This window comes from Ixodes scapularis, unplaced genomic scaffold, assembly GCF_016920785.2.
Source record: "Ixodes scapularis isolate PalLabHiFi unplaced genomic scaffold, ASM1692078v2 PGA_scaffold3__209_contigs__length_174095766, whole genome shotgun sequence".
NCBI lineage: Eukaryota > Metazoa > Arthropoda > Arachnida > Ixodida > Ixodidae > Ixodes > Ixodes scapularis.
This window is the reverse complement of record NW_024609868.1, coordinates 121,253,942-121,326,030: the sequence shown is the minus strand read 5'-3', so window position 1 is coordinate 121,326,030 and position 72,089 is coordinate 121,253,942. Positions and strand designations below refer to the sequence as shown.

The 72,089-nt window shown below is 48.2% G+C and overlaps 2 pseudogenes; one reads left to right on the top strand and one right to left on the bottom strand.

Annotated features, from left to right (window-relative positions):
• Positions 1-28,163: 28,163 nt before the first annotated feature.
• Positions 28,164-29,710, bottom strand: LOC115321547 (annotated as a pseudogene).
• Positions 29,711-38,037: 8,327 nt separating this feature from the next.
• LOC115332281 lies at positions 38,038-45,178 on the top strand (annotated as a pseudogene).
• Positions 45,179-72,089: the final 26,911 nt, after the last annotated feature.

Here is a 72,089-nt window from a genome sequence, read left to right as displayed (position 1 = left end):
ACTCTCACGCACTTATTAAAACCATATGCCTATGATTAAAACTGTTTCTCGCTACTACTGCTAGGGGATGCTTTTCGGCTTCTGGTTGGCCACCCAGGAGAAGATTTCTAACTGGGACCAGTTGGTATCTAAGCTGGTTTCAACTGGGACTGGCTGGCATCAACTGGGAATCAGCTGGGTCTAACTGGAACCGGCCGAGGGGTCAACTGGTTTGACCATGCCCAGTTGGGGAACGGGAGGGAGTAAACTGGGGGGGACCAGTTAAAGGGATACTAAAACGAAATTTCGGCGCTCATTTTTTGGTCTATGTGTTCAAAGGAGCAGCATCACATCGAACATACTGTAGCGTTGAGGCTACATAAATATTTAATACGTTATTTTAAAATACATCCAGTTCGAACCACTAGCCCCGACGAGATCGGTTCCTCCAATCTTCTGTCTCGAGATCCGCGTTTCTTCTTCCTCCCCTTCGGTCTGGCCGTTCACTACAATATTTCCCCCCTAGCGAGGAAGCGCAGCGACCAAGCGGTTGTCTCTTTTTTTTTTTTTAGAGGATTAAAGCGAAGTGGGCTTGTTAGTGGTGTCTGTTAAATGAGTCAGATGGCAGAGGTCGCACTGTTGGAGTCCAAGTGGGCGGGCTTGACGCGGTCGATGGACACAACTCGTTCTTTGTTTTTGATTAGCACCGTGAAGGTTTTGGTGTCACGACAAACCACCGGAAAAGGGCCATCGTAAGGAGGCTGGAGAGGCGCTTTGACACCGTCGTGCCGAATGAATACATGTGTACACTTTGCCAGATAAGGGCTGACGAAGGTACTCCGTGTGGAGGGAATTCTTGTAGCAACGGGGCGTAGGTCTTGCATTAGAAGTCGCAACCGCTGAGCGTAGTCCTCGGCGCTGTCAATTGGGGGATTTATGGCTCGTTGGAAAAATTCTCCTGGTATTCGGAGAGACGTTCCATAGACCAGCTCGGCTGCACTGCAGTTCAAGTCAGTCTTAAACGCTGTGCGGATGCCGAGCATTATCAAAGGCAGGGTTTCCGTCCATGACGCAGTCTTGTCCTGTGTTTTGATGGCAGCTTTCAATTGCCGATGAAAGCGTTCTACCATTCCATTAGACATTGGGTGGTACGCGGTGGTGTGAATATGCTGTGCGCCCAGTAAGTGAGAGAGGTTTTTAAACAATGAAGATTCAAATTGTCGCCCGCGGTCCGTGGTGATGGTTTGTGGCACCCCGAAACGACTCACCCACATGTCAACAAGGGTCCTAGCGACCGTCAGTGCCGTTGCATCTTTCATAGGGGCGACCTCCGGCCATCGCGTAAACCTGTCGACACATGTCAGGAGGTATCGGTAATCGCGTGATGGAGGAAGTGGGCCCACAAGGTCGACATGAACGTGAGCAAAACGAGCGTCAGGTGGATTGAAGGCGGTCAAGGGGGTTACCGTGTGACGTTGAATCTTGCTCCGCTGACAGTCTATGCATGTTCTTGCCCATTCGCGCACGTCAGTGTTCATACGCGGCCACACGAACCGGGAGCTAACTAGTCGTTGGGTGGCTCGTATGCCAGGGTGGGCCAATGTGTGGATGGCCTCAAAAACTTTATGCCGAAACGAAAGAGGAACGAACGGGCGGGGTTGACCAGTTGACACGTCACATACCACGGTGTCAGAAGAACCATGCCTGGGGACATCCTCAAAAACCAGTGTCTTAGATGATGTCCGTAAGCGTTGGAGTTCCGCATCGTCTTTTTGACACGCTATCAATTCGGTATAGTCCAACGAAGCACCTTCGGAGAGGCAGAGGTTGACGCCTATTCGAGAGAGAGCGTCTGCTGCAGCATTATTGGAGCCTTTAACAAAGCGAATGTCGGTGGTAAATTCAGATATGTAGAGCATTTGCCGGACCTCTCGTGGTGTGTGTGCCGCGCTGGACGACGACAAGGCGTACGTGAGTGGTTTGTGGTCTGTAAGCACAAAAAATTGACGGCCTTCGATGAAGTGCCGAAAGTGTCGTATGGCAAGGTAAATTGCAAGCAGCTCCCGACCAAAAGTGCTGTAGCGCGTTTCTGTAGTACTGAGGTCTTTAGAGAAGAATGCGATCGGATGCCATGTGTCCCCAACAAGCTGCTGCAGGACAGCTCCAACTGCCTTGTCCGACGCGTCGACAATGAGGGAGGTAGGAGCGTCACTTCTCGGATGCATGAGCATGGTAACGGTTGCAATGGCTTCCTTGACTTTAGTGAAGGCGCCCTCTGCTGCGTGTGTCCACTGTAGTGGTGTCATTTTTGGTTTCGGGTTCTGCAGCAGATCGTACAAAGGCTGGGAAATATGAGCGCAGCGGGGAATAAACCGACGGTAAAAGTTGACCAGTCCTAAAAACTCTCGCAGCTTTGTAGCCGTTGTAGGCCGTGGAAAATTGCGAATAACGGTCACTTTGTCAGGCAGCGGTTGGATTCCGCAAGCATCTACGTGATGGCCGAGAAAATCCAGTTCCTTGACTCCGAATTCGCACTTCGCGGCATTTGCAACGAGGCCGTACGACGTCAGGCGCGTAAAAAGCTGTCGAAGGTGACTGGCATGTTCATCAGGTGTCGAGCTGAACACCAGGATATCGTCCAGATACGCGAAGCAGAAGGACAGTCCACGAAGTACTTGGTCTACGAATCTTTGAAACGTTTGAGCTGCGTTGCGGAGGCCGAATGGCATCCGCAAGAATTCATACAGCCCAAATGGCGTTGTGACTGCAGTCTTGGGAACGTCTTCGGGTTCCACTGGAATCTGATGGTAGGCTTTAACAAGATCGATTTTGCTGAAGATTGTCGCGCCTTGAAGCAACCCGCCGAAATCTTGTAGATGGGGTATGGGATAACGGTCAGGTATCGTAGACTGATTGAGTGCTCGATAATCACCGCATGGCCGCCAGTCTCCTGTCTTCTTCGGCACCATGTGCAGCGCTGACGACCAGGGACTGGAAGACGGGCGTACATAGCCTAGTTCAAGCATATGTTCAAATTCGTGTTTGGCTATCTGAAGTCGGTCTGGTGGCAGTCGTCGTGGACGTGCGAAGACAGGGGGGCCTGTAGTCTTAATATGATGTGTGATACTGTGCTGGATTTTCTGTGGAAGGGCATGTGGCCCAAACACCGAGGGGAACTCATCCGTGATGCGCTTCCACTGAGAGTCCATCTCCCCACGTGGGAGAAAAGGACGCAGTGGCGGTGTCTTTGATATTAACACTTGGACACTGAGCTGCGTCTCGGTATCGATGAGCTGGTATTGGCGCAGGTCGACAGTGAGCCCGAATCGTCTTAGAAAATCCGCCCCGATGATGGCTTGTCGTACGTCAGCGATGATAAAGATCCAGCGAAATGTCCGCCGGAGCCCGATGTCTAAGGTCAACGACTTTTCTCCATACGCTTTTATTGTGGCTCCGTTGACCGCTTGCAGAGGAGGAGTTTCTTTGCGATATTAACGATCCTCCGGCGTAGGGGGTACTACGCTAACCTCGGCACCGGTATCTACTAGGTACCGAACCTTGGTTAAGCGGTCGGTCACGTAGAAAAGACGGCTGGATGACGAAGGGCCCTCGACGTTTGCCGCCTTCAGTGAGTGCCCGTGCCGTTTCCCGATTGAGAGCAAGGCTGTCTGCAAAATCGGGCGGCGTTCCCATAACGACTATGGTACCAGCACTGACGTTGGTTAGTAGAAGTTCCAGGCGAGCGAGTGGTGTGGTGCTCGACGTTGTCTCGAGTGCTTGCGGCTGTGGCCTCCGACCGTAGCGTCCCTCTTCGAGAGTGGCGCTGCATGTTTTGGAACTCGCGACTGAGGTCGTCAATTTTCTTTTCCATACGTGCGTAGGCCGCGACCAAGTCAGGGCTTTCCCGCTGGTAGTCGTTTTCGGGAGCAGGAAGATAAGAGCTGGGCTGAGCCGTTTCGTGGTGAACCGACGAAATGTTAGGCGAGTAGACGTCCATTATATCGTCCGCTTTGCGGGCCAGCGTCAGAATGGAGTCCGTGGTTTCCGTGGTTAGGACCATCCGGACTTGCTGAGGAAGACGCTGGAGAAAAAGTTCACGCATGATGGACGCATCCATCGTCGCCGCCTTGCCTCCGAGGAGTTGCTCCATTCGTCGGAGGAGTTCCGTGGGTTTTCTGTCGCCCAACTGCTCCTCTGTCAGCAGCTGCTGAAGACGTCGGGGTTCCGATTCTGTTGTACGCCGTATCAGTTCCGTGCGTAAAGTCTCGTAAGGTTGGTTCTCTGGTGGGGACCGTAAGATGTCGCGGACTACGGCCGCCGTCGACTGCGAAAGAGCGGCGACTACGTAGTCGAACTTCGTAAGCGACGCTGTGACTCGATGCTTCCGGAAGACGGATTCGACGGTGAGAAACCAGAGCTCAGAATCTGAGGACCAAAAATCTGGAATTTTAATCGGGGCCGTGGTGGCTCCTACCGTAGGTGAGGCCAAGGAAGTCGCGTCGCCTTGAACGTCCATCGTTGGAAAAAGGCGGAGGTATGTCCAGCTCACCTCAAACCCAGGGTAAGGAAGGTTGCCGATGTTACTTGTTTCGGGTCACCAATATGTAGCGTTGAGGCTACATAAATATTTAATACGTTATTTTAAAATACATCCAGTTCGAACCACTAGCCCCGACGAGATCGGTTCCTCCAATCTTCTGTCTCGAGATCCGCGTTTCTTCTTCCTCCCCTTCGGTCTGGCCGTTCACTACAATACCAATATCTTGTTAAAAAAGTCACGAAAAGGAATTTTAAAACGAATTAAACGATTAGCAAAGAGCACGTGGTGGATGTCGCTAATGCCTCGCTTGTAATGCCCGTCTAGGAACCTTGACAGCTAGTGACGGCGGTTGTCTCGCCTCCGGCCACGACGAGAGAAGAGGGGCAGGAGGAACTCCCCTCATCCCGAGAATAGCTTTTGTGTGTCGCAGAAGTCGCTATTGTCCCCCTACAAGATTACAGAAGATTAACCCGTCATTCAAAATTCGTACAAAAGCAGCCGCTTCGGTGGCTGGAACGACTAGGCCATCCTCTCGACGTCAGCCTCGCCGTAGCTTTGCTCGACCCGAGGCGACCTACGTCACTATTGCGTTGGATGTCACGTGGTCTCCGCTGGGCTTTCTCCGAGCGCTTGCCAGAGTGGGCCGTTTATAACGAAATATACAGCCACCAGGCTCAAAATACAAACGTGCGATTGTCATTTACGGATATAGTGGATCATATTCAACCTATTTTTGAACACGACGGGAATATTTCAAATTTCGTTGAAGTATCCCTTTAAAGGGCAACTCCACTCAAAAAGTCGACCTTCAGAGGGTCAAAATACGGTCATACCCAAAATATCACGTCAAACCGACACCGCATTCCCGATTTAAAACAATAGTAAAAATGTTCTACCGGCTCGGTTAGCGGCCCGACAGCGGGTGAGCAACGCTGGCACCGGGTGAGGTAGTGAAGCAACACTTAGGTTTCGTCCTATGCTCTCGTACGGACGCCGCGGACGCCTCGTTTCCCGTAGCATTCTGCTGACGGTAAGAGGTGAATTACCGCGTTATACCGTGTTCTCTTATTTTGATATGCCGTCCTGTCAGTTCATTTATTCGAGCATAGCTTCCGCGACCACTCTGAAGAGAGCGAAGCGGTGCTGGTCGTGGAGCCGGAGAGACTCGCCGGACTCGCGTTGGGCAATGCCCAGCACGACTTGTAGTGCTGTGGATTGCACCAACAATCCGCTGCGCAACCCGGAGCTGCGGTTCCACCAGTTTCCAAGAGACCGGAAGAGGTACAAAGCGCCGGTCGGTGCCGTTCGCCGGATAGACTTCGGAAGACCGTGGACTCCGAGCTCCAACGCGAGGATCAGCTCCCAACACTTTACCGTGTCAGACACCTTCACACTGGATCTGCGGCTGCTGACTGCTGCGGGTTTCTCCCCGAAACATGCGTCTTGGAAGAACGATGCGGTGCCGTCACTGTTTGCGTACCGTCTGCCGGCTACTTTAGCACGAGCGGCCGGTCGCAGCAGATCGCAGCTAATCTAACTAGCGTGCACATAAAGACACTGCCGGCAGTGCCCGTGCGTCGGCTCAGGAGCGCGGCACGGGATCTACGTCATGCCGTCAGGCCGCTGATAATCAGTGCTGTCAAGCTGCTTGAGCCGATAGTTTCGGTTTCGCCGTGCATGCCGCCGGAGCGAAAATTGGATACGCGATATCTACAAAACTATAGGTAGTTTTCATCTGACGTCACCAGAACAGCCGCGCCCACACCGCGCCATTTTTTTGTTATTGCTAGCAGACGGCGCGCGCGACGCTTAGTAGCGCACGGAGCCACCGCAGCCCACTGCACGGAGCCGCCGGTTGCGAACACGATTGCACGTGGTTCCTCTTTTGCGATTGTGACCAGTTTTGACGCTGTCTTGTGGGTGCTGACGACGACTGCTTCGTGTTGGGTGCTCTATGGCCAACACGAGGGCTTCGAGCTCCGGTTCCACCAGTTATCACGATGAACTCCAAGGAGAAGAACGCCGTCGCTACGAAGCGAAAATCGCGATGTGTGGTGGACTTGATCCGTTCACGTTGAAGGCTACAGACCTGAAAAAGGACTGGAAGCTGTGGCCTCAGCTTGATGCCGGCGACATCATTGACTACCTCGTAAGGAAGACAAGCTACTTGACCAGAAAAGAAAGCCTACAAGTCGTTGGAGGCTCACCACTACCTAACCAGCGGCTGGGTGAAGGAGCCCTCTCTGAAGACCATCGACGCCGACGCAGTCGTCGTTGTTTCCGAGGTAAGACACGCTAATTTACAGAAATAACATGTGATGTCTTTAATTAGTGAAAATTAAGACACTGTAGCACATAACTGCGTGCTCGAAAAATTAGTGCTTAATATTATTTCGTAATGTGTGCTACGTTATGGTTGTGTTTGCATGTGTCTCATCCTTTAAAACGTAGTTCGCCGCTATAAAAATAAAACATTGTCCAGTTTGAAAACCCCCCGCTGTTTGTGCTTGTTGCAGGTGAATACTCCCAGAGCCTCTCGGCACCACCCCTCAAGGTCTGGTTGCTAATGAAGAAAGACGGCGAAGTGGTGATCGCCCACTGCACCTGCGTGGCAGGACATGGCGAAGCATGCTCTCACGTCGCGGCAATTTTATTTTATTTCGAGGTAGGCCTTCAAATGAGGGGTGAGGCATCATGCACGGACAGCAAGAGTGTGTGGCTACCAGCACATGTGAAGAGTCTCGTTTCCGTGCCCGTTGCAGACATGGATTTTTCCTCGTCTGTAATGAAAAAGAGGCGACTGAGCCACGAGGTTACCCCTCTTCCTCCGAAACAAGTACGTGTCAGGGCCCCAGCTCCAAGTGAAGACGAGTGGAAAGTCCTTTTCGACAATGTCACTAACTCTGGCCTTCGCCCAGCAGTAGCCGCTACTGATCCTAGATATAGTGACATGTATGTACTAAAGATCAGCAGCTGCACTGCATCTTATTTGCTACAGCTGTTTGATCCTAATGCCTGTGATCTGACCTGGGAGGAGTTGCAAGCAAAGACGGCAAGTCTGGCCGAGCTGCTCGAGATGGATGACTCAACCATTGTGGCCATCGAGCAGAAGACGCGTCGGCAGAGTGACAGTGTCCTTTGGTACAAATACCGAAGCGGCCGTGTCACGGCCTCCAACTTGAGGTCCATTTGCCACACGAGTTTGGCAGATCCCTCGCAATCCCTCCTCGAGCGGATATGCTATCCTCAAAGGAACCGCTTTTCAACAGCAGCAACCAGGTACGGAATTGAAAATGAGCCGAAGGCCATTGCAGCTTACGAAGCACTCGCAACAGCGGGGCACGAGTGTGTCACTTTTAGGAGGCCTGACCTTATGATTGCGAAGGGACGCCCGTTCCTTGCGGCCACACCCGACCTTCTTGTTGAGTGCGCTTGCTGCGGGAAAGGCGTTGTGGAAGTCAAGTGCCCATACAAGCTGCGCGATATACCCCTCAAGTCTGCTGCAAAGGACCCAGAGAGTTGTGTAACACTCACGGACGACGAGCTCACCTTGAAGGACACCCATGCATACTATTATCAAGTACTACTGCAGAGGTTTGTCTGCAACGTGGACTATGCCGACTTTTTGCTGTGGAACGCTAAAGGAAGCGACGTCCAGCGAATTGTCCGCAACAATGGGTTCCTGTGCGCTGTAGTTGACCATGCCGCAAAGTTCTTCTCACAGGTGCTGCTGCCAGAGTTGGTCGCACATTGGTTTACCCGTCAACCTACGGTACAACAGGACCATGCAGCTCTCGGGCCTTCGTTGTCGACAGTAGTGCCGCACGAATCGAATGCCGAACCAACATACTGTGTGTGCAGCGGTCCGGAAAAGGGCAAAATGATTGCATGCGATAATGAGAACTGTGTTGTGGGTTGGTTCCACTTCAGGTGTTTGGTACTGAAAACTGCACCAAGAAAAAAGCAATGGTTCCGCTCCACATGCAAAACTCAAAGAAGAGCCAAGTGACTCGGTGTTCCTACTGCTGGGCAAGAAATGTGTTACTGACTGACTTTTGCTCGATGTTTGTTTATAAAGTGATATTGAAAACAAGCTTGTATTGTTTTCAGCATTCAGTTGCTATGCATCAAGAGACTTCTAATATAACAGTATGATACTTCTCACAGTATGACAAAGAAAAGAGCAGTAGTAGTGGTTTAATGATTTTATTAGCTGTAGCCAGTGACAAGTAAGGAACAAAAGGCTAGAAATGACATGGTTGCAAATATGGAACGCACACTTTCATGCAAAGCTGACATCAAGTGACTCAAATTTAAAAACTTGCATATTTACAATAATAGTGTTATCTCTTCTGGTGAAGGCTCGGCAACCGTTGGATTCGTTTTCGTGCACAAAACAGGGACTCCCAAAGAAAGTAAGAACGCAGTAATTGCCTTTATGTTAACAATGTAAACACTTGCAGGCATGCGCTGACGAGGCCTCAAAACTAAAACTCATAGCGCGATTTGTGACTGCACCGGCTACTGCCCAACCTCGTCACGCCACTTCTGCAAGCAGTCACTAAAATTACCAGTAAACACAAAAAACGACACCAATAAAATTATCTTGTAGAGTATAACCTTATTTAGTAATAACTGTGTCAATATGCATTACATGTTGCACTTATGTTAAGAAAAAAATTATCTTTTTTGCCAGAAGAAACTAAATATGAACGTTAAGTCAGGTAACAATGTACCTTTGCCGAATCTAAAAAAAGTTTGGCAAAAGTTAAGCTCTGCCGAATCCCAAGATTCGGCAAAAGTTTGGCCCATCACTAGTGTAAATGGTACTGCCGCGAGCATGTTTCATAGGTTGACAAAGTTGCTGGCGCGAGCATGTCGCACCAGCAGTTTTTGGCAGCATTGCATGGTAAGTATATAATAAAGTACAGTGTGCTCTAATACAAAAGACCCACTGAGAGCGCGTGGCCGAGGCGGGGGTGCTGCGAGCGCTCCGGGCAATTCCATTCTGCTTCGAGGGCAGGACGCTCACTCGGAGCTCAGCACAAACTGATAAGCGCGTTGCACTTTAGCTGATCCCCAAGTGAGCGTCCTGCCCTCGAAGCACAATAGAATTGCCGGAGTGCTCGCAGCGCCCACACCAGCCACCGCCTCGGCCACGCACTCCCAGTGGGTCTTTCATATTGCAGCGCACTGTACAAGTAACAAACATTACAATTGCACCAAGGAAAGGTTTTCACAGTGAACACTGTTCAGCATTAGTCTAGCGGCACAACCGAGTTGCACAGGTTGACAAGTGCTGAACACACCGCACCTACTTTATCAACTGGGGCCAAATCGGACTCGGACGTTTTCAGAAATTCCACAGGGAGAGGACCTTTCAAAATGCTAAACTTGTTCCGGACGAGCCCGATCACTCTCTCAACATGAATTCTAACATTTGCTAGCTCTCTAGTGTACACTACATCCGAATGGCCAAGCTGGTGTTTCCCTCTCGCTGAAGATGGTACATGGAGGGTGGCACAACACATACCGACACTTTCTGCAATCAAAAATCCCCGGTCAGCTAAAACCATATCTCCGTACTCTAGTAGTGCCAAAAAGCCACAATCTTCTGTAATAGTCTTATCGCTTGCCCTTCCACCGTATGCCTTGGAAAGAAAAGTTACGCTGCCTTGTGGACAAATGCCAATCAGAAACTTCACAGAATTATGATGCTTGTATTGGGACCAGGTTGCAGCCCTTGTAATGAGTGAACTCGGCCGGTCAATAAAAACCTCAAAACAATCCAGAATCACAGTCACCTTTGTGCCAAAGTTCTCTCGGAATACGGTGGGCATCATCTTCATGAGCTCGTCGGTTGTAGGCCATCTGATGAGTGGGGACAGTCTGTCGTAAAACACATTCAACCACTTCTCGAACACCGTTGACACCGTCGAGGCAGAGATCCGAAACCTGTAGGCTAGGTCCTGCACTGACAGGTAGAGCCGCAGTCGCATCAGAAATACCATCATCTCCTCGAACTTCCCAAGCGAGTTTTGTGACGAGTGCTGGACATGGGCCTCAAGCATGTTAAAAACACCCATTAGCATGACGAATCCCGGTAAGCCTGTGTAAAAGCTGACCTTTTCGTCATCTCCTTTGAAACTTTCCGCAGTAAACCTGCTGTCTTCCACCTTTTTTCTTAGAGCGTAGACTTCCTCGTTAAGCCGCGTTACCTCCTGCTCCAAGCTCTGGATGTCGGCTGCTGTCATCTCTGTTTGACAGCCAAGCTCTGAAACAAATTATTCAGAAGTTAGGCTCATCACTTTGCTACACTGAGCAAAACATACCAACAGTAGTTGTTCCTCCCATCAAAGTGCTTGCCCGAGCTGGGGAAGCATTCACCTCGTCCACTACTTGGTCTGGAGTGCCTGTAATTAAAGCATCTGGATGTTTGAGGACTAATTATTTTAAATTCTATTTAACTTGCTGAACTAAGACGTACCAGCAGTAGTCATCTATTCATAAAAGTTGCTTGCCCGAGCTGGCGAAGCATCCAAGTCATCCACTGCTTGGTCTGGAGTGCCTGAAGAGACACCAGCTGGATGTTTTATGACTGTAATTGTTCTAAATTCTTTTCAACTTACTGTGTGTTGAGCGATCTTTTCCTGCTCTGTTCCACGCCTTCCGACGTTCGTAGCGAGCGCTGTCGGCATCGCCGCCCCGCCTTTCGTACCCCAAGGACAGCGAAGGCGCCCAGTCGGGATTACTGGTGTCAAATAAGGCCGCAGGTGATCCTGGGGCAAAGGCACATAAACGTTTATGTCCCAGTTGCGAATCACGAAAAGCAAACAAATCAGTGTACGCAAGGCTACTGTTTTGCGCATCACGCGACCGCAGCCTACTTTTTTTCTTTTTCTTCTCTGGCTGCTGCGGCCGTTTGAGCTTTTTAGTACAGCCAAAAGGACGTGCATACACGCATGTTAATTATTATTATTATTTTTTGCGAGCGACGGTTGATTAAGTGCTCGCGATAAAGCGTCGTGGCACGCAGATGGCTCTTCACAGGAGCAAACAAACAGCACTCTGTTGCTGCATAAATTTACTCACCTGTGACGAAATGCTTCGAGCAAATTTTGTATTTGTCGGCGTTCTGGACGTCCAAGTCAGCTCTTCTTAACCGTGAAATCCATTCCGAGCGCTGCATGCTCTTCGGAAAGTTGGCGGGTCTTATCGCACTCGTTATGCCTAACCTTCGCTATTTTAAAAAATCGCAGGTCCCGTTTGTTTTTGAAGAGCTTTTCTGACTGAGTGTGCGATCGGCTGCCGCAGCCGACGACTGCGCAGTGTACCATTCCACATAAGAATGAGAAAAATCAAAATAAAGAACAGGACGGAAAGGATCGAGTTTACGTGATCGGGAGCAGCCGTGACCGTCGCAGTACGGTCGCGCAGGGACGTCAAAACATTCACAACAAAATGGCTGCTGGCCCAGAGGACATCGCTCCGGTGACGTCTGTGAAACCTACCTATACACACTACCGAAAAACAAATTAAATCTCGTTATTCAAGATCGCCGACTTGGACTAAACAGGTCATAACCCAAAAATCATAAAACTGGAATGGAGTTGCCCGAAATTTCGGAGCTTATTTTTGGGTCTATATATGTTCAAAGGAGCAGTATCACATCGAAAACACCAATACCTTGTTTAAAAAGTCACGAAAAGTAATTTTAAAACGAATTAAACGATTAGCAAAGAGCACCTGGTGGATGTTGCCAACGCCTCGTTTGTAATGCCCATCTAGGAACCTTGAGAGGTAGTAACGGTTATTGTCTCGCCTCCGGCCACGACGAGAGAAGAGGGGAAGTAGGAACTCCCCTCTTTCTGAGAATTCATTTTGTGCTTCCCAGACGTCGCTATTGTCCCTCTACAAGATTATAGAAGGTTAACCCGTCACTCAAAATTCTTAGAAAGCCAGCCGCTTCGGTGGCTGGAACGACTAGGCCATCCTCTCGACGTCAGCCTCGCGGTAGCTTTGTTCGTCCCGAGACGACCTACGTCACGATTGCGTCGGATGTCACGTGCTCTAAGCTGGGCCTTCTCCGAGCGCTTGCCAATCCCCGATGCGTGAATTGTCAAGGAGAGCATGCTTCCAGCGCAGTCGAATGCCCAGTGAAAGTAAGAGAAATAGAGGTCGCGAGATGCCAGCTGAAACAAAGCATCCTTCTGGGATAAACAGAACATCGAAGACATAACCACAAACAAGTCTTCCGATTCGCATACGTTGGCACCTAACCGAAAAACGGAAGGAGAAACTGCCTCTATCCTCAAGGTCATAATCCCACTCGTGTTCATTACTCTACGTAGATCATTGTCAACAATAACACCGGAGTCAACGCCTCATCAAGTGATCAAAGCTACTCTTTCATTAGAGTTCATTATTTTAATGATACTTTCAGGCTTACCTCATTCGACGCACCAAACACAGTCAATGCTGTGCCTTCATTGCTAAACGACGAGCGGGAAAAACGCCGGAACTACACTGCAGTGTTTATAGCTCTGGTTTTCATCTTTACTAATTTTATATTCGCCTTCATGAGTCACAAACTGATGTTCCCGATTTTAAGGAGATTCATCTAACCCAGGGACTTCACCGATTCTCGCTGTGTGACGGCTACCATTCCTGCGGTTTACTTTTTAAACTGCAAAGACTTCAGTTTTCACTAGTCATAGAAGACGCAGCTTCTCAAGATGGGATTCCTCTCGTGCATCAGTACCAACTGGGAGCAGAAATACTCAAGCAGTTCATCTAACTGCAAGCGGTCCTAAGCCTGTTAGCAGCAGCCCCACCAACAAGTGAAGATGGGAAGCAACATTAATTCAAGATCCAAACACCCCATCACGTGCTCCCTGATACAATAGAACGCGAACGGAATACCAACGCGGCTGCCAGTGCTTCGCGACCATCTGCAAGAAAATGCATATGACGCCCTGGCCCTCCAGGAACCGAACACAAAAGACATTCGCATCTCAGGGTGCGTGACCTATATGAGCAAGGCAACGCGAGCTGGAAAACTCCCAGGAGCCATTTTGCTGGGACGAGCAAGTCATGGACAGCATGAAGTGGACCCCAATGACTTGTGCAGCGATACTGAAGATTATGTGGGGGTCACAGTGGAGCTCAAGGTTGGTTACCTTCGTGTCCGCGTACGTGCGGCCGCAGGGTCACTGGCACCCAAAGTCAATTGTGGACATCTGCACGCAGATCAAGAGTGAGGCAGTAATCGCAGGCGATTTTAGCTCCCACAACGAGACATGGGGCGACAAGAAAACGGACGCAAGGGGTCGTGCATTACAGTCTACTCTGGATGGCCTGGCACTCCGTAATATCACAAACGGAGAACCAACATTCGTCCCCCCAAGAGTGGAAGGCAGCGCCCTTGACCTCACCTTTATTACCAGAGGACTACGCCTGACAGCCAGACCAGAGATGCACAGCTGGGGCAGTGACCACCTTCCCATCATCATCGGGAAGCCACCCAAAGTTACACTCAAGACCTGCCACCTCGTGGACTGGAAGGAGTACAGAGGACAGCTGGACAAACTGGTAGACTCTGGCGCACCCCTGGCCCCCGAAAACATCGCCGAAGCACTTAAAAAAAGCCACAATAATGCTACAGGTACCCATCACAAGACCAAACCCGGACATGCACTTGCTCCACCTGAGAGCTCAGCGACGACGGACACAACGCAGATCCTGGAGGACCAACAAGCCGGAGGGCATACAGGAGTACAAGCGACTAGACGCAGTAGACTAGTCCCATAAAGCCCTGCATGCAACACGGCGCGCGTTGCACTCTATGAACTAGTTAGCCAGGGAAGAGAGGCATGGTTTCGGTTTCGATCGACACGTCGACGAGTTTAGGCCTTCAGGCCAGAAGGCGGCATCACAATAAAAGTTTTTACAATACAGGTCACACACAGAGCGTAGACTATTACCGGCCGTTATCTCATGCTTTCTGCTCCCGAGAGCGTCATTTGTGGTCTCTAAACTAACCTAAATGGCCAGACCTCAAAGCTTAACACAAGCCCGAGACGTATAGCTTGTCTTAACGCATGCTTGTTGTATTTTTGTACTTGAGCCTTTCTGTTAATTAGCGTTTCGAGGCATGTGGACGAGCCAGTGCTGGGAATTTTGACGCTGCGAAGCTCGGGGATCTTGCTTGTGTGCGAATCAGCAAGCTGTAGCAAGCAGTAAGTATGCATACATTGAGCTCGAGCATTTACATTAGTATTGTTGATCAGGAAGTTGTTTCGTGCGTCCATAGACGAAATATAACTTTTTGCGATTAAAGTTTTTCTTAAAACGCCTGAGTACGCGAGGCAAAACTCGGAGGCGCCATTGAAAAATTCCATTTGAACATACTTCTCATATCTTACTGCAACGCAGCACTGCACGAAGTTTCCACCCGCTTGCATTCCACTAATATTCAACATCGCGTATGCACATAAAGTTATCCTGCCCAATCATATAGGCACATTCGCACATACAAACCATTTTAAGAAAGCAAAAGTCGAGCACTTCTGTGAAGAATGTCGCACCGTTTGCCGTAAGTGCGCCGGACGGGCATGAACCCCTGTGCGGTGCGCCAAACGAGCGACATTATTCAAACCGCATTTGATGGTTGCTAATGGCTATATTTGTTATGTGTTTGCTTTCTTCCTGACTGGGTATGCCGAGATAATTTCAGACACACCGTTCAGGGACAGATCTTGGGCGTCAGGAAAAACTCGTCCAAAAAAGCTTACCGAGGAGTAGGGGACGCTTGCCAAGCGTCCCCTACTCCTCGGTAAGCTTTTACCTCCGTCGTAGCAAGCCGATCTCAGTGTTTGCGAAAACTTAATCTCCTATCAGCATAAAATTTGAGTGTGAGGTATGTGATGACACGAGGAATACATGATAGTAACTCTTGTGCAGTAGTGAGGTCGAATTCATTGCGGTTCATGCGCTAACGCTGGGCTCAACTTCGATAATCCTATGAAGATGCGGCTTGCCTTTCGCCAGTGAAGTAACAAGAAGCGGACGTTAGGCAAACAAAATGCGCGTAGGGCTCAAGTGACCAAATTTCAGTTGTAGTTCACTGGTACTAGAAGGGATTACTGACATTAAGCTCAGTGATGCACTCGTGGGGTGAGGTGACTAAGCCACGTCTTACTACGTTCGCATACGCACGCACAATATCCGGTGTTTTGGGAACCAAGGAAAGTGCCCCGGTCTATTAAACATGAGGAAGATAGAAAGGGGGGACGGATTACTACAACACGCTCGTTTTGTACTTAACCCGGTCTTCGTTTTGTATCGCTCGAGAATGAGTGCACTGCACATTCGTAAAAAAGAGACCCTTCAGCCCTTGAAGGGTCTCTGCGGGTTGACCAGTTGACCAGTGGAGGGCTTTGTGAGTGGAGCTGATTTCGTTATTCTTGCCCGTAATCTTTTTTAAAGGGCAACTCCGGCCAAAACTCAAAATGAAATAAATTACTGGTATCGCTGTAGTGACACAAAAGTACGACCTTAGCCAAAATATCACGTCCGTGGGACGCCGCATTCTCAACTAATGCCGATAATAAAAATGCGACCCGCCGCGAGCCGCTGCTCCTTAGCGGGCGGCCAGCGGGTTGCCGATCGCTAAAGCAACATTAGGCCGTGACGTCAGTATCGTTCTCTTTTTTTCCCTCCGGTCCGGGCGTTGCGCGGAGTGCGCTTCTTTGAGCCGCTACCACCGCTACTTCGGCTTGTAATTGCGTGTTTAGCCGTTGCTTTTGTCTGTAGCCCGTGTAGCTTCGGTATAGCCTTTTGTTCATTTGCTTGTGAGGACTCCAAGACTCTTTTTAGCGAGCAACTCGGTGCGCCCAAGGCTGACCAGCTGTTCCTCGAAAGATGCCGAGTGCAACTTGTAGCGCTGTGGGCTGCTGAAACAACCCGCTGCGCAACGCGGAGGTGCTTTTTCACGAGTTTCCAACAAACCGGAAATTGGAGAAGGTGCAAGTGAACGCTGTTCGACGAGTGGACTATGGACTTCGGCTTTTACGCACCCGAGGAAAAAAGAACGAAAAAACAGACGTGTACAGCCCAGCACACGTGTGTTCGGGAGCCGCGGCCCGCGCCGGAAAGTCTCAAAGCTTCGTGTCTGGGACTGACCCGCAGCGCGAAAGCGAGAGGGCCCCCAGTGCTGTACGTCACTGGCAGTGTGGTGTAGAGCAACGCCGCTCCATCCACGGAGCGGCGTTGCAATTCAGGCCCAGCGACGAGTACGGAAGACCGCACACAGGGCGAAAGACGCCGAGTACGGCACCGAACGAGTTCACTCGTTTTCCAGTCGCTAGCTTTTGGGTATACAAGCGACGAGTACGGCATAGCGCACGCACGGCGGCGGCCACCGAGTGCGGCGCCATACGAGTTCACGGGTTTTCCAGTCGCTAGCTTTTGGGTATACGCCCTAACTTTTGCTATATATGAGAATCAAAACAAAATCAGCTTACCTCCTATCTTCAGACGACTAGCGCAACAGAGGTAGGTGCCGCTCGGCCTGCGTATTCGTTGAACGAGAACGATCCTGACGTCACGTTCACATAGCTATGGTGTACTATAACACCATAAAATAGCGGTTGATTTCCAGCGTTGCCGGGGCCTCGAGTGGCTAGTTTCGGTTTTGTTGGCCGCACCCCAAATAAAACTTTGAGGCGTCGATATCTTTAAAACTATGCACAATAACGAGAAAAAATTACACCTTGCAATTCAGGGACGCTGACTGCACTAAAAACAATCATAATCGCAAAAACGAAAGTATGGACCGGTGTTGCCCTTTAAACCACAGTTTTGTTTCTCTTTATGTTGGTGATTGAGATGAATTATGTTATAAGGCGGGTTCATATTATAAATTACGAAGCAACTTGCACCAAAGTGATATTTTTATATTTAAAATTTTTCTTAAAAATGACAACAAATGTAACGAGATACCTAAGTATGGCAAAGTATTGCGATGCAGGCGATACATCTTAATTGTATTTCACTACTGAGGTACAAATACATTTTTGAAATATATCTCGATACAGATACTCGAAAGTATCTCTAAGATACCATCGCTATACATTTGTATCGCGATACTGCTCAACGCTGCTTCAGCGCCCAGCATGCAGGCTATGGATGCCCCCTTCACTCCACACAAACTAGGACACGCCATCGACGCATGCTTGCGCAAGTGCTCGTCTCAAGCCCCCGACAGAGTGACGAACCAGGCCATCAGGGACCTGGACGAGTCATGCCACCGACAGCATCCTCGACTGCATGAACTAAGTTTGGAGCAGTGCTGATATCCCTAGGGCCTGGAGAGAGGCCACTACCATGCCCCTGCTCAAGCCTGGAAGGCCGGCCGATGAGTTGAGCTCCTACCGGCCCATCTCACTAACCTCCTGCTTGGGCAAGCTCCTAGAGCGAATGGTGCTGCGACGTCTAAACTACCACCTGGAAGCAGTAGACGCGCTTCCAGACTGCTTTTCCGGCTTTAGGAGACACAGGAGCACTACGGACTCCATTGCAGACCTCACCACCACCATGGAGGAAGTTAAAGAAAGGGGCTGGTCGGTGCACAGTCTTTCTAGACGTGAGGAAAGCTTTCGATGCGCTCCCCCACGACACCATCTTCACGGCTCTCCAGAACCTCGGAACCACCGGGAATCCCCTTACACTCTAAGAAAAAAGATGGTTTCAAAGGTCTAACGGCAGCATTTGGTCCTCTGAACTCCCATTTGCTCCCCGAAGAGACCATCTAGTTCGAGCTAGGTACCGTGCGCAAATGCTGGGGACCAACCGTACTCTACCAGGACTAACCGAAAGGCGCGCGGGAGCAAAAGCAGCGAAAGGCGCGGAGGAGCAAGACCGCGGAAGCAAAAGACGTGCGGACAAGATGGCGGCGTTTGCTTCATCGCCGATGGCCATCGTTAGCGACGCACTTACTGTTTCGGAACGCAGGGGGAGGTATCCACAGACAATCGCAGCATCAAAAATTGCAAGAGGGGGCATGTTTAAGGGCTGAAGCTGACTTTATAACGATCGCAGCCTCCGCACCAGCACTACCAGCACGTCGTAGAAACCGCCACTGACTCATAGAGATCATACATACTAACTCTAGAGGAAAAGGTCCGCCATTTTCCCATACATTATGGCTGCCGCAAGCGGCGGATCATGCAGGCAGACCTTCGGGGTCCCAAACACGGTTACATCATCAGAGCAGTTTCGTGAACTTCAACAATCCACGAACTTACCGGTGGAAAGATATTCGCGTTCCTTTCGAAGCTTTCTTTTTGCATAACGCACAGACGTGCGGCCTCGCGTTAATGCTAAACTAAACCATATATCCGACTTCGCCGGTGCGGCGCGGGTGGGCGCGGTTGAGGAATACGAAACTGCGCAACCACCAGATTTCCGAGATTTCGACAGAAGGGAAGTTAATGCAGCGTAATGACTTTATTGCTTTTTATAAGCGTTGGAATGGCTCAGAATTTAGTTTACAACGTTAAATTATCACTGTTTATATTGCTGAGAGTTTTCACTCTTCGCGTTTACCATGGCAACGTTGCTTTCTTTCTCTCGTGTTCTGTCGCTCTCTTTTGCGATCGTTCACTCGGGACCCCGGGTGTCGGCGCACGGGATTTGCCACTCCTCCTCACCCACCTTTACCCCCCTGCACTGACTCAAGCGCAGCCATTGTTGATGCACTGGCCATGCCGCTTTTGAGCATTGTCCTGGCGTCCTTCCCCTTTGCATACTTTTGAACGTGCTTTGAAAGCGTTCATATTTTCTTTTTGGTTTAACTGGAACGTAGAAAAATGTTTTTATCACTTAGCACGTGGTAAAAACGTTTCCGAAGACAAAAAAGATAAATTCTGGTTTCTTTTCTTTTTGTAATCTTTACAATATACTTTTTTTTTTGCGAAAGATACGATGGGGTTGCCACGGAGACGCGCATGCGCACAGTGGGGAAGCTAGGCGGGCAAGCGAGAACATGGCTGCTGGGAGCCTATGGGGACGCTGTTTTATAGACTGTCACAAATAATTACTGCGTATACCGTTGCTTCTTAGTAAGAGATACAATAATTGGAAAGTTTAGCAGCAATATTGGAGAACAATATTGGTGCGAAAGCAGCACCATATTTGTAACGTCGTTCACGGTTGAGATGGCCACTGACAACGCGACTCCTCTCATATGATCAGTATAAAAGGCACATGGGTAGGTTACAGGGTGACGATTGAAATAGCGTGTCGTCGCGTGTGGGTTGTGCGTGTGTTGGTGTGTGTCATCTATGTTCTAATTCCATGTGAAATAAGCGTTGTTCGTATGTGAATGTAATGAACTCGGAAAAGATCTACCCCAACGATACTATATTTATTTACCAACTTTGAGTTTTACGTTGACTAGCGCCACCTGGGTGTGTACGCGCGCAACTTGGTACTAAATAAGGTAAGGGAGCAATTTATCCCAGGGGCCTAAATGCAAGGGTGCAAAGTTACTCCTGGGCCCGTTTGCTCGAAGCTGGTTAACTAACCGCGGTTAACCGGATTTCCCTACGAGGGGGAATTTTAGGTCACGTGACCTGCAGAGTAGGGACGCCGGAGTAAAATGTACCTAGCATCAGACAATATGGTCAATCAGGCTGCTACGGCCGCTCGTCACGCTTGGGAACATTTATTTTTACGAAGATGCGTCATCCTCGTGCCACGAAAAGGACATTTCAACACAGAGTCTACAGTCGGAGTTGACGGCGAGCATGCTGTGGGAGCAGGGCCACGCCTGACTGGTTTCGTCAAGTTCGAATAAGATCACGCATCGCCCTCTGGACTTGTTTTAATGGATGCTACAGTCACCGGGACATTCAAAATGTATTTCCTAGGTAAGTGCCACGATGTTTCACGAGAAAGTTATGAGATTGTACCGCTATCAAAATGTCATGTCAGCAGATCTTGCGTTGTAATCAACGTCCAGTTTTCTTTTCTTTTTTTTTTCACTCTTAAAACCTACCTCGAGCCCCAATCGCATGTTAGTGCAACAAATCTCTCTCCGAAAAACGGCCTCTAATCGCGGAGTCTGGTTTATAGTACGGTTCGTCGTGTATAGTACTTGCAGCGCATCCACAACACCGACGAACCCCTTGCAGCGGGAGACGGTTCAACGAAGGCAGGATGTAAACTAAAAACTTCCCTCAGAAACAAAGATCCGTTACCTCAATAGAAGCTGCCGGCACGGATGCCGGCACGGCATTCGATCGAACTTCGGTACTGTCGTCTGCGAACTTGTACAACTGGGAAATAAACAAAGCTTCTATCGGAAAAGAAGTGTGCATATTTTCTCTTGCGCTTGTCTTTCTTCAATTTATTTTGTTTCCGATAACGAGATGTCTTGTTAGGATTATAAAGAGATATAATTACGTAGCAGACGATCACAACCAATCTGAAATCTAAAATGAGTCAGGCGAATGCCAGCATCACCATGAAACGGCAGAGGAATTGGTCATTAGATGAACAATTAGAACTAATTCGGGCAGTGGGGGAGAGGAAATATCAAATTATGGGCAAGTTCAGTGCTACGGTCACGACCCAAACAAAACGGCAGGCATGGGACGAAATTTACAGAGCCATGGGCTGTTTGCGCACCCCAGACCAGCTACAGCAGTGCTGGAGAAACCGTCCAAAAAAGACAAGACAACTCTACAGCTTATTCAAGAAGCATGAACAGCGCACCTGTAAGTTCATTGTGTTCTTAAGTTAAAAAGATATTGCATTGCTTTAGTGACAATATATGAGCAACCAAACCTAGAAACGTGAATGTGGACATTTGTATATTCGTTCACCTTTGCCCTCTGCTGGGAGTCGACTTTTCACCTTCCTACAACAGCAGCAAAAGCAGTGTTGCAGCATCAGAAAACAATTTATTCCAGTTTATGTACAAGTTCTGCACAGGCTGTATGGAATTTGTAAAACAGTTCAGTGGAAGACCCAAAACTTCGGACAAAATATTAAAACAGACTTTTAGAGAGCACAATGGTCGAGGCCGGCAGGCCAAACTGTAAGAAAGTAAAAATTGCATGATTACATAGTCCACAGTTTCAGCAGTGTTATCTAGCAATTAATGAACGTTTAAACGAATGTCTCATGCAGTATTTGTTTATTTTAATTTTCCCATGAAAGTTCCATTTACATACTTGGTTGAACAGTGAACCCCACCTCCTGTTTTTGCTCGTGACTCGAGTAAGTAAGAGTCGAGACGAAATTACTATGCCTTAATTCATAGGTGCTGGGCCAAACCCCCACGTCCTGACGCCCCTCGTCGAAACCGTCCTCGAAGTGATCGGCGAGGACTCGCCCAACCTGTGCGGGTTGGAGGCCACCATAGGTGACACGGAAGAGTAGGTGACTGGTTTCTAGACCCGATTGTGTGACGAGTAAATGGTTTTAAGGAACCGGTCACAGTAAAGCAGAACTGTCGTTCCAGGCGAGGTTCTAAACGACGAGGACAAATGATGATAACAGGATGGGCATGTTGCCATTTGAATAGCATTACTGCCGAGTACTTTTATATAAAGACCAGAGGCCGGATTCCCGAAACTTTCTTAGAACAAAAAAAATTAGTAAATTTATCTTACGACAAAGTTACAAACTTTTGAGTATTCCCGAAGCAAAATATTTGTAAGTTTTGCGTAAGTTTCGACGAAATCCGTAACTTGCGCAAAACTTACGAACTTTGTGCTTCGGGAATACTTAAAAGTTTGTAAATTTGTCGTAAGATAAAGTTACTAACTTTTTTGTCGTAAGAGAGTTCCGGGAATCTGGCTTCAGTTCTATTTCAACCACAAAAGCTCAAAGGCGGTTCGAAATATAAGTCACGAAACCGTCTTCCAGAGTGCACTCCAAGATCTGACGAGGTACAGCGCTACCACATTTCTAACTATTTTCAACAAAGCTGAAACAGTTTCACCGAAGCTACAAATTCATGAAATAAGACGGCATGCAATGACAAATCAGGTGGTAATGCTGTTTATCATCATCTTATAGAAATTAAATGTAACAAAGTGGCGATGACTTTTTTTTATACTAACTGTAGCACGTTTTCAATATGCAAATTAAAAGATCACACACAGTACAACCATCCTGTTGCTTGTTTTACCAACTTAGGAAAATTGGCTCAAACATTACCTTCATTTTGGTCGGGAAGTTAACTACCCCCATGATGGTAACCTGCGTGAGTAAAATCAATGCCAGTGAAGCTATGTGCTGTAATGTTTGAAGTTGTCCTATAAATGTGCAGTGCAACGTGGTTTGACGGGACATGTGACCACTAAATTAATGAGCTGTTAATCGCATAGCTACACAGCTGCATTCTAACCTTTAGCAGTGAAAGTGTACGCACACATGCATGCAAATGCTCTTCACAACCAAATGCACATTTCCCACACCATGTATTGGGCAATTGTGCAAGAAGTAAAAACACTGCGCTCCGACCTCAAGCCTGTGCGTCAGTGTATAAACCAACTTAGCTAGCAAACTTTGTCCTCTGCACCAACCCGTATGAATGAATTTTGGCGCAGCATCGGCGTCTTTATCAGGGTTACAAACTTGGCACAGTGTGTTCTCTTTGCCCATGCTGACAAGAACAAAACCTGACCACTTTTTACACATGCATTTGTCGCAGTGACAGCTCCAGGGGAATAGATCCACAGCCTGGTCCCTCTGGGAGCGGAGCAGGTGCAGCAGTGCTGCACGAGAGTCGGCCGCAGGACGCGGTGCAGCGGGCTCCAACAAATGTGCCATACAGCCGACGTTGGTGCCGGGAGGCTTCACAGCGCTTCTTGCAGGAGACGGAAAGGCAGCAGCAGCTCGAGAGAGCTAATCTCCTGCTGGAGAAGGAGTGCACAGAAAGGGTTAAGCAAGCTGCCACGGCAACAATTGCAGCAGCAACTGCTGCCGAGGAGTTCTACCAGCAGTCAAAAAGATTACTAGAGGACCAAAAAAATTTAATTCGACTGGAAACACAGCGTGCAGAATTGGAAATCAAATTGTTAAAAAAAAACAATTAGGAGAAGAGTAAACATTGACATATTACGCTGTTTCATTTTGAATGTATATATATACGACAAAGCCAACACTACCGGAAAAGCAGTTTAAGGTGGATTGTGGAACAGGAAAATCTAACTGGATTTCTAGCTGGAAACCTGATATCCAGTTTGCAGACAATGGTCTGCGAACTGGAATTCAGGTTTCCAGAAAGAAATCCAGTTAGATTTTCCTGTTCCATAATCCACCTTAAACTGTTTTTTTAGCTAGGGAATTAACACAGCTGCTGATAAATAAAATCCATTTTACTTGCAACTGTATATTTCTGGATTCAGATCTGCTATACTCCGTCTCGTCCTACGATGGACTAAAGCCCAATGCTACACGCCGCCGGGTCCAATCACGAGCCTGTTTGAAACGATGTGGTATATTTGCTCCGTCAAACATATCAGTGCGCCAAGACGTGTCACGCGAAAACAAGTTTTTTATCTGCTTATCGAGAACTAATGGCGGCTCCGCCTGCTTGCAGGGTATTTGCTCTAGTTCCTTGTCACAGCACGAATAGTTGCGACGCTCAAGGAATCTTGACTGCTGATCCATCTCCGTGTGCTTTGTCCGTACCACCGTCAGCCTCGTACGCGCCTCAGTTGCCGCTAAGACTAAAAACCTGCCTTGCATGTACTCATCGGAAGATCGTCTGGCTAATTTTATCATTTGCCTAGTTTATCTTCGTATCTCCCTGAACCATAGCCTACGGTATTCGTGTTCCCGCTGCGCCGGGGTAATCGGAAGCAGTAGTCAAGCGTAATATGCGGGGACGGCGTGGGTGAAAATTCCACTCTCTTCCAACCTAACGCAGTAGCAACATTTGGTATTCCAATGTTTGATCAATTAAAAACAAGCTGCATCAGTGTTGCCGCACTGCCACTTCGATTTTTCCCTTCCCTTTTTTTCCCACAACACCATTTTGGTGACAGAAGTCGTTTTTAAAATACGCATGACACCAAGTATATTTAAATGCAGCAACGCCTCGCTATGTTTTTGTTTTGTAGAAGTTTGCATTGCATAAATTACGAAATGTAGATGTTGACATTCGGCAAACTGGTCTCCCCTCCCCTTCTTTTCCGCACTATACATTGGTTGAAAGAACCCGGGAAACTAAATGAAGGCAAGGGGGCCATTAACTAAACTAAACTGAAATCACCTGCTCGTTTTCGTGATGTGAAAGGGACCACACCCACTGCGCAATCCATGATGTATCGCACTGACAGAGGACGTGTGTGCGTAGCTAGCGGCGAGGAAAGCGCGCGAAGCGGCATTACTGTACCGGCAGGCTTGCACTACTCACATGATGTAAGTCGTGATGAATTAGATTGGCTCTTCAAAACAGTGTTGCCTGCGCCCTCCAACTTCTCAAAACAGTTGAAGTATTTACGAAATATGGCGTGCATATTTATGAAACAAAATACCATGTACATTTACTTCACCAATATAAAATAGTCCGTTATCACAACAGAGAACCATATGTCTAAGATTGGTGTTTTTCATACTTGGCATATAGAAATTTCTTTTGCGCACTCTTTTGCAATGCGGAGGCAAGCTTTTGTGAGGTGGTGCTTTGCCCGCTAGCCTTCGGGCTCTAGTCCATCCTCGGGTAAAATGGAATATAACTAAAGCATGTACAGCGTGTTAAAACTTTATATATAAACATTGTATCACAGAGGATAATAAGTTGTAAAAGGTAATGTTTGACCACTTTACATCATTGGGGGTACCTTGCCAGCACAATGCACTGGCACTCAAAACCATGCAAAGCAGCATGTGGAATATATTGGTATACTTACGCTCAACCGAAGAACTGGCTGACGATGGCATCCCGAGCCTCCTTGCTTTCATCACGGCCCGCTGCCACGGGCTCGACGGGAACCTCTTCGGGGAGGACAGTCCTTGGCATGCTGCAGGGGTATGTCTTGGCCAGGTTGTGCGGGACACAGCAGGCAACAGTGATGTCGCAGCATCTCTCTGGCTGCATCCTCAACTCAGCATGGAGGCAATGGTACCTCCGCTTGAGCTGGCCTATCGTCCTGCACAGTGTATAAATAGAGCAAGATCTGTTATCCTTTTGAAGTGGTTTATAAGAACATCTAATGAGGTCGGCATGCGATGTCTATCATCGCTCCAGCCCATTGAAAACATGGTATTATGCCTAATATTTTATATTTTTGTTGGAATATTTTAACATTGTAATGATATGCAGATTTTGTTAAAGATTTCAGTGATGTGATTGGTCTGAGTCATTTTGGAGCAGCTCTTGGAGCAGTCAAAAGTCAATTATGGTGCAACAGAAAAACTTCTGTAGCATAAGCGCACATTCATTTTTATTTATACCGATGCAAACATCACGTCAAGATTAATTTGTCGGCCTGTCCAACTAAAGGGCAAAGTCTACATTGCCTTCTCACATACGTTCAAACCTTTGTTAGCATCAACTGCGCAGCAGGAGTCCCTCAAACACAAAACTATAGCGTTCAGTTGCGTGGAGAAGCACCATGACAGGGTAACAAGAAGGTGAGTGATGAAGGACAGCACAAACTCCTTTAAATGGTTATTTTAGGTACTGAATGCCACTAAATTAGTGCAATAACATTGGCCACATAAACTGATGTTTCCTTCAAGTTCTAGAGGTTGTAATAAAACTGCAAATTATAAATGAGATAAAAAAACAAAGCACTTATCTTTTGATTATCAACATAAATTGCATTTTATCTGTACAACTTCATAGCAAAAACGGCATTTGAACGAAACTTAAAAACAAACCCGCCGAACTCATTCAGGTTTTTCCTGAGATTTGATCCACTGCTCCTGTCAATTTAGTTCTAATCTACTCACACCTATAGAAAATTGATAGCTAAACAAATGAGTTGGCATAAATAAATAAACATACATAAGAGCACATATAAATGTTCTTGCAATACCGAAGTATCCTTACTAAATCTCGAAATCGAAAAAGGTACCGCCAGAATCTTGTAATCTATCATATTTACGAGCCAAAGTTGTGTTCAGGAATTGTGTTGCGTCTCACTTTGGAGGAGAGCTTTCTCCTTAAAGGCCGACTACCAGACTCGAGATTCTGCAAGGCAGAAGACCCACCTCTCCACGCCTTCGGGCGAGGGAAGCGAATAATGGAAAAAAGGGACCAAGAGGGCGGGCGTGGGTGGAAGGGGTAGGAGGGAGAGGAGGAAGCGGGCGAAAAGTGGAAAGCGCGAACTGGTCGTCGGTCTTTAACACAGGGTGCGCTGCAGAGAAGCAAGACATGCAAAATTGCGATGCCTACTCCGTGGTGTTTGCTTCTCTGCAGTACACCAGTGCGTGGTGAAAAGCGCATTCAACGACACTATAGTCCGTTGCAACCTAAGAACGAAGGGCGAGGGTAAGACGGGTTGGGGAGGAGGAAGCAGGCGGAACGCTAAAGAGAGAAGGAGGTTTCCCCCTCTCTTCTCCAGCGTTCCCTCTGCTTCCTCCTCCCCGGCCCGTCTTACCCTCGCCCTTCGTTCTTAGGTTGCAACGGACTATAGCTAACCCTCCAGAATGAACAGACGACTAACATGAAAATTGTTGCGAAACTTCCGGATATTGCCTGTCATTCATACGAAATGTGATGGAATAGTATGGTACATGAGACGATAATCAAAAGTGTTGGAAACCTGAAAACTTGCGTAAGCATATCGTAACGGTCAGGCCGGGCAGCGAAGCCCGAGCTTTAATATTTTCAGTATTATTAAAATGAAATTAAGTTTTGGTGCTACGTTGGAGCAAATTCCTCACATTTTTGTTAAATGTAGCAGGACGTAACAGGGTAATCACTTTGGCGCAAATGGCGCAGCAATCACATCACAGATATAATGAAAATGTTCTTCGCCAAAACTTGCAAGGAAAATTCAGTTTGAGATAAGCAGTATTTAATAAGATACGCTTGAATAAGTCTGTACACAAACTGTCTAAAAACAAAACCTGCCTAAGCCAGTGTATTTTTTTTTTCACATTGCAAGCTATGTTTTTTTTTACTAAGAATTGCTTTACATTCAGGCAATATAGAGTAAAAAAAATAACTGCTATTGTTTGAAAAGTATAAACAGCTAGTAAAAACCTGTAGGTTAATAAACCCAGTCATACAGGAAGGATATGTTTCAGAGAAGTTCTAACTTCTATTCTGGAGTTTAAACAGAAAAGAGCAAATGAAATATAACAATTAATGTGACATATAGAGTTGACTAACTAATGGTTGAATTTTGTGAATTGATGTTCTTCATTCCCACAATGCTGGCTAACCTTAGAATAAACATTTCAGGATATGACAGTAGGTTATAGCCCGTAGTATAAATAAGGTGTAGTAGAGATAAGCCTTCCTCTCCTTGCTTCTGAGCAGCCGTAGCCTACTATGCAAGAACATAAAAATGGCAACAAATGTAAAGCTCAGGCACAACCACATAAAAAAGTTTAGGTGCCTCAAGGTACCGAAATACTGAACCGTCGAACCAGGACGCATAGCTTGGCTTTACCGTTCCACGATGCTCCTCGTTGTGCTATGCGACGCATTCTAGGCGACCTCCGCTGCTGATGACGGAGACAGGAAGGGCGTCATCAGCCATGGCTTGCTAGCCGCTGTCTCCAAGCACTAGGCCCTCGTAAACGCCATCGGCCAGCTTGCCTGACAACGAGCCCTCGGCGAATATCCTAGAGTCGTGGGTGCTTCCAGGCCATTTTGCAACCACATTGCGGATACGGTAAAAGACGTCAACCACTAACTGTACATTTATCGAATGGTGCAGATGGCGGTTAACGTACACCTCCTCATGCACTTGTGGTGCCTGTATCCGAATGTGAGTGCCATCAACAGCACCCACGACCGAAGGAAACCCACCGATCTCAAAGAAGGCCTGTTGTAAGGCATGACCCTCAGCTTCACCTGGCCACCTGCCTTGTAGATGGATTTGAGTCAGTCTGTAGCACTATGGCATTAACAGTGATGGTTTTGTTTTTATGATCGCATGCTTAAAAATAACAGCTATCATTCATCGTCATCAATAGTGAGCAGTAAAAGCCTCGTCTGCACAATGACAGTACTCAGTAGCCGCAAGACTAGCTCAGTAGCAACAAGTGCATAGTTGGGAGTGCAGAAACCAGGCTGGTTGTAAATGTCTGCACTCCTACTTTATTTGTAGTTTAGTTGAATTTGCACCTGCACCAATAATAGGTACTAAGGGAGTCATTTTGTACATTCCAGTTGGTTCGTGTAATTTTAATGTCCAGTTCACTGGTCTGCATGTCACGCTCATTACCAAAGACCAAATATCGAGTGCTGAAGCAATACTTTTAATGTTCCTTTAGGGAGGTACCAGTATACGTGGGGATCGATGCTGCGCTGGTAGATATTCAGGCTAGGAAGCCTACAGCTTAGCAAACAAAAACAAAAGGGTCATCGCGCAGGTGGTGCGCCGTAAATAAATTGCAGAATAGGTGTGCTGAGAAGACCACCTTCAGCGAATTCGGGGGTTTCAGCGAACAAAATTCACGCACCTAAATTTCTATACAAAGAGTTTCTGAAATAATGATGATTGCTCATCGAGCAATTTAGGCCCAGGCTTTTTTTCTCGAAAAACTGGCCTGCACATGCGCCTAGTATCGGGACGCACCAGAGATGCTCCAGACCACTTACCCTATGAAGTCTCGGGCACGACGTGCCAAGGCCTGAGTCACCCGTCTCACAGTCCGCGAAGCAGTGGAGACGTGCACACGGATGTAGTCCCCTGCGGTGATGAGGAAGTTCCCCGTGGCGTAGAACTGTAGGGCGACAATGACCTGCTGCTCTGCAGAGAGGGCGCGGCTGCGACGCGTCGGCCGCTCCAAGTCCGGGCGCAGTGTATCGGCGAGGAACACAATGCCCGCGCGACCGAATCGAAAGCGCTCCTGCAGTTCGTCCTCGTCGAACTCCTCCAAAGGGTTCAAGCGGTCACGGAACACACGCTGCCGTCCCATCATCACAACAGCGTACTGGGCGAACACGCGCTCTCTTCGTTGTCGGCGTCGCGTCACAGTCGACATTGCGACCCTTACCTTCACCAATCCGTCCGCAAATCAGTTGTCAGTCAGTCCGGTAGTCAGTCGACGGGCGAGTCGGAGGGTCGCTTGGGCAAACGGCAGATAAGACAAATGTATTATTTCAATTTTTTCATTTAAGTCTTTCTCGCCACACTAACCAGATGGCGCCACTCTTCCACCATTGCGTCCGTGTTATCAGGGCGCCACGTTGTTGACCGTTAAATAAACAGTAACGATTCAACCACCGACTGCGTCGGACGTCTCTCTCTCTCCGTCCGGGGCTCCCGCGCCCGGGCCGCCGATCACCTCTTCGGCATGTAAGACCCATCGCTTTCCGCAGGCCCACGCAGGCACTGCTCTCCTTTATTTTCTCGGGTGTCCGCATTTTCTTTAATACTACATTTTTGGCGACGAGGATTTTCTTTTAATTTCAACATTTTGACGACTGAGGATAAGATAATTTTTTTTCTCCGCATTTTCGAGCCTTCGCGCCTTTTTTTCTCCGATTTTCGTCGCGGCTCTACACTCTAAGAAAAAACGGGTGTAGTCGGGTGTATCAGCAGCACATGCACCCCTTTCCTGAAAGATGCACCCTCAGTTGCCCAGCCAGTGTATTTGTGCACCGACAATGAGCATCCTCCTCTCCCTTAAATACCTCTAGGTGTATCAGTGCACCACCACGCTAGCCACGCGCCCCGACCAGCGTGTGCTTGGATGCCCTCTTAGGGGTCACTTTTGGGTTGGTCAGTTTCTTAGGAAGTATGGAACTGTTTTGTTCACTCGGTATTGACAGTAGAGTAGACGCTATGCTTGTTTTAGGCCAATCGGGTCTCTGGGTAGGATCACGTGACTACAGTCTCCAAGCTAGAGATAAGGCAGAGCACGGCACCTGCCTGAAGGCCAAGGCCACGGCTAGCATCCACTGCACTACTAACTTTGGGTCGAACTTTCAAGAAGATATAGGGGACAAATCCTCTAGCTGCGTTCATTGTTGGAATAACCCTGAAGATAAGCCTTCGCGATGGCGACCACTTCTGGCCTTGAAAGAGCTGCTATTTTCGTATACTCCTCTCCTTTCTTTCTCTCCTTAAGCTGAAAGCGTGGAACAGGTTACGCAGTCGTCGGACGGATGAACCGGAGGCTTTTTTTATGCCCTGAGTCCGCTGTCTGGGCGCGGGTAATGGCAGGAGCGTGATCATGTGGCAAAGGTTTCACGGGTGACGTAGTAGCTCTTTCCGATCCGGAAATGTCTGATTCCCGGCCTAGTTTCTTGTGTGCTGTGCTGCGACCAGCGGGGCCGCCAGAGATTTCGTCCGTGACTACGTATTCGAGTGTACCAAGGCTTCCAGTGTTTAAAAAGTCCAACGTACATCGGAAACAAGCGATTTCTTCAAAAAAGCCCATGGAATTCATGTAATGCGTTTAGTGTTCGGTTTGGCAAATTACTTCTTCTGCCACATCGTGCTGAATCTTCACAGACCCCTTTCTTTCCTGTCACGATCTTTCTAGAACGTGAACGAAGGGGGCCGAAGCACCCGCCGAGAAGAGACGACACGCAGCCTGGTTGTAAGGGTGGACGATGACTGACCGGAGCGGCGTGCGCTCAACGGTGTTTATTGTCGCGATGACCAATGTTGCCCGCCGAGCCTGGCGGTCACAGACGGGCGGACTGGAGGGGGGCGCTACATACTTGTCACATTCGCCCCCCCCGCCCCCCCCCCCCCAGTTTGTTTCCTTACAAACAAAATAAATGAAATAACCACACACACGGCCGACACCAACTCTGCGTCTGGTCGTGTCAAGTCCTGGCTGGTCGACGAAGGTTACCCCGGCGAATAGCGGTCAGGTGGCCTTCGCTGCCGCATACTCCGCCTGGACACTGGAGTCGATGGGCCAGGTGTGGCAACGCCGGGCGCTGCCTGAATTGGTCGCGCTCCGCCCGGTGGAGCTGCAGGGACCGGATTGGGGAGTGGCACCGGTCCAACAGGTGCCACAGGACTGGAGACTCTTGTTGCCTCCGTGGCGGGTGGCGCTCCGCTGGCCGCAACTGGCGCTGTCGTTGGTCCCCCTGCGGGCTGGTCCTCAGAAGCGACGGCCGAGGGTGCAGGCCAGGTCCCAGAGCGAGGCCTGACATGTTCGGCGTGCCGGTGCCAGGTGGTCCCGTCGGGCATGCGGACGAGCAGCGACGGGGCACTCGCTGGTGAAACCACACGCCCGGCAGACCAGGGTGGGCCAGGATGGAAGTTCCTGGCGTAGACCGACACTCCCGGCTCCGGCAAAGGCCCGGGACGGCACCCTCGGTCAGCAGCCAGCTTCTGCTTTAGCTGCTTCAGGAGCGCCGTGGACCGGAGGTCTGGATGCAAGACGTCCAAGGGTGTCTTGACCATCCGGCCCAGCAGAAGCTCGCAGGGGGCACGGCCAGTGATCTCATGCGGTGTGGTCCGGTATTGAAACAGTACCCGGGCCACCTGCGTCCGGAAATCCCCGGGCTGGCTCTTCTTCAGCTTGTTCTTGAGGGTCTGTACCACCCACTCTGCTGCACCATTGGAAGCGGGGTGGTACGGCGGAACCAGCATCCGACGGATTCCATTCCTCTGCAGCCAGTCCAGGTACTCGGCGCTAGCGAAAGCGGGACCATTGTCGGACACAATGTCCGGCAATCCCTGCGCCGCGAAGACCTGCCGCAGCGCCGCAATGGTCGCGCTTGCCGATGGACTGGTGACTGGCAGCGCCTCCACCCACTTGGAGAAGGCGTCCACTACCACCAGGAAGTAGTGGCCCTTGAAGGGTCCCGCATAGTCCGCGTGCAAGCGGGACCACGGCCTCTGTGGGAACGGCCAGGGGGTGATCTCCACGTGGCGCGAGGCTCGCTGGTTCTCCTGGCAGACCTGACAGCCTTGCACCTGATGCACGATGTCCTGGTCCATGCCAGGCCACCAAACGTGCGAACGTGCCATTATTTTGGTCTTTTCCACGCCAGGATGCCCCGCATGCAGCCGCTGCAGGACCTTGGCCCGGAGACTCTGTGGAATCACCACCCTGGAACCCCACAGGAGGCAGCCCTGCTCCCAGCTCAGCTCAGCGGTCTTGTGGCTGTACGCCTGGTGACGCAGCTCTTCCCCTCGGGCAACCGCCTTGACCACCTGAGACAGGACCGGGTCCCGGATGGTCGCCTGCGCCACCGCAGTCCTGGTGAGCACCCCCGGGTAGGCCCGCTCCAGCAGGAACACGTCAGCTGGCTCTGGAACGGAAGCAGGCACCTCCGGCAGGGGCAGGCGGCTCAGGGCATCGGCAGGTCCCAGGTCCTTCCCAGGGCGGTAGACCAGCTTGTACCTGCAGGCTGCCAGCGTCAAGGCCCAGCGTACCACACGAGGCGATGCTTGCACCGGGACTGCCTTGTCAGGTCCCAGCAGCCCCAGCAGCGGCTTGTGGTCCGTGACTGCCTCGAACTGCCGGCCCCACAGGTACTGATGGAAGCGCTGGACCCCGAAGATGAGGGCCAAGCCTTCCTTGTCGAGCTGGCTGTAGCGTTGCTCCGCCGCATGCAGCCGACGAGAAGCAAACGCCACAGGGTGTTCCTGACCATCCTGACCCCGGTGCGACAGGACGGCTCCCACCCCGTACGGCGACGCATCCACGGTGAGGACTGCAGGCTTGGCCGGGTCGAAGTGCACCAGCACTGGAGCCTTAACGACGAGCTCCTTGCTGCGCTGGAAAGCCAAGTCCTCCTCCTTTTTCCAAGCCCACTGCTGCCCATCACGAAGCAGGCGATGCAGCGGCTCCAGATGCGTCGACAGGTTGGGCGGGAACCTCCTGTAGAAGTTGATGAGGCCGAGGTAGCTCTGAAGCTCCTTCTTGCTCTTGGGCTTCGGCGCCTTGAGCACGGCCTCAATCTTGCGGGGTGCCGGTGCCAGGCCAGCCTGGGAGATGATGTGTCCCAGGTACTCCACGCTGGGGGTCAGGAATACGCACTTGTCCAGCCTCAGCTTGAGACCGGCGTCCTGTAGTCGTGTCAGGACTTTGCGCAGGTTCTGCAGGTGGTCCCCGTTGTCGGTACCGGTAACCAGGATGTCGTCCAAGTACACCGCCACGTGCCTCATGCCCCTGAAGAGGTTGTCTATCTCCCTCTGGAAGATGGCTGGGGCTGAGGCCACGCCGAACGGTAGGCGCGTGTACTGGAAGAGTCCCATGGTTGTTGAAATGGTGACATACTTCCGGGCGGCATCCTGGAGCACCAGCTGCTGGTAGGCATCTCGAAGGTCGAGCTTGGAGAACTTCTGTCCCCCGGACAGAGCCGACCAGAGATTTTCTACCCGAGGCGCCGGGTACTTCTCGACGGTAGCGACGGGGTTGATGGTGACCTTGAAGTCCCCGCAGATCCTGACGCGGCCGTCTCGCTTGAGGACTGGAACAATCGGTGCAGCCCACTCGGAGGTCTTGACGGGCACCAGGATACCCTCTCGCTGCAGCCGTTGCAGCTCTTGGGTGACCCCGTCCTTCAGGGCGAACGGCAGCGGACGCGGCTTGAAGAACCGAGGCCGGGTTCCCTCGGGTACGTGGATGCCAACCGTCGTGCCGGCGAAGGTGCCCACCCCCGGCTGGAACAGGGACTGGAAGTCGGTCAGGAGGCTCGGGACGTCGTTCACCACGTGCAGCGCAGCTTCTTGGTACTCCGGCAGCCGAACACCCAGCGAGTGAATCCAGTTCCGGCCCAGCAGCGTCGGCGACGACCCCTTTGTTAGGTAAAGGGCAAGGATTGCCTCCCTGTCGCCAAGGCGAACACTGACTTGGGCCCGACCCTGGACCTGGGAAAGCTGCCCGGAGTAGCTGCGCAGCATGACGTCAGACGCCTCGATGGACACGCCAGGGAAGGTCCGCTTGAACAGCTTCCCGGGCATGACCGACACGCTGGCCCCAGTGTCCAGCTCCATGGCGATGGGGTGGCCGCAGATGTCAACAGACACCAAGTAAGGTGGCACAGACGAAAGTTTATTTGTATTCCACACGTCGAAGATCTGCGGCTCCTCGGCGACGACGTGGACCCTGGCTGAAGAGGTACCCGGACCTTGTGCCGCTCGTCCCCGCCGCGTTCTCTTGCGACGACCACCCTGGCCGCGGGCTTGGCTGGAACCCGGGCTTGAACCAGGCTGCTGCTGCTGCTGGCCGCCGCTCGTCCTCCCCCCTCGGCAGACACGTGCGAGGTGCCCAGTTCTCCCGCACGTGAAACATTGTGCTTGGACGAACTGGCACTGTGAGGGGGAGTGGGCAGCACCGCAGCGGCTGCAGGCACCGCTCCTTGCCGCCATCTTGTTCACCGCCGCTTCCGTTGACGGTGAGCCGGCCGCACGCGCTATCTCGCTGGCGTCGTTTGCTGCGGCTTCCATCGCCAGCGCTGCCTTCACCGCGTCGTCCAGCGAGGGGTCGGGGAGCTCCAGGAGTCGCGTCTGCATGGCGGGGTTGTTGAAGCCGCAGACGAACCGGTCCCGGAGTAGCGAGTTCAACTGGTCGCCGAAGGCGCAGGTGCTCGCTAACCCTCGTAGCGCAGCGACGAACTGCCCGAGGGTCTCCCCGTCCCGGCGGCTTCGGTTGTTGAAGCGGAACCGCTCCATAAGCGTGGACGGCGCCGGGCTGAAGTGCGAGCGCAGCGTGGCGAGCAGCTCACCCAGCGTTTTGACGTGCGGCGTGGCCGGCTTGAGGAGGTCGAGCAGGAGGCTGAAGACGCGGGTCCCGCAGCTGGCCAAGAAGATGTCCCGTTGTTTCGCCTCGGGCGTGTCGTTCGCCCGGAAGAACACGTGGACTTGTTCTTCGTAGACTGGCCAGGCGGACCCATCTCCCTCGAACGGCTCGAGCCTCCCGTACAGCGGCATGGCGACAGGAGCGGGGCGCGGTGATGCGACTCTCTCGGCGGCGTGGGCCGAACCGTGCACGTTGGTGGCCTCCAGTGCCATGGTTCCTCGTCGCCAGTGTCACGATCTTTCTAGAACGTGGACGAAGGGGGCCGAAGCACCCGCCGAGAAGAGACGACACGCAGCCTGGTTGTGAGGGTGGACGATGACTGACCGGAGCGGCGTGCGCTCAACGGTGTTTATTGTCGCGATGACCAATGTTGCCCGCCGAGCCTGGCGGCCACAGACGGGCGGACTGGAGGGGGGCGCTACATACTTGTCACATTTCCGTGTTTGTGTTCGTGTGGTTCTGCAGTGCCCGTGTCAACATCTATCTCGGATTACATATTTCAAGTCCGATATTTTCATCGTAAGTGCGCTGCAACCTACTCCTTTGCAGCAATTGACCGTTCCGTTCCTGATTACGTCTAAAATTCGACAGTGTCTATTTCCTAGCAGCCGGGAGAATAATTTCCCCGAAATTCTATCGACAGTCGCCTGCCATTAGCTGTCTACAATCATGTGATAACTGCAGGTGACTTTCTTATTCTCCCGGCGTTTTGTGAACACGCGTTTCATGGACACCTTTTTGTTGATACACGTTTTCTAGACACGTTTCGTCGACACTAACGTTTCACCGTTACTCGTTACGCGAAATACACGCTGTAGGGACATTTCGTCGTGCGTGTGTCTCTGAGGCGCGTGCTCACCGACCCAGCCCACCCGTTCACGTCGCTTCGTGGCGACAGAATGCGGCGGCTCATTAAAAAAAATGTTCACCTTACCTGTGATACCCGTATATATCACCTCGCACACATAGCCTGGGGCGGCTCATTGCAAAAAAAAGAAAAAAAAGAGATGTTTATAGAGGAAATCTAACCTGAGCTGTCGATGACACGTCGTTCGATGAAGTGATTATATTGCGAATGAGTGACGACTGCCGGCACGATTTCGGGTAAATAATTCTGCCGGCTGCTGAGAAAATAGACACTACCTAAGGATCACCCCGGCTCTTGTTCGCTCAGTAATCTCCTCAGTTGTGTAACAGCTTCGTTGTACATTTTCATATATCACAGATCGCTTGCACGTTTGTACTTGTTTACGGACTAGGCTGTTTAATAAACTTATAGGAGATTTAAAAACCATCCGTTGTGTCTGTTTACCTGTCTTTTTGCAACCCCCTGGGCGCGTACATTTTTTACAGGTTTCCTTGAGATGGATGCACAAAGAGGTGTAATGGTACATCATTGAATGAGGTGTATATATGTTTCATATGAGCGGGGTGGGTGTAAAAAAACGGTGTAATAGTAAACCCTGTTAGCGGGGGTATCTCCGTTCCCTATGAGCGGGGTGGGTGTAAACAACGGTGTAATAGCAAACCCTGTTGGTGGGTGTAGAGAAGGGAATACTTGTACACCTTAAATTGGGGTGTACCTGCACACCGAAACGACAGTGAGGGTGTAAGAAAGGAGTAGTGACACACCCCAGTATGGGATGTATTTGTGCACCCCAAAATGCTGAAGGTGTATAAAAGGGTGCCCATTTGCACCCCTAGAGAGGGTGTATATATGCACCTCGTTTTGAGGTGTACATGTACACCTTTATGGGTGTAGTATATGTGGCAGCACTTACACCTCCTGTGGGTGTACCCACTACACCCTTTTCTTTAGAGTGGACTCTTCATAGCATCGTTTTTTGAGCGTCCGAGCGGTTGGTTGCTCGTACTCCGCGTCTAGACTGGACGTCTAATATTTTTTTTTCGTTCTCGCGCCATCCTTTGACGTTCGAAATGGCGTCGTGCAAAGTTCCCGCCAATTTTCTCCCCACGCCCGGCGAGCCGATGACGCCGTGGCCCACATGGAATCGCGGCTTCCTCAATTACCTCCAGGCGATCGACGCCGAGGATTTTCCGCCGAAACGCAAGAGGGCGATTTTATTTTCATTTCTCGGCGATGAAGGCAATCGCGTCGTTGATGCGTTCAACCTAGCAGGTCCGTCTGCTAGCGCGACTTGAGATGAGTTTCAAGTTTTGTTGTCCGCTCTGGACACCCATTTCGCTTCCGCTCCAAACATCATTGTTGAGCGTCGGAAGTTCGTCAACCGCGTACAAGGTCCAGGAGAGACCGTTCTCGAGTACCTTGGGGTGCTCAGACGCCTAGCTTCTTTTTTGCAATTACGGCGAGGCTTTAGAGAGCCGCGTCGCGGAGATGTTTATTTCGGGAATCTACAGCACAGAAGTGCAGGATCGTTTAATCCGAGAGTCCGACGGAGCTAACACACCTAGCCTCGATCGTGCTCTCCAACTAGCGCAGCAGTTCGAGCGGGCATCTCGAGATTGCGATCTCTTTCGGCGTTTGTCAGACCAAGATCCAAACGCGTCGCACGTGGTACAGCGTGTCCAAGATGGCCGCGATCTTCAAACGTTGAGCGATCAGCCTGCCCAAGATGGCGAGGCATCATCTTCCCGGAGGCACCAGCATCCTCCTCTCTCGTCTCCCCCAAGACGCGAGCGTCGTTCCGGTCGTTCTCCTCCTCCTCCTCCTTCCCCGTCGGGTCGCCGAGTTGAGACAACACCTCCTAGAAGACAAGGCCGTAGCGCTCTTCTCGTGACGTCGCAAAGGAAGGCCATCGGGGGCGCGCGTTGAAGCGAAGGCAACGCGCGTGGATCGACCGTCGTAACGCGTTTTTAGTCACATACGCGTGTCATATTAGCTAAAATGAAAGCTGCACATAGCAACGGGTATAGAAAACATTTTATTACACGAGCAAAATATTACACCGCTAAATAATCGGTACAAAATGGCACGAGGTATGCGTATAAGACGCCTATAGAAAAATGTGATTGTTTTAAGTCAAAAACACTGAGTAATGCAATTATTGTTGTAGGAATGCATATTTTAAACAGATATACTTCGACAAAATGGCGAGACACGCAGTGATTTGGAAACAGCAAAACAGAACAGTTAAAAATCAGGTGGACGTAGTCAACGCGGACAAGGCAAGACAAGTGTTTCTCACGATCATGTAAGCGACGCTATCGCGTGCAGTCACTGAATTCTTGCATCATACCCCGGCCACATGGCAAAATTAATGTAATTTCGATCGAATGACATTATGGGGTCGACAAATCCGCTTGCGGCGCTCGTATAATCACTCAAGACCGCGAGCTGATTAAATCCTATATGACTGAATGAAAATATATTAACTTTTCCGTGTGGCAGGGGTACTAAACGTACTACTTAGTCTACTAATTTACCTCTCCCTATGGGCTCGAGCTGCCTTAGAACAAAACATAACTTATTTTGTATATAATAATACTATCACCTTAATAGTTAAGATTCTAGTATAAACGCGGTAAAAGCAATGCAATAACCTTAGTATAAATAAACACAGAGCCACAAGCAACGCACTTTCAATAATCACAGAAACTTCTTTTTCACCTTCCAGTGAAAACTAGATTACCGCGCATATTTACAAATGTCGACGCAACTGCATACGAATAACGACAAAGAACAAAATTGCAATCTATCATGCGAATAAAAAAAAAAAACGATTGCAGCATCTTACTTGCGTCCTACATGACCAAGAAAGCCCGTAAATAAGTTGTTTCTCACCTGTCGATCGTACCCATACGTCCCACAAAATCCGTGACGAACACATTTGAACACGAACTCCAAGAAGCCTCTCTCTGTCGGGAGAGAGGTCTATCGATTAATCGACCAGAGTCTTCGTTGGCTAGTTGTCACACATGTCACTCAAACCGTAGCAGGACTTGTTTCACGAATCCACGTAAATGCCGTAGTATCAAACGAACACAAAAAAAAAAAAAAAGCTACCCGAGATTACGGTGATGACAGAAATACGACGGGAAACAAGTCTCAAAAAGGGGTCCCTATCATTTCGTCGAAACTCGTTTCGTGGAATTACGTTTCGTGGACAACTTTTCGTGGACACACGTTTCATGGACACACGTTTCGTCAACAGCGTGACGTTTTGTCGACAATCGTTTCGTCGACAGCACCACCAAAAAATGTTTCGTCGACAAACTTCTTTTTTTTTTTTCGGTTCCGAAAGGAATGCCGGGTACTTAAGGTACATGCGCTTGTAACAGATGAAAAAGACGATGCCTAGCGCAGTTGCTCTCCAAGGTGAGCAACTGTGCTCTCCTCTCGCTCTCATCCGTGTCAGATGGAAAAGCTAGCTGAGCGCGAAGGACTTCGCGCGCGGCCTATTCGGATATTTGCAAGTTCCGATGCCCGTTTATGGAACCGAAAGTTACTGGAAGATGAAAAGCGGTGGGAGAAAAATATGCGTAGGCACGAAGCAAAACTTCGATCCAAATAATGGGTTGCGGAAAAGGGCGTAAACACCGATTTTTTCTCTTCATATTGGTTATTTTCAAACAAAAATACAGCTTGGAGCCTTTTATTGCAACATTAAAGTTCTAATATTTCAATTGAAATTAAGCATGTTCTTTACCCTCAATCATTCAAAAGGAAAAGTGATGCAGTCTTTTACTGGCTGCTGCGACTTATACGCGAAAAAACTGTTTAGTCACACTCGTTTCATCGTCATTTATCCTTAAGGGCCGATTAAAAAGGACATTACACAATAAGGGGCTGTAAACAATGTCAAATAAAAATAAATAACAAAAGCACGAAAACCAATAACACTCGCACTACCGGGAGCACGCTGCCCGCGAGTAAACTAAAAAAGAACTACATTGCAATGCAAAAAATAAATAGATAAATAAATAAACACGAGAATTGGTAACAGATAAATAAAAGAGTACACCAAGTTTAGTCGTATTACACAAAGTAAACCATAGTTAATATCGAATGTGCATCTTAATCCGTTATATAGCTTCTCTCGAGCAGCCGCCATATGCATGCAAGGCCTTGGAGGCGGTAGTACCACTAGACGAGATCTGTCGGCAGCAGCCGACTGGTCCTCACGCGCGACATTAAATTGTACTTTTATCGATGCCAGCAGACAGATACCTGGGGCAAGTTCGTAGCTCTTTTCATAAATTTCATAAAAGAGCGGCTTCCAAATCTAATGTTTTTGGTCAAATATTGGTTTATCTGCAAGCAAAATTTCACTACAGGCATAACATATGCAGAACTGTTGTGTTATTCATTATCCAGAAACTAAATATGCTAAAGACTAAAATTCGTATGCGGTCTGGTAAGTACAGTACGTTGAATACCCAGTGTTTGGAGGAGAAAACAACCGTGTTTTATCACCGTAAAAGTAAACCACGCGTAGGAAAATGCTCAGTCTTCTTCAAAGTTTATTGCTAGCGGCTAAGACCAGATGCCAATTAGCTTTAAAACCGATTTTATGCCATTTTCAACGGTAGGAAGGCTGTGTGCACCGCAAACAGGACTCGTTTATTCTTTAAAATTTTCTTTAATAACTTCAGTGTTTTGACGTGTGGACTATCTATGCTATGTTCAGGTGGCTCTTGAGGATTCTGCCAAAAGACGCGACGCGCGAAAAGATACGCTTGCGCTGGAAATGACCCAGCCACTTTTTCAAAACAGTCGGAGTGCCGGCGGCCAGCCCGCGAAAGGTTGCATTCGATGACGTAGACACCTCGATCACGTATGCTTCCGAAAGCGTAGGCCTTGTTTTAAAAATCTAATTTGAGAAAGGACACTGGTCGATAACAAAACTTCCCGGCTTTGACAACGCTTCCCCAAAGGTTCGGGCAAAGACACAGCGAAACCATTCAAATCGTAAGTTCCGAAATCAGTGCAATCGGCGAGCCCCCCCCCCCCCCCCCCCCCCTACCAAAAAAAAAAAAAAAAAAATATATTGCGTTAGTTTAAGTTGGTGAGGCAAGATGGCTGCGCACTGGTTCGCCATACTTGGCCCAGTCGGCCATTTTTCATCCGTCCATCCATCCAACACAAGGCCGCGCGCCGCGCAGGCGCAGAGGTCGCGAGGAGGCGCAGCTGGCGGAGCCAGGAGCTGGCAGAGCGAGCTGTCGACGAAACGTCGCAACATCTGTCGATGAAACGAGCGGGTGCTCGTTTCCACGAAACGATCTGTCGATGAAGCATCGCAGTGTCGACGAAACGATTTGTCCATGAAACGTCGTTCGACGAACTGATTGCCACCGCTCAAAAAGTACCACACACGAAAGCAGCGGCGACGAAAGGCTTAACGTTGTCGACCCATCTCTTGCTGGTGTGCGCTCCCTGCTACAATGACTGGATTTCTTTTCGGTTTCCTTCCCTTCTGAGATGTCTCAGCGTTTCTTTTCAGACAGTCAGCAGCTCACACACAATGTAAATTTACGAGAATCGGAGCCATGTGGCATCGGCAGCATCGCAACCGGTCCTTTCGAAAAGTGTGGGGTGCTGCAGAACTGCACGTAGTCCCGCGGTTACGGAAATACTCATAAATATAAATTTGGTACTCTCAACCTTGGAAGCGCGTTGTATATTACGTTTATATTATATATATAATAAATTGTACAAGACTGCGCCTTTAAAACGTATATTAATGTCGGATAAACGCGCATGAACGAAGACCACAGCGCCACTTGTCAAGGAACATTCTTTTCACGTCGGTAGCGTATTCTCACGTAGTTGCGCCATGGACTTCCTTCCTCCGCCATTGTGACGTAACCTCTCAGAGCGCTAGGGCCTTGTCTTCTAGGAGGTGTTGGTTGAGACCTCCTCCCCCATTCATCCGCCGGCGTTCGCGCAGCACCTCCTAGAGAAGAAGGCCAGAGCGCTCTGAGAGGTTACGTCACAATGGCGGAGGAAGGAAGTCCATGGCGCAACTACGTGAGAATACGCTATCGACGTGAAAAAAATGTACCTCGGCGCGGTGGTGTTCATGCGCGTTTATCCGGCATTAATATACGTTTTAAAGGCGCAGTCTTGTACAATTTATTATATATATAATATAAACGTAATATACAACGCGTTACCAAGGTTGGGAGTACCAAATTTATATTTATGAGTATCCCCGTAACCGCGGGACTACCTGCAGTTCCGCAGCACCCCACACTTTTCGAAAGGACCGGCTGCGATGCTGCCGATGCCACATGGCTCCGATTTTGGTAAATTTACGTTGTGTGTGAGCTGCTGACTGTCTGAAAAGGAACGCTGAGACATCTCAGAAGGGAAGGAAACCGAAAAGAAATCCAGTCATTGTCGCAGGGAGCGCACACGAGCAAGAGATGGGTCGACAACGTCAAGCCTTTCGTCGCCGCTGCTCTCGTGTGTGGTACTTTTGAGACTTGTTTCCCGTCGTATTTCTGTCATCACCGTAGTCTCGGGTAGTTTTTTTGTGTTCGCTTGATACTACGGCATTTACGTGGATTCGTGAAACAAGTCCTGCTACGGTTTGGGTGACATGTGTGACAACTAGCCAACGAAGACTGGTCGATTAATCGATAGACCTCTCTCGACAGAGAGAGGCTTCTTGGAGTTCGTGTTCAAATGTGTACGTCACGGATATTGTGGGACGTATGGATACGATCGACAGGTGAGAAACAACTTATTTACGGGCTTTCTTGGTCATGTAGGACGCAAGTAAGATGCTGCAATCGTTTTTTTTTTAATCGCATGATAGATTGCAATTTTGTTCTTTGTCATGATTCGCGTGCAGTTTTGTCGACATTTGTAAATATGCGCGCTAATCTTGTTTTCACTGGAAGGTGAAAAACAAGTTTGTGTGATTATTGAAAGTGCGTTGTTCGTGGTTCTGTGTTTATTTATACTAAAGTTATTTTATTGCCTTTTCCGCGTTTATACTAGAATCTTAACTGTATTAAGGTAATAGTATTATTATATATAAAATAAGTTATGTGTTCTAAGGCAGCTCGAGCCCATAGGGAGAAGTAAATTAGTAGACTAAGTAGTAAGTTTAGTACCCCTGCCACACGGAAAAGTTAATATATTTTCATTCAGTGATATAGGATTTAATCAGCTCGCGGTCTTGAGTGGTTATACGAGCGCCGCAAGCGGATTTGTTGACCCCACAATGTCATTCGATCGAAATTGCATTAATTTTGCCATGTGGCCTGGGTATGATGCAAGAATTCAGTGACTGCACGCAATAACGTCGCTTATATGATCGTGAGAAACACTTGTCTTGCCTCGTCCGCGTTGACCACGTCTACCTGATTTTTAACTGTTCTGTTTTGCTGTTTCCAAATCACTGCGTGTCTCGCCATTTTGTCGAAGTATTTCTGTATAAAATATGCATTCCTACAACAATAATTGCACGACTCAATGTTTTCGACTTAAAACAATCATATTTTTCTATAGACGTCTTGTACGCATACCTCGTGCCATTTTGTACCGATTATTTAGCGGTGTAATATTTTGCTCGTGTAATAAAATGTTTTCTATACCCGTTGCTATGTGCAGCTTTCATTTTAGCTAATATGACACGCGTATGTGACTAAAAACGCGTTACGACGGTCGATCTACGCGCGTTGCATTCGCTTCAACGCGCGCCCCCGATGGCCTTCCTTTGCGACGTCACGAGGAGAGCGCTATGGCCTTGTCTTCTAGGAGGTGTTGGTTCGCGCCGCACGTTTTACCCCCATCGAGGAACTCGCGCGCGCTCGTCGTGCGATTTTTGTTTCTTTTGTGGCCGCAAAAGCCACGCGCGACAAGATTGTCCGATATCCGGAGCTACGTGCTTTTCGTGTGGTCGTGCGGGCCACTTCACCAACGTCTGCCGGAGTCGCCCACGAAGCGACCGTTACCAGCACCAGCTGGCCTTTCCTGTTGGACGGCGTTCCTCCGTCCGCGACTACTACAGCATCGGCAAGCAAGGCCTGGTCCGACAAGGACCCCCATTCAAGGCATCACCTTCCCGGACTACGAGCTCCCAGCAACAGTCTACACCGTCGCGCCGCCCGATGATTTTCCGGAGCGGTGCCATTTTTGTGGTGGCCCCTGCCACCCGAAGAAGTTTTGTCCGGCTGCCCACCGTCGCTGCTTCTCCTGCCAGAAGCAAGGTCATCTAGACCGTGTCTGCGAGAGTCGACCCCGGTGGCCACGACTCGACCGTGGGGGCCTAGCAACCCTCCCACCGCGTTCGCGTCCGACCACCGGAGGCGTCGAAAGATGCGTCACTCTTGGGCGCCTCGAGCGCCACAGTCCCGGCCCCGGGGAGGTAACTTGCCTCGGAGCCCCCAGTTCCTGCTGCAGCCCCGCCTGCAGTTCTTATTGCTGCAGCCCTACCTACAGCCCCGTTTCCAGTTCCTGCCGCTGCCCCGTCAGCTGCAACCCCTTCCGCTGCAGCCCTGCCTGCAGTTCCTGCCGCTGCCTCGTCAGCCGCAGTCACTTCCACTGCAGCCCTGCCTGCAGCTCCTACTGATGGTGCAACCCCCAGCACCTGTGACAGTCCAACAGTGCTGACGCAGCCACCTGTGAGTGTGTGTTCGACACCCATCACAACGCAGCCCAAGGCGTTCCCCAGACCGGAGCCACCAGAGCCCTTGGGTCCAGACAAGTTCACTCCCCGGCAAGAGAGTCGCCCGCTTCCAAGTCGGCGACTGCCGGGACGATTTACAAGCTATGTGCTAACACTAAAGGAACTTTTGAGTTAATTTCGACAAGTACATGAACAGCCAGTGGATTTTTCTTATCCAGCTTACTGCCCCAGCGCAGCCTTTTTTTTTTTCAGTGAAGTGCTTTCCGCAAATCTTTTGCGACGTGCTTTTCCTTTTCTTAATTCCACATTTTCCAGTGTCTTGACAGAGTTGTCAGATGTCTTTTCATTTCAGTGCATTTCCATACTTAACAACTGCCCTGCAGTTTGGCGTCAGTTTGTTTTCGGAAAAAAAAAGTCTATTCAATTTTCTTTCCTAAGAGAGGGGAGGATAGGTATTTATTTATTTTTTTTAAGGAAAGGAAAGTGCAGTATTTCAATTTTTTCATTTGAGTCTTTCTCGCCACACTAACCAGATGGCGCACACTCTTCCACCATTGCGTCCGTGTTATCAGGTTTGCGTCCCCGTGGCGCTTAACCCCACGTTGTTGACCGTTAAATAAACAGTTACGATTCAACCACCGACTGCGTCGGACGTCTCTCTCTCCGTCGGGGGCTCCCGCGCCCGGCCCGCCGATCACCTCTTCGGCATGTAAGACCCATCGCTTTCCGCAGGCCTACGCAGGCACTGCTCTCCATTATTTTCTCGGGTGTCCGCATTTTCTTTAATACTACATTTTTGGCGACGAGGATTTTCTTTTAATTACAACAACAAAAAGTGAAAATCAGGTGATAACTAAAGCGCGGGAAACGTGCGTCGCAAAACATGGAGAAGAAAACAACGAATCTATAAAGACCGTTGCCAGATTTGAAATCAACGCTGCAAACTTATGCTGTGTTTGGCGGCACAATAGATGCATCAAGATATTTATTATTTTTTTAAAGTACATGTATATTTTCATGCATATAAAAAACACCGTGATAAGATGTTTTTATTTTTCTTAATAAAGACAAAACTAGCGAAAAAGTTTCTTAAAAGGCTATTTGTTTGCTTCGACCGGAAGGTGGCGGGAGCTACCGCATAATAATAAAACACGGAGAAATCATGCATTGAGTTTTTGTCGAACGCGGCTAGGTACTCGGATGTACCTAGGTAGGGAAACGCGGTTAACTTTTAACCGCGGTTAGAGTTAACCAGCTTCGAGCAAACGGGCCCTGGGGGTTCAACTTTGAGACACTAACGGTAGGGGAGCAAGGGTTGCTCCTGTCACCGTTGCTCCCCTAGGTGACCAATGGTTGGTCAGCGCATTTTCTCCATTGAGGGAGCACAGCGGTTCGAGAAACCACCGGAGTGATCCTATTTCACCTGATGCACGGCAGATAGGTGACGACGACTGTGGACGCGATGCTGCCCCACAGCCCCGCAGACGACAGCACCGACGACGCCCAGCTTGTCATTCGGTGGGCAGAAGAGATACGCTAGATATCTCGCCTTCAGATCCAGGCCCAACAACGTCTCGACGCCGGCCGGCAAAACCTTCGCCGTCGCGATGTCCGCTTCAAGCCCGGAGACAGAGTATCGGTGTGGACGTCCTTTCGCCATCGCGACCTTAGCGAGAAACTGCCAAAACGGTACTTCGGACTCTACAATGTTATTCGCCACCTTGGGGACTTGAATTACGAGGTGCTCATCGACGGAACCCGACCATATATGGATGGCTGCAGTCACGACCAGAAGTGGTACACGTCCTTCGTCTCAAGCCATTCTATGCTCGACAAGACAGAGGACTCGTCATGGTTCAGACGACACTGCAGCTTACTGTGTGCGTTTGATTTAGCTTTGTATTATTTGATTTAAAGTTTCATCGCGACGATGCTCTTTTTTAGGGGGTAAAGTATTTGCCGCGTGCATGACAGAGAGGAAACGCTTCTCCGTACTTCTAGTATATTCAAGTTTACTCTTACTCTGAGTGCCCTGCCGAATCTCTCCTTACCTTGCTGAGTCAGTGTCTTGAATGTTGGACGTTTGAGCATTCCAGACCGAATGCTCGAGATACCGGCGGTAATAGATAAGGATTCCAGCGTGACCTTGTCACCGCACTCTGGGGCTCTCCCGCTAACCAGATGTCATATTGACACTTTGACGCTCGATGCTGCCGCTTTCGACACCCACTGCTGCTTTCGCAACGCTCGTTCTTTCTTTTGTTTCTTGCACAAGCTCGCCAATGAAACCTTTACTTTCAGTTCTATGCTCGTCAATCTTTTTCCATCCGCGACAATATTTTCCTTCTCGCTCACCGTTACTCCGCCCTTTTACGGCGACCTAGCGGTCTATCGTTTTGGCGCTAAAAGCGCAGGCTTTTTCGAAGCTATGGTGCACAGAATTCAGTGCACACAATTTCCATGGGAATAAGAAGTTTAATTCAACTAAATTGCTGCACTATAGCCTCAGTACTCACATTACTAAATTACATTCGTGCAACCTCCAGAGAAATTCATAATGCCGACATTGAAATTTAATGCTTTAAAAATTTTTCACTTGTTTTATTATTATCACGTCTGCCTTCCTGAATGACGTTTCAACAAAATCTGAATTGTTTGACCTGAAATGACGTATCCTATGTTCTTAAGCAGACGAATTCTTTTCGAGCGTCATATAAGGTGCTAGAAAATAGAATACAGAGGTAAATTCAAAGGAAACACACAACCGAGGCAGCTTTTATCGTATTCAATATTTACTTCGAGAAACCTGTTGACGCTATCTAAAATCGTCAAAATCCAATGTCAAATGAACTGTAATTCTCAATTACAAAATTCGTAAATTTCACAACACTCAGGATAGGTACCGAGGCCCTTCGTAAGGAACACGCAATATGGATCTGGGTGATCTGGAGGATCCTTACATCTGAAACATACAACGCGAAAGAAAACCAAGTTACCATACAGTATTGCCAATATACACTACTTCAAGCCCGGCAGATGGGCGGTCATTACCAGGAAGAAAAAAAAAAAGAGTGAACTACAGAATATAACCTCCGATATCAGAGCCGTGTCAAATCAGCGGCCACTCTCCGAACTACATATTGCGGAACACAGTTCGCGACGGCAAAATGCGTTTCGGAAAAAAGCCGCTTCGGTAGCGTGGCACAGTTATCGAAGATTCTCGTTAGACTTTCGTCAGAGAACCTAGATTCAAAAAAGGGTCCATCTCAAATCATAGGGAGCATTTTCAACTTAATTATGGCGGACGGCTCCTGCCAACGGTACTAGAACAACTCAGTTGGGAAACTGCCATAGAGCCTGCTTTAAACAAATGACTCCGATCCGCACTCGAGAACCGAACTAATGGCGATTGCAACGCCGCCATTAGAGCGCGGCCACTCCGATAACTCCCTGGCTGCAGGTGCTGATTCAGGTCGAGTAGCGGGAGGGCCAAAGGCGCCATCTCGCAGCGTCATTTCGCAGTAGCTACATAATAAATCATCTTTCATGATATGACTCGCCTCTAAAGGGCGGCGCTGTTATCGTATTTAGTTTGGTCTCGGTGGACGCGAACGGCCCGGGTTTCATGGGTGAGTTTCCCAACTGAGTGCGTGGCGAGGAGGAAAGCGGGCGGAAAGGCGAAGGCGTTTGCAGACGATCAACGCTTTCGGCACCTCTTTGCTGCAGGTACGCGGCTCGTAAACCACCTGACTTGGCTCGTAAACCACCTGACTTGGTTCGAGCAGTTGCAAACTCTCTAATACAGGCTCTCTTACTCCCGTCTGCCGCTCGCTCCGCCTCTCCTCTCTCTCTCTTACCGGGGCCGCGCAATCTATTGTTCTCACAGTGAAGTGCCATGCTTCCTACCTACGAAGGAGGCTACGTATAACAGTACACAGTAACGGTGACAGGTTAAGAGTTCAGAAAAAATCTCCTCCCTCCCCTTTCTAATTTAGCAGAGCGAACGCCGGAGAGGAGGTCGCGTCCTCTCTTGCGTTTGCTCTGCTAAAGTGGAAAGAGTTTGGGGGAGCTTCCCGTGAACTCTTAATCTGTCACTGGGCAGAGACCCTAGCGAAAGAGCCATTTGTATGAGAAATTTATTGTTTCCGATAAACACATATGAATCATACAAGATATATAAGAACATATAAGAGCCATATAGGAACCATATAAGAACTATATAAGAACTACATAAGATATATAATAACATATAGGAAACCATATAAGAAACATTAAAAACTTCTCACAAGTTTCTTATATGGCTCTTTTATGTCCTTAACATCTTATATAGTTCTTATATGGTTCTTATATGTTCTTATATATATATAACTTGTAGGATTCATATCTGTTTATTTGACTGACATTTCTCATACAAATCAGATTTTTCAATAGGGGATATAAATATTAATATACTGTTGTGGGCTGAAACCTCTTAAAAATAAGGCTCTCGAAATACGACCAAGAAATATCCGATCGGGGTAATGGCCACAGCGGCCGCCAGGATGTAAACGTGTCAAGAAAACTACTATTCGTTTGAAACCGCCGTCACACTGTTCATACATCATAAAGAAACACGGTGTTCTGTTCGCTGTAGAGATAACAGAATTATCTGTGAAGACGGCTCACGCATTGTCGAAGGATGTTTACTTGATGCATATGTATGCTTGGAACATGTCTAAAGATGTTTTTCGTATGCGGAGCACAAGTTCGTCTGCTTCTTGCACAGGGGTGGCGATGATGTCAGAACGCCAAGCTCTGATTGTCTTTGATGGAAAGGACAGGGGGTAGACCTCAAGGCTAGATGCCTTGAGGTCTACCCACTATCCTTTTGATTAAAGCCAATCAGAGCTCGGCGTCGTTCTGACGTCACCGCAACTGCTACTCAAGAAGGAGACGACTTGCTGTCCGCATAGCCAGTCCGACAGGACTGTCATATAAGACACGCCTCGGACATTGTTTGCAGACTGCCTTTTGTATGATGGTATTAGCAGTGTGACATCGGCTTCACGGGTCGGTGGCCGAGCGTGCTAACGCACCGCGCCTTAGGACATAAGCTGGCGCTCCAGAGCCCAGGGATCTTATGCTCAATCCCCACCCATGCCCCGTGGACATCAGTATTAGAAAAATTCCCAATCTTGCCCGTTTTGATCGACCTATACGTCAGTAATAAAAATATGCTACAGGGACTTGATTTCTATATATTACTAATCACCGGCAGTATTTAATGATGAATCGGAGACCGAGAGGGCTAGCGCACACCAGCTCGGAGCACGTGTAGCTAAAGCTCGCGTTGCAGAACCTAGAGATCCTGGGTTCAATCCCGACCCTTGTTCGTTTCGATCTGGATGAGCACCGTACCGGCGTGGGGTCGTGTACTCCTACTGCGTGATGCACGTGAAGGACCCCAGGCTAGCAGTTGTACTGTACTGGCTAAATTTCTCATCTACAGCTGATGCACCAGTTGCTGTTGCGACGGCCTTCTATGGCACCGTCCTGAAGTTGGTCTTCACCTGTCGCCAACGGCAGCAGAGCCCTCTTCCGTCGTTAAAACACGCTTCCCTTAAAGGTACACTGACACCCCCCAAAATGCCTTAAAATGTTTTTGCCAGGTGATTTATTATAATGTCAGAAGACTATACCCAATCAATATTTTGCTACAGCGTCACGTATATTTTTAATAAGGTAAAAGAAAAACGCAGCTGCTCGAAACCGAAACTGAAACTAGACTGGGGAGGAAAAAGAGATATAGAGGAGAAATATACCGAAAGTCACGTGACTGCGCAATTTGTTTTTTTCAGTCAAGGTATTTGCAGCATTTCACAAGCCACAAAAAATGGGCATCATATCTCTCGTTCATTTCTAGTATTGAGTATGTGCCTTCGATGACCCACGACTTTGATTATCTTTAGCGGTTGTGTTTAAACCGTAGAAAACGGCACGTGACCACGGAGAAGAGATCGAGTGCGACTCAAACCGGCCAGTTCTCGATCGGAGGTTTTCGAGCGGAAAGAAAACGAATTTCCAGCTGCAAATTGTGTTCTGGGAAGTTTGGCTCTCAAATGGCATGTACAAATAAAAACCTTGGCGAGCATAAATACCCTGTCAGTGTCTCTTTAAAAGGATCACCTTTAAAGCCAGGTGTTCAGTCTTCCAGACTTTCTGATTGCCGGCGCTGCCGATCCTGGAGATGACCTTCACTCGTTGCCAAAGACAGCAGCGCCATCTTTCGTCGTCAAGACACGCTTCCCTTCGGCGACCGGTTCGCGCTTTCCATTTTTCCCTCCGTTCCTCCTCTTCCCCTTCTACCTTGTTCACTGTTGCCTGTCTCCTCCTCACCTATGATGAAGAGGACCTTCTGCTTTGCAGAATCTCGAGTCTGGACGTCGCCCTTGAAAAGAATCTCCATTAGAGCCAGGGGATCAACTAACGGGAGACCAAGGAACGGCGGGCGCCTCGGAAAGGAGCAAATGACTGCGTCTCGAAACTACAGTGGAAAGAGCGCTGCCGACGCTTTCTTCTCAACCCTGTTGTTGTGTGTGTGCGTGCGTGCGTTCGTGCGTGCGTGCGCGTGTGTGTGTGTTTGTGTATGTGTGTGTGTTTTACACTGAAGTCTACGAGGGTGGGGCATCTTGAGGACAAACTGAACCGGCAGTTTGATACTTTAAACCCTAATTACAGATAAAAAAAAGCAGGGCGCGGGATAGCAAAAAAAAAAAAAAAAAAAAACGCTTTTCGTGTAAGGCTCGTCAAGTTATAAGGCGCTGGAGAGAACCAGCCTTTTTTTATTTCGAACTCTTTTTGTTCGCGTTCCGCCCACTGGAAAGCATGCGGGAAGCCGCTCAGCACGCACCTCGTATCGCTACTCCGCAGTGTTCTTCCGCAGCAAAAAGGCCGTCTGCTTTCATCGCCGTCACCACGGCAATGAACGCCGAATGACGTTTTCGGACGGCGCGGTGCGTGTATCACTGCGGATCGTGTTAACCCACCCTCCCCCCATCTGCGCTCACGCCGCTTCGCGGCGACAGTCTGCAGCTGCTCATTACGAAAATTGTAAACTTTGGTTAGCCGACGGCGTTCGGAAAATCGGCGTTGGCTGCCATGATGACGGCGATGAAAGCAAATGGCCTTTTTGCTGCAGACGTACACTGCAACGCAGCGATACGAGGTGCATGCCGAGGACTTTCCCGCATGCTTTTCATTGGGCGGAATGTGAACAAAAAAAGTTCGAAATCAGGACGTAACGCAGAGGTCTGGTTTTCTGCAGCACCTCATAATTTGACAAACCTTACACGAAAAGGATATTTTTAAACCAAAGTTTAAAAATACTTTTTTTTTTTTTTTTTAGAACAACATGGGTCTAAAGTACCAATGTGCCACTGAATTTTTGCCGCAATTGGCTCTCAACCCTGATACATGGAATCTCCCTATCGGAACATGAGGAGAAGTGTGCCTATGTAGGGGGCAGCGTGCTCCGAGAGAGAACTTCTCTGCTTCGATTTCGTTCGCTCATGTCGCTTAGGCGACAAATGTGTATTTCTGCAGTCTGTAATAAATCCATCCTCAACAATGTAATGAAACGAGTTTTTCTGCAGCTAAAAGTTTGCTTTTCTGCTCCACCCCTGGCCCGCTGCCTGACTCGACGTCCTCGGAACCGTACCAAACGCAACAACACCCATTGACGCTAACTTCCGGTTATATAAACGTACACACACCATTATAATATACTGTAACTTACAACGGCATCTTTTGACATCAGTCATCAGTCTTCTTGGGTGAGCCCCATGTATCCGTTCTGGGGCGGCTCTTGTTATTTATCTTTATCAACTTCATCTGCGATTTATGGCTTTAGTTTCTAGTGTAACGAACTGCCAGATAAGCAAGAAATAAATCATTGTTTTGCTTTGATTTGTCCATGGCGCTTGAAATTAAACATCCATGGCTTTGAACTGCGAGAGATATGTTGAAGTGCATGTGATGCAAAAATACACTCAGTTATTTTTTTGTTTATTTTGTATTTATGCCGAACCACCCGTGTCTGTTAATCAATTTTGACATCGTGCTGTTTTTATTACTTCAGATTTGACCTGAAACGCCCATGCAAACTTCAGTACTCGGAAACCTTTACATAAACAGTAGTTCTTAAAGCGTAATCTTTGTCAGTGAAATACAAAAAAAAAAAAAAAAATCCCTGTAATGTATAACTAGAGCGCAGCTCTTGAGGAGGACGAGGGGAGAGTACGGAGGGGATTGTATGCCTCTCCTTCTCCTCCGTACCCCCCCTTCCTCCTTCCCTTCTCCTTTCCGCCTCTCGTTATTTGTCCACGCTATATTTTCCTCTAAATTTAGCGAAAATTTCCCAGCTAAATTTAGCTGGTTAATTTTCCCCGCAAAATTTAGCCGGGAAATTGACGTCACGTGACCTCAACTCCAATTCAGTTTCCCCGCAAAATTTATCGGAAAAAAATGACGCCACATGACTTCGTGTCACATCACCCGTGAACAAATTAAGTTTCTTCAGCAGATTTAGCGTTAACATTGACGTCACGTGACCTCAACACCAATTAAATTTCCCGCTAAATTTAGCGGGGCTGTTACGCCGACGGCGACGCCGAAGCCGCTCAACGCGGAAACGGGCGCCTAAGAGCTGCGCTCAAGAACATGCAGGTGTTGCACGGGTTCTTGGCAACAAGTATGTTGTGCTTGAGGTTGTCTAAAAACGCATAACGGTTTGCGTACAATCTGTACAATTTCATGTTGTCAAGCTCCGAATTATGTCTTGTGAGGTCTACGTTATTTAGAAACACGGCGAAAAATAGATCGGGCTGGTTCCGTTAAAATGAGGTTTATAGTAATTTTTGACTGTGTTTTAGCCATTACTTGGCAGGTTACAAAGCGGGATCTACGAAAAAAAAGCCCCTGTTAATCAATCAATAAATTAATCTCCTGTCAATCATCACTGATATTCCTGATGTGGCATCGGTGAAGGACGCGTGTGGTGGCTGCGCTGCTCCGATAAGCCGGCAGCGGTTTATTGTTTGTTCAGGAGCGTTCTCTCGAAGCTTCCACTGCGTATGTGTCACCGTGTTTGAAGCTGACCTTGATTTGGTGGGGAAAAATGTGCTAGCACCTTTAAGTGCGTCTTATGTACCAATCACCGGAGCTCGGAGTCACTGACTGGGAACAGTCTGAATTCAACGCCCGCTCTGAGCCAGGACACTTTGCCGGTACAAGAGCCGCCGGAAAACTGCGACCTTCGTGAACTGGTGCCTGCATCGTGCCGCAAGATTGACTGTCTCTCCGAGGAGGTATGTTCCGTACCACGTGACAATGAGTCCATGCAGGCGCATCTCGCGAGGAACACCGAACTCCTTCGTGAACGACTCGCCGCCGACGTCCTTGGCTATGAGCGCCAGAACGCTCCGCTGCCTACGTACTTCTGGGCAGTGCAGCCCGATGCCGCCGTCCCTCCGGGGCCTTTGGACTGGCCATCCATTGTAGAGTCCTCCGAAACCCAACTGACAAGAGGCTTCGCCCCTCCGAAGTAACTGCCAGAGGGGTAAGAGAACCCATGCAGCGTGACTTCAGGCGTCGTGGGCCGTCTGGTGGGACTCGCCAGTCGCCTGGCCCTGACGAGGGGAGGTCCTTGTCGGGGCTGCCACCCGGCCCGGGCCACGGCGCGGGGACGCTGCCGCCTAATGTGACCTCGGGCCGCCCTGGCTCGGCTACGAACCCCGATGGCATGACCCGAGTCTAACTTCGACGCCGGCCTCCATCCTTCGTGGGAGCGAGATCATCCAGTAAGCTTGGTGCCGTTATTAGACGTAGAGCTCTTTTTGTTTCTCGCCTGCATCCGGCCACGACATCCGAAAATGTTTCCGACGCAGTAACCAGGGAGTTTTGGGCCCGCAGTCCTGCTCTTGTACTAAATTTATGACTCAGCATGACTGTTATCCCTCTTTTCATGTTGTAGTTAACGATAACGACTTCGCGAAGCTACTTGACGCCAAGCTGTGGTCTACGGGATCCCTGTTCATGCCCTTTCGTGGCACTTTAAGGACGAGAGGTGGCGCTTCACACCTAGAGAAAACGTCCTCGAAGTTGACCTTGGCGCCCCCCCCCCCCCCCTTTTAGGCTAATTAATCTGAACGCTCGTGGCGTGTTAAATAAGGTGACGGAAAGTGAAATAGTCTTTCTAACATACGAGCCTGACGTGGATATCGTTACTGAAGCATGGCTTAATGAGCAGGTGTCAAGTGACAAAGTGTTTTCCACTGGTCATAATGTCCTCCGTAGAGACCGAGGCTCTAGGGGCGGCGGTGTTGCAATTGTCGTCAAAGGCACCATTTCGTGCTCTCTTGTAGATTGTAGTAGTGACGCCTAAATGATCTGAGCAAAGCTTTGTTCTTAAAGTGTTTGTTTTGTTGGTTGCGTTTTACCGTCCGCCCAACGCCGATGTTTCCTCCTTGGAAGCCTTACAGAATTTCCTTTACGAATCCTTTGAACGTTACACTTACATAGTGCCTTGCGGGTGACTTTAACTTACCACACATCGACTGGGACCATACGCAACCTCTGCTGGAATGTCAACAATCTCACTTATTAACAGATATTGCCTTTTTATGTAACTTTACTCAAGTCGTCCGTAGTCCCACACAGTCTACTAAAGCCAGTGAGAGTCTACGCGACTTAGTCTTTGTTTCCTCTATAATCGCTCGGCATGGTGCCTGCCGCGAAATACTTGAAGGCGTTTCTGATCACTCTTTTGTTTCTTGCACTCTTAATTTAGTCTGTAAGCCGTCTGCACCATTGACGTTAGGCAGTTTCCTTATTTCAATCGTGCGAATGATGTTGACATTCGTGGCGTTGCTCTAGATATGATTAGAAGTTATCTCAGTTATCGGTACCAGTGTGTTGAAATAAATAAAAAAACAATCGGATCTTAGAAAACAGACTGCCGGCGTACCGCAAGGGAGCATTTTTGGACCACTTCTTTTTAATCTATACATAAATGACATCGTAAATATTCATCAAAATGTGAGTCTCATTATTTACGCTGATGATACCAGTATATTCTTTTCAGGTGATGATACTGATCAGATTATAAGTGCCGAAAATATTTTTTTGGAAAAGTTAAATGCCTGGACAAATTCAAATTCATTAAAAATAAATGGCAGTAAGACAAAAGCCGTATTATTTAGATCACGAAATACAAACTGTTTCTATACGTCCATTCTTTCTCTTGGAACACACTGTATAGATATAGTTGAAAGCGTAAAAGTTCTCGGAATTATATTTAATCAATACATGTCTTGGGACGAAACTGTTCAACAGACATGTCAAAAATTATCAAGAGTTGTAGGTATTATGTACAAATATCGCCACATCCTCCCGATCTCGGTTATGCTCCTTATATATAATTCCCTTTTCTACTCAAAATATAATTATTGCTTCTTGATATGCAGGGTTGGGCAGTATCGCGATACAAATGTATCGCGATAGTATTTCAGAAATACATTTCGTATCTGTATTTCTGTATCGCGATACATTTTTACCACCAGTATCTGTATTCCTGTATCGAAATACATTTGGAATGTTTCTTTGTATCGCGATACAATCAGGTTGAAATGTATTTCGTTACATTTCTTTAAAAATACTCCCCCCCCCCAAAAAAAAAAAAAAAAAGGTCCCAACGTTTTTGGTTTTTTTTTACTTTTGAGGGCATTAGGATCAAAGAGATGCTGGGGCATTGTTACTATGCTGACCAGGGTTCCTTCCGATTCTCCTGACTATTTTTCCATGCGCCCTCTTCTCTCTTCTGAAATGTGTTGCGCAGTCGGGGGCTCGAACCAGGTGGCGTGCCAGGAGTAGAGTCAGAGCATCTTCTTCCGCAGGTCCTTAGGTAGGGATTTCTTGAGTCATTGTTTGCTGACGTCCAATGCCCGCGGCTAACCATCTCTCTCGCCTTAGCGTACACAGTACATTCAGCCGGCAAAGCTGAGTTACAGTCCGTTGCAGCACGAGCCTGGTGGCGGCTTGGCTTTGGCTTGAAATAGTAGGATGCATAACACAGTGAAATTCAACACATATTTGACTGCGTCTGCGGCTGCACCAGTAATATTGTACAGCTCAAGGGTACGTCATCAGTCGACGTAAACGTGACCCTCTGTTTTGGTGATCCGAAACCCAAAAACCACGCCAGACTTGGCCTCGTTGTGCCGACCCAAACTTCGTACACCTGCGACTCGTCTCGAGCGCGCTGTTTATAGGAGCGCTCGCACCTGTGTTGGCAATGTAAGGTCGCAATCCACGAGGTCTCTGTTTGAATGATGCTAGGCGAAACTTGAGGACTGCAATCCATGCGTCGGTGGCGGAGGGTCGGCAGAAAGGACCTTCACAACAGGGATGCCGCCGTATTGTTTTTCAACCGTAACAGAATATAAGACATCTGTTCCAGGATGCTTCAGGGGGTCCACCATTCTCGACAATTCCAAATTACACTGCCTGCACGATCTTCAACGAGGTAATCTACAACAAAAGTACGCATTATCCTTTCACACAGCAGCGTGCTAAAGTTTCATGTTCAAGGCCACACCTACAGATAAAGAATACCAGTTCATTCCACCGTGACGTTATGTGATCAATGTTGACAGGGGCGTCCTTATTGGACAGGGGCGTGTTGACGTTTTGATGAAATTCAGGATGACAGAATTTATTTGGAGGCCGAAGTCTTTTCGCATCCCTCGTCAGACAGACAGGATGTCAGGGAAGAGACCGCGGTCAATCCTTGACGGGACGTTTTCTTGAGCCCACTACGAACTCCTCGTCGTCCGAAACCACTACCTTCAAGGCAAAGTGCCAAGCCTACGGGAAAGTAATTTTGGGATAAAAAACTCCCACTTCAAGCTTCAGCTCAGTTGGCGTCTCAAACAAATTTGAAAAATGTATTGCAGTATCAGTATTTCTGTATTTGTATTTCTGCCCTCCCGAAAATGTATTCCTGTATTTGTATTTCCAAATACTTTTTGCCCCTACTTAAGATGTATTTCCGATACGTATCGCGATACATATTTAGAGATATATTTTAGTATCAGTATTTTAGCTTCTGTTTTAATGTATCCCAGTATTTGTATTTCCAAATACATTTTGGAGTATTTCTGCCCAACCCTGAGAATACGACCACTACGAGCATAAAACTGCTACATACTCTACAAAAAAAAAGCGGTTCGTATTATATGTAATACTGAGTATAATAGTCATACTAGTCCATTATTCATTAAATTGAATATTGTACAGATTCCTAATCAGTATTATTATAAACTTTTTCTTACTTCGAAAATATCTTTTTGCCAAAAAGAAAATATGTTCATATCTATTTCCAACCTTAGGATGAGGGAGGTTACTTATGAAACTAGGTCTGCAGACGCATGGTTAGTGCCGCACTCCAGAACGAACTACGGAAATCAGACATTGAAATGTATAGTACCTCGTTTTTTAAATCGCCTGAGTGAGTTGAATGTAAAAGTTTTGAATGAAACCATAAAAAAAATATACGTTCCATGTTTGTGAGAGAGTGCCCCTGGAATTTGTAAACTTGGCTAAATCGATTACTTTTCCCCCTTCCCCCCTCCCCCATCTAATGTTGTTTATTTTTGTGCTAAAGTGTGATGGTGAAAAAAACATTTGTATGTCCATGCTGTCCTCTTTCGCTGCTGTGGGGAGGCAGAGGCTCGTCAAGCAACAACTGAGCTGCTTTTTTCTCTGTCTCCCCTCTCCAAACGGAGAGAAATAAAGAGTTTGAGTTTGAGTTTGAGTTTGATACTTTAGAGGAAAGCTTTTCTCAATTTTATGATATGTTTAAAACCTTTAACTGTTCAACTAGTGATTTGTTGTCGCGGTTAAGATATACGGTAGAATATTGCATCCAGAGACATGTTCCGTTGCGTGTGAAGAAGGGGAGAAGGCACACCTCATGAATCAGACGTTATATTCTCCATTTGAAACGAAAACTACGTCGAGCTCGCAAATTCGGTAATGCACAAAATACTTATTCAATACCCTTGCTGCGCAGGCAGTTAAAAGCGTCAATCAAAAACGCTGGATACGTTTTTCTCTATGTCATGTTACATGGTTATTTATGTAGTAACCCCAGAAAAGTTTGGCGATTTTTGAAAAGTATACAAAAGTCTATCTTTAAGGACATGAAACTGTCCAGTAGTACTTCTAATGACAAGCAATCAGGGATGGACAAAATACATGCAAATATGTATCGAAATACAAATACAAAATACTTCGTCAAAAATGTATTTATTTACAAATCTAATTACATTTCCAAAAAAGCATTTATGGTACAAGATACAAATACAACCACTCCTCCAAATACTTTTCCAAATACATTCCTCAAAATTTGCGTCAGCGACTTCAGGGCACCTGCAACGGGTGTCTGGGTATCTCATTTTAATTTTGCATCGCACAGTCGGGAGTTAATGTGCGAGGCTCTAGTAACGTAATAGAAATATAATAAAAAAAAAATGTAATCAGCTTGGACGTAATAGGTGAAAAAAGTACAGAGCTTCAAGCAGCTTTTTTTTTTGTCGATTACATTTTGGTATGGACTAACAAAGAACCGAGACGACCAAGACGCGCAGCACTAGCTAGAGAATTTTTATTTTTGCAACTCGCACCAGTTACGAAAATCTGGACGACCCGCGCATTTAGATGTTCCTGGCAAAAATATGGATGGAAATCAGGCTGGAAAGCATCACAATATGTCACGGGCACTTATTTAGCCAGTCTGCCTGTGAACGTAGATTTTGAAACTATTTTTGCCCTGGACTAGCACCGTTATCAAAAAGTCACTAAACGCTTGTGCTTGATTGAGAGACACTGCATTCGGTGCAGAACGTAGTTTTCTTCCTGCTCTGGACAGTGAAAATAAATTTGAGGGATGTATTTTCGCCCATAAAAATGTATTTAACTACAATTGTATTTGAAATACCCACGTTTTAGTATTTAAATACACACGTCAAATACATTACCCAATTTGCAATTAATTACAAATGCAAAATACAGAAAGTACTTGAAATACGTATTTTAAAGACTTGTATTTGAAATACTGCCCATCCCTGCAAGCAATTAGTTTCTAACGCCTTTAATGACTATTTTCTTTCTATATTTACGGTCTGTCAAGGGACAGTTCCTGAATATGATGTTCCTCGTAAAACTAAACCCGAATTTACCATTTCCGAGGAAGGTGTTTTGGCGGGAATCCTTAATACCGAGCTTTTTTTTTCTTCAGATATACTGAATGGTCAGCTAAGTTCCTGCACTTGATTTACTGCCACAGTTTCATCAGAGGTACAGTATCTGACGAATGGGAAATCGCTAGAGTATTACCTAAATTTAAATAAGGTGACAGTCACTATCGTCAATTACAAATCTATTTCATTTTTGTCTACGTCTAGTAAAGTACTTGAGCACCTAATGTTTAAGCATCTGATTGTATTTTTCGGAAATTTTGAATTATTTCAGGATGAACAGTATGGATTCAGGCGCGGAATGTCCACAGTAACTCAATTATTTCACACGATACGCGAATTTTTGGCTAGCATTTTGCAGGCGGTCAAACAGACGCAACATTTCTAGATTTCGCGAAAGCTTTCAATCGCGTTTCCCATCAAAAGCTGTTACACAAGTTGCGTTGTATTATCACTGACGAGAACATATTACGTTGGCTCGATAATTATCTAACAAATAGAAGTAAGTATGTAAGTTGTGGATGGTGTTTTCTCGCCTGAATTATCCGTCATGTTGGGTGTGCCCTAAAAATTGGTTCTTGGGCTTCTATTAATTTAAATATTTGTGAATGACTTTAAAAAAATATTATCCGTCCGCTCAATGTCGTCTTTTCTCCAAAGATCGTGTTTTATTTTCTAGTGTTAAGAGTGACAGAGTAGGAATCCCTTAATCGCTGTTTCTCTTCGGTGCATTCGTGGTGCGCAAAGTGGAACATGGTTTTGAACTCCAAAAAGTGTGTTCAAATAACTGTAACGCGTAAAAGTATACCTTTACCTTTCTAGTATTGTATAAATGGCAAAACACTGGTGTCTGTTGACCAATTTCAATATCTCGGTGTCTTAATCACTTCAGATCTATACTGGAACAACCAATTACATAACCAAAAAAAAAAAAAACTATGCAGAAACTGTGGTTTTCGAAAGGCAATCATTGTCACTGCACGTCTGAAGCTAAGTGGACCACCTAAAAACTTTTATCAGACGCATGTTAGAGTGCGCGTGCTTGCAAACAGTGTGTTGGTTGATAGGCTGACGGGATCCGAACCCCATGCCTTCGTGTGGCAGTCGCGTACGCCACCAACTTGGCCAAGCAACCGAGGTTATTTTGCAAACACAGCGAACGAAAAGCCACTCTGGACAAACAAATGTCAGGGCACTTATGAAACCCGTAATTTGAACCACTGCGACAGCTGAGGTGGGACGTTGGAGTCGCTAAGGTTCATTTCGGAGCAGGTGGGCTGAATGAACGGTAAAGGTGCGAGATCGCACCATAGAGTTCGCATAGGTGTTTTATATTAAGCTTAATAACACACCGGACAAACAATCCGCAGCATTTTCGAACCAATTGGAGTGTATTAAGTAGAGAGAATTTAGTGAACCTGCTAAACAATTTTATTGGACACAAACTAGGACTGGCTTCTGGTAATTGAAGAGCACTTCGAAAATCGCGCTCCCAAGTTTGAAATCCAGGGAACGACGAACTGCAGGTGTATGCATGAACTGTTCCCTGCGGTTGGTTGGCTTGCCTGAACGTTTTATGCAATGTTATTGAACACAAACTAATACCCCTGTCAGACGGGCTAGTTTAGTGTCACTACAAGCGAGTTCACTAAGCCCTTAGTGTCACTAAGGTGGTGCCAGACGGCAACATTTCGTGACATCCGCCGAAGAACACACTTCGGATGAAGTGATATCGGGGAACACCCCAGCAAAGCATGAACGTCCGCCAGACGTCCGATAGATATCTGTATCGGATATATCAAACGTCCCCGATACATCCGTGAACGTCCGACAGATGTCCCTCGGACGTCCGACGGACGACCAAAGGTAACGATTTCGTACATCCGTCGGACGTCCGAAGTAGGATCCCTCACCGGACCTAGTTCGGATGTAATTCGTATATTTGAATTCAGCCATAAATTTCTTCTGTGCACATCTGGGTCATACAAACTCACCAAGGAAAGACTTTGAGTCAATGATTACTGGGAGGATAATTTTATTTTGATCCTCAACGCTTCTGGCAACACCTTCTTCAACAGCGCTTTGAAAGGATGTGGAAGAACACACCGGAATATTTGCATAAAGCTTAAGCCTATGGCATCTAGTACTGTCTTGCCCTTGCCAGCCTCGTGCTCTCTACCGTCAATGACGACTCAAGAAGGGCGAGAAGGAAGCAGGCCCAACGCTGGAGAGGGGAGGTTATTTCCTCCCTCGCCAACTCTCTGTACGCTTCATCCTCCCACCCTCCTTTTCCATCGCCCTTCGTTTTTGAGCTGTCCCCCAGTATAAGCAGTCCCAGCAAAGAGCCTCTGGTAGGTGTCATCTTCAGAATTTGCGCTTAAGGGGCGTGTTTTGCTCGCTCTGGAAGCGCCAAACACACACGTGCTGTGCTGTGGAGATGACAGGCTGGGCCGTGCACTGGAACGGTATAGAGCAATGCTGAAAAAAGGAAGTATAAATATTATTACATTTATTTAACTTGCAACAAAATTGTTAGCAAAAAGTCTGAAAGCGTCATTGATTGGGCAGCTGAAAGTCCCGGTTCTCCTTGGAGCGGTCTTTGAAATCAAGGTGTCGAATTGTAAAATGAATATTATTCAAATATCAAACCTCACACAGCTGTAAACATACTTGCCATATTGCTTGTGTCTAGGAGAGCAACCTTTTCTGCTTCACATCCTTCTGTTATTGGAAGCTGAAGAAATAAAAGCATTTAGCGTTCATTAAACCTTGGAGCTAAGTATTTGCAAGGCAGCTGGTGACATACGTTATGTGTGGTTTGTCGCCTCAATGCCCTTAGTCCTTTTGCAGTTCACGTACGTTGTCTATGCCATCCAGAAGGCGTCAACTCCTGCACCACATGTCCCGGACGAAATGAGTTAGATTAAGGTGGCTCTCATAACACACACCGAAACTTAGCTGCTGCAAAAAGCAGTACCTTGGAAAGGCGAGGCTAACATTGTATCGCACATCGCCAACGCAAGTGAAAAAAAAAGTGCAGGCAGCTTTCACAGCATACCCAGAACCTAACTGTAATCGCGAGCTGTGCTGCGCAAGGTGCAAACACCTGGTTTGGGGAGGCTGCCTCTGCACTGCATCGACCTAAAAAAAAAAGACATGAGTGTAGAGAGTTTTTGCAGCACACTTGGAACGTACCTGTAGCTTGGGGCGACAGAAGCACCTATCACACGACCCTAACAGAGCAAGTGGACAAAGATATGAGTAAAGGCAGCTTTCACAGCGTACCCGAAACCCACCTGTAACGGCGAGCTGTTGTGCTTAAGGTGCATATTCCTGGTGTGGGGGGCTACCTCTCCACTGCGTGGAACTAGTAAAAAACACATATGTGCCATAGCCGGCTTTCTGGGCTCCTGCTTGACCTGCAAGTCTTCCTTTCAGTGATAGCTAGCAACAAATGGTAATTAACAAGGGGATTCCTTGCACACATGCAATTATGACAATCAGTTCCTCCTGAACTAGTGATTTTTTTTTAACGACACTGGAGTTAGGCGACTTCGAGAGAGGCCCGATTTGCGCGAATTATTGTGGCCCTGATAAGGGCCGTTGTTCCATATGTTCCACACTGGCAGAGTGCACGTTATTCAAGTCCCTCGATGCCGGAGAGAAATGCGCTGGATTCATCGGAGGACGTGGTGTCTCCAATAGTGAAGACCACCGGTTCAACATCACTGTCGACGGTCATGTCCCGCTCCCATCCTTCATCGTCTACACGCTCAATGTGAGTACAACAGTTTTGCTAGTCCTTTTGGACGACAGATGCGAGTGCTTCTGACAGGAGACGCTCTATTTCTTGCAGCGTAAAAAGTTTGTTCTTGCTCGCCACGTAGCCTTTCACCTACCTCCATACCAGCTGAATGGGGTTAAATTCGCAATGGTGCGTAGACAGTCGCAGGACTTTGTGGCCGTGGGTAGGCGCAGGGGTGTCAATCCGGTATACAGTGCCGGGTGCGTTGACCTTCTTGGAATGCTCGAGGTGTTCAGCTCTCACCATGTGAGCAAACCATGAAATTCCTTTACAGTGTAATCCACTTATAACGATACCAGATATAACGATATATCGCTTATAGCGATCAAATTTTTTAGATTTGATCGCTATTTTTTTAGATTTGATTTGATCCAGATATAACGATAATCGGCTATAACGATTGGATTTTGCGGTTTTCTCAATATCGTTATAAGTGGACTGCACTGCACTGCACTGCACTGCACTGCAGTATTGGTGAGCCATGCCTGGATGTCAACTTGCCGCGTCGACGACATAGGTGCTTTTTCCACAGCGGCACTGTGATACGGCGCATTGTCCATCGCGGTGATGATGATGGGGAGTCTTGGGTAGGAGCTTGCCTGAAAACCATCCTTCAAAGTATGTGCCATCCCTCTCGGAGTGGTAGTCCGCAGCATTGCCTTTTTTAGCCCTGAAGAAGTTGGCAGCATCTATGACAAAGCCTGTTTCGCTGCTACCAGCATGCACAAGAATCAGACGGCCTCCCTTAGGAAGCCAGACGGCGCTGCCAGACCTGTGGTCAAGCCCTTCATGAACGCATCCTGCGAGGACTTCACAAACTTGTCTTGCCAGACAAACTGCTTTGTGCTTTCATCATTCACCTAGGTTTCATCTAGGTAGACGATAGACCTGCATAAAATTGGGTAAGTGAAAATTAGTCCCAATATTTACGTTATCTCAAATCCTATGCTAATTCCAATATTGCAATAACGTCATGCGACACAGGTCATTCACTGTCCGGCTTACACTAGCTCTCAGTTACTTAACTTTAGGGAAGTAAAATAAAGTACCGCGCGAGATGTTTTCTTAAATCCACGGATCTCAACAAGGCAATGCGCGAAGTGAGCAAGCTGTTCCACATAGCTCAATGACGGGGATATTTGACGATTGTGAAGTTATGATTAAAATTGTAGAACTGCGCAACGTGAAAACGGCGTGCAGACTCCAGTTTTTTTTAACAATAACGTACGACCGCCCACCGACTGGTAAAACAGCATCTTATCGCGGCGTGAATCAGCACGTTAGCGAGTCTAGGCGTGTGCTTTAAATTCTGCCACACGCGCAAAGTCTCGCTGAGCCGCTTTTTATGCCATGATAAGGCGCTTGTCTACCGGCCGGGCGAGGTTCGCGTGATATTGTTAAAAAATCTGGAGGTTCTACATGTTCCCTATTAAGAAATTCATGTAGCACAATCCATACCTGCACTGTTTTCGGAATTCCTTAATTGCTCTCAGATATTTCCGACGCCAGGCAATGATGTTACTGCGCTTGATGAGTACCAAACATCGTTTCCGCTTCTCAGAAGTGAAACCGATGTAATTCAGCAACCTACGCAAGGTCATTTTATACACGTTCAGTAGCACGTCGTCTTCAGAGACAGCCTCCAGTTTTCTATCGAGGGTAGGGATCTCCTTCTCAGAGTATTTGCGACGCAGCTTCAGACGAATGGCGTTGAGTGTGAACTCGTCATGCTTGACGGTCCGCGTGCTCGATACTTTCACGTGGCGAGGTCTTCGCTTCGGGGACACCGGCCGGCCAGAGCGACACTCTGCTTTGTACTTCGCGACTGTGTCGACGGACACTCCGGTGTCGTTACCGACCATCTGCAGGACTTGACGGACCAACTTATCCGGGAAACGCATTGTCGTTCTCGCGTAGACGTTGGCGTTCACCTGCCTGCAATCCTTCGAAATCTTCGAGCAACCAATCTTCGAAAATATTCGAGCAGGAGAGGTGCTTGAGATCGCCGCAGAAGACGCCATTTTCTCAAAATAGGAGAGGTAGCCGGAAAACCCGAAAACCCAGCGACTGCCCAATGAGGTAGAGGGGCTTAGAGCATAGAGATCATACATACTTACTCTAGAGGAAAAGGTCCGCCATTTTCCCATGCGTTCTGGCTGCCGCAAGCGGCGGAGTATGCAGGCAGACCCTCGGGGTCCCACATGGTTACCAACTGCCTTCGATTTCACAAATATATCATCAGAGCAGTGTCATGAACTTCAACAATCCACGAACTTACCGGTGGAAAGATATTCGCGTTCCTTTCGAAGCTTTCTTTTTGCATAGCACGCACATGTACGGCCTAACGTCAACACTAAACTAAACCAGATAACCAGCTTCGGTTATCTGGTTTAGTTTCGTATTTCCGGGTGCGGGTGGCCGCACCCGGAAATACGAAACCGCGCAACTACCAGATTTTCGAGATTTCGACAGAAGGGAAGTTAATGCAGCGTAATGAGTACGCTGCTTTTTATAAACCTTAAAATAGCTCAGAGTTCAGTTTGCAACGTTAAATTATCGCTGTTTATATTGCTGAGAGTTTTCAGTCTTCGCGATTACCATTGCGACTGTCGTCCTTCAGGTGGCAACTTTGGTTTCTTTCTCTCGTTTTCTGTCGCTCTCTTTCGCGATCTTTCACTCGGGACCCAGGATGTCGGCGCGCGGGATTTGCCACTCCTCTTCACCCACCTTTACCCCCCTGGCTTAGAGTGATAAAACGGAAGTTCGGAAGTGGCACCCCCCCGGTTGCCGCAATGTTTTACGCAAATGTGACCACTCGTCACGTGACCTCCCAAGAGCCGTGACGTCACAGGTAAGATGGCAGCGCCCAGAGCTGGCGGATGCGAGTTCGTTCGGTGCGCGATAGCCGTGATGTGCAGCTGCTTTCCGACGACTTCGGGCTTCTTCGTGCTCGCTGACACAAGTATAATGTGCAAATATAAAAGAATGAGACTTTATACCGTTTTTGCGCAAGATCGCTCTGGATCATCTGGATATTATCGCCTGTGAGACAGCATCAGCTCTGCAGCGCCGTACCGATGCTCGGATTTCGGAATGTGTTCGAGGATTGATAGAACTTTGAGTGCATTTAACATGAAATTTTCCCATTCTCTTAGCTTTGTTTGAACGTTGAAATATCTGAGAATTGACGCGAAATGTACGCGTCGGATGTAGGGCCTAGGGGAATTCGTTTCAGCTCTAGGTAACCGCATAATCACAGCAACTTTTAGCAAGGAAGCTCCTGCGATCTTTATGTTTTGCACTTATCAACAATATTACGATATAACTTCAGGCATAAAATATTCGCATTTTTCTAGCTTCGTTTGAACGTTGGAATGTGTGAGAATCGAAGCGAAAGGTATACGTCGCGTTAGGGCTTAAAGGAAGTTTTTTCAGCCCTGAGTCACCGAACAACCATAGCAACTTTTAGCGAGGAAGCTCCTGCGATTTTAACCTTTTGTGCTAATCGACGATTCTACATTGGATCGCTTTTCTTCCTCCTTTTTTGTGAGCGCGAAGTGCACACTTATTTTCAGCTACGAGGATGATGTTTTATTAAGCGTGGGGAAGAATAAATCGTTGCAGGCACCTGCTTCAAAGCTATTTGACTTGCTATAAGAACAACTGTTTTGGTGCATGCATAGATTAACTCCACATTTTTTCTCTTTCGTAGGATTTATTGCAACAGTACTCTTTTTCATCAAGAGTGCATTCGATTAGTCGGTTAATTAGTTAATTGTTCTAATTACCTGGATAAGATGATTCATATTTGTGTTCATCCCTTGCCTGGAGAGCAGTCCTGTTGAAAAATGTTGACTAACATTCCTTTCGGTCACTTCTATAGACTATAGACTCATTTCAAAAGTCTGGGCTGCCTATACTTCGTATCACCGTAACTTGGAAAAGGCCAACCGCCACAGCCCCCTCGAGCCAATCAGAGAGACGGAGCGAGGGTGTGTGAGAAATCTGCGCAGACGAGCACTCTGATGATATGTTGTCATGTGCCTCTCTCCATTGTGCGTATTGACTCACCGAGACTGTAGCCTTTTCCGTCTGCCAAATTCTGATGAAACAAATCACAATAGCTACTACTCTAATTACCCCAGGCTTTCATACTTTGGGCATTTGTTCGACAAGAATGTTATGTCCGCCATCCCTGTGAATTCAGCTCAGCGCCTATTGGACTCGAATGCTGCATTAGCGTTCAACGTAAACTGGGGCCCATTCCTGTGCTTTACGCCGAAAAAATGCTGACAGTTGTGTTGCTTGATGGGGTTCTGCAAAGGGTCTGTTGTGTCATACATATAGGAAGTGACATGCTATATACCAATGCATCAACACATACTACATACTATTAAACTATATGCTTAGAGGTGTGTGTGTTTTTCCAATTAACAAGTTACAGCAGTGTGCTTTAATGTTATTATCATGTGTGTAGCTTTAAGTATCTTCTCTGCAATGCGTACGAAGGCCCCTGGAGGGAATACATTAATAAATAACATTTTCACATCGCTGGAGTTGGTTTTCGGATGCACCACATGGCCAGGAAAGGGTGGACGAGTGCAGCCCCATGCAACAAGTCTGCCACTCTGGTATGTCCCATTCATTAATATTGAAGGGTCAGAAATGCAAGTGTCCTCGTAAGGTCCAGAGCGTGCAGTGAACACTATTCTTGGAGTATAGACTCTTAATCGTGAAGGCAAGCGGAAATATGTTTATCTGGTTAGTGTATCAAATATGTTTATATCCACTTGATTACATAATTATTGATTCTTAGTAAATGGTTCCATAACGAGTTCCTTCTGCGACAGTCTCGTGTGAGGCGTTCAGTCGTAGTACCTGTGGACCCTGTTGTCGGATGACGCTCCTGACACGTCGGTGTTCAGTTTGGTCGAGTGGCAACTTTGACCGACTGATGCTGTCTTGTAATCATATGTCATGTGCGGCCCCTGACATCTGATGCACTGAAGCTGCAGGGCTGGCTTCTAATCCGAAAATTTTCCTGGTAGTTTTCTGCATCAATGCAGCAAGCTCGGGCATGTATTGCTTACGTGGCTTTGCCTTTTTCTGTACCGTTGACTTGATAGCTGGCAACAATGTTTGTTTGCTATCCAAGTCTGGTGATGCTTGCAGTCCACTTTTGAGAGCAACCAACCATTCTATTCCATCAAGTCACTCGGCGGCATCCTCCCTCAAAGTTGGAAATTGTGTGCTTCGTGGAGTTGACAGAGATAATTGGTGTCAGCAAATGTTTAGGTATGTTGAACTTGGACGACAACCGACACCAAATCCACTGTCACTGCATCGCCGCTCACCTGCTTTGTCGTGCTTACCTCTCGTTCAGGTGATGGACATCAGGAGCTTCGGGGTAATGTCGGCATCAAGGACAAAGGTCGCCGAAGGTAATCCTTAATCTCCCGTGGTCGCTCCTCGAGACGTGATCGAGGGTCGTTCGGCACGAACCCTCGCAGGCCAATTCATTGATACGGGCGGCTCTGGTAGACATGGTCGGCTTCATGCAGTGGTAGCAAAGTGGTTTTCGGTCGGCCATTCGCATCACCTACGTTTTCCTCGGTGTACTTTGTTGAGCACAGACCTACACACGATGTCGGGAATGCTTCGGCGTTGGGCTGTCTTATTGAATTTGCTTTGAATACTAAGGGGCAGCCGGTGCTTTCGTCGTGCCACTGTGGCGTAAGTTGCCCTCGGTTTGTCAGATGCCGCTTCGCTCGCAGAAGTCTCGGTTGAAATACCTGTCAAACTTGTTCCGAAACAATCTCGGCAATCAAAATAAAAGCCGGGCAACTGATGGCAGGAAATAGCTTCCTGATCTCTTCCCAGACAACGTCGTGGATGATGTCGCAGATGCCTGGGAGGCTGGCGTCAAAGTAGCAGCTGGACAACTCGAGTGTCGAGACGCTGGGAAGTTGTTTATAGCGACAGGCTCAGGCATGCAGTGCACATTCAATGTTGGAAGCCTCGGTGATATGAACACTTCGACTGTTTTTGGGGGGTTGCAGACAAGGCTGCCGAAGGTGTTGTCCCTCACATGAGGGACATGGGATTCTTAGGTTCTTGTCTTCTGTAGCATCAAGGTCGGTGTGGGCGTGGGCGCTCGATCAAGCGCAAAACATCCTCCACGAGTGCGGTGATGCTCTCGTTAGGGCAGTGTCCTGGACAGAATCAAGAACGCAGCTCTCTCTCGTTGATGTTGGCTGACGTATGCGCGCTTCAGCTTGATTCCGCAAACTTCCCATGATGTTAAGGAGGATCCATGGTTCTCAGACCAGCGCCTGGCAGTTTCTTTCACGAGAAGTATAGGTTCTGCAGGAGCTGGTTGTCTGTCCAGCCAATGTGGCGGGCGACACTGTCATATTGTTCAATCCAGTCCTTGACGTCTTCATACAGCTTGGGTGAAATGGCGTCTGAGTGTGAGGTGCGACGGGCATGCAAACAATGGTGGGAGCGGACACGGTTTGCTGCTACAGGTTTGTCATTGTTGGCTTAGTCAGCTTCGGTTTTTCTGGCAGGAGACCGAATTCCGGTGGTTTTTCCTGGTAGCAGCAACTGGCTCGGATTTAGGTGCTTTGTGGTGTATTTCCGAGGTTCCTCCTTGTGGCACTCGCTCGTCTTGCGGTTTTTCTGCCAGGCTCGGGTTAGGACTTTGCTTACGGCTCGCCGGGGGTATAAGACGCAGGATAATCCGCCACCCGTGTCCCATTATCGGGCAACTCGGCTGAGAAGCCGCCGGGTTCACACAGATTGAAGACCTATGGGTAAAGTACCCAGCACCTCCACCAGAACATATGATGACAGCCGAGCATGACCTGCAGTGTTCCAGAATAGTTTATATTGATAGAAGATAGGACTGGAATAAGGATCCGTGACAATATAACAAAACTCGCAGAAGAGAGTCTATCCTGACCACTGAAGAAGCTGCATTGCTTTAGTGGCATTCTGTCCGAATACATCCTCTCCTTCGGGGTTCGGCGACTGCCGTGGACGAAGTGAACTGAAATGGATATGGGACTCCTTTTCTGGTAATAAGCCACTGCAGACTGTTGCCGCAAAGCGGCGTGAGCTGGGTAGGTAACACGCTCAATAAAATGTCCGTACAGCTTGCAATTCGCGTAACGAGTGTAGATGAAACGTTTGTGTTGACGAAACGTGCGACAGACCAGCGGGATCAATACCAACTGCAACACCTGTGCTCTGTGAAAGTGCACGTCTATGCCGGAACAATTTCGGAAGCAGCACAGCATCACCTAAAGCATGGCACAGGAACTACCAGCTTGAAGGCAGCTCTTCGGTGCGCCGCACACCTGTGCTCCGTGAAAGTGCACGTCTATGCCGGAACAATTTGGGAAGCAGCACAGCATCATTTAGCACGGTACGGGAACTACCAGCTTCAAGGCAGCTTTCCCTTGCGCCGCACAACAAAAGTGAGCCCTCGGTCATTTGACCGAAGCTGCACCACGATTGCACACTGCCAAGCACGACTCACGCAATTTCCATCGCTAAACTGGATCCAAATATATTGCACATGCTTCACTGCAAACCTCGAAGATTCCGATGGTCAACAAGAGCACAGAAACGTCGCCTTAAATTCTTTCCTAGCAGTATCCGAATCAATCCGAGGTCCGAGCAACGTAGGGCAGATTGTCTCTTCCGTGGCAATACCCCCGTAGGTCACTAGCGAAATGCTCACCGTTCCTCCGTATTTTCACGTTATATCTACGTCAAACACCACGCTGAACTCTGAAGTCGCTTTCGACCGGCCTCATATGACGGTTTCCGCGTCTGAAATCAACTCGGCGAGACGAACGACAACCAACAGAACATCCAACAAGCTCCGGCCCAGCTGGGGCCAGCCGCTGCCTGGACGCTGCCATCTTTCCTGTGACCTCACGTATTTGGTTTGGTCATGTGACGAGTGGTCACATTTGCGT